This window comes from Triticum urartu, chromosome 2A (genome assembly GCF_056163025.1).
Source record: "Triticum urartu cultivar PI428250 chromosome 2A, HENAU_Tu73, whole genome shotgun sequence".
In the NCBI taxonomy this organism is placed as follows: domain Eukaryota; kingdom Viridiplantae; phylum Streptophyta; class Magnoliopsida; order Poales; family Poaceae; genus Triticum; species Triticum urartu.
Window position 1 is genome coordinate 9,123,797 of NC_141874.1, and position 71,586 is coordinate 9,195,382.

Here is a 71,586-nt window from a genome sequence, read left to right on the forward strand (position 1 = left end):
TGATACTTTCAAAGAACGCACACCTTGACATGTTTTTGAAGGAGTTCAAAATAGATCAATCAAAGAAGGGGTTCTTACCTGAGTTGTAAGGTGTGAAGTTGAGTAAGACTCGAAGATTGACCACGGCAGAAGAAAGAGGAAGGACGAAGGTCGTCCCCTATGCTTTTGTCATAGGCTCTATACGGTATGCCATGCTGAGTACCGCACCAGATGTGTGCCTTGCCACATGTCTGGCAAGAGGGTACAAAGGTGATCTAGGAGTGGATCACCAGATAGCGGTCAAAATTGTCCTTAGAGGAATAAGGAAATGTTTCTCGGTTATGGAGGTGATAAAGAGTTTGACGTAAAGAGTTACGTCGATGCAAGATTAACACCTATCTGGATAGCTCTGAGTAGAGATACCGGATACGTATAATGGAGCAATAATTTGGAATAGCTCCAAGTGAAACGTGGTAGCAGCATCTACGATATGACATAAAGTTTTGCGAAGTACATAGGGATCTGAATATGGCAAGACCCGTTGACTACAACCTCTCTCACAAGCATAACATGATCAAACCCAGAACTCTTTGAGTGATGTGAACTAGATCATTGAGTCTAGTAGACTCTTGGATGTTGGTCACATGGCGATGTGACCTGTGAGTGTTAATCACATGGCGATGTGAACTAGATTATTGACTCTAGTGCAAGTGGCAGGCTGTTGGAAATATGCCGTAGAGGCAATAATAAATTAGTTATTATTATTATATTTCATTGTTCATGATAATCGTTTATTATCCATGCTAGAATTGTATTGATAGGGAACTCAGATACATGTGTGGCTGCATAGACAACACCATGTCCCTAGTAAGCCTCTAGTTGACTAGCTCGTTGATCAATAGATGGTTACGGTTTCCTGACCATGGACATTGGATGTCGTTGATAACAGGATCACATCATTAGGAGAATGATGTGATGGACAAGACCCAATCCTAAGCCTAGCACAAGATCGTGTAGTTCGTTTGCTAAAGCTTTTCTAATGTCAAGTATCATTTCCTTAGACCATGAGATTGTGCAACTCCCGGATACCGTAGGAGTGCTTTGGGTGTGCCAAACGTCACAACGTAACTGGGTGGCTATAAAGGTACACTACGGGTATCTCCGAAAGTGTCTGTTGGGTTGGCACAAATTGAGACTGGGATTTGTCACTCCGTATAAACGGAGAGGTATCTCTGGGCCCACTCGGTAGGACATCATCATAATGTGCACAATGTGATCAAGGAGTTGATCACGGGATGATGTGTTACGGAATGAGTAAAGAGACTTGCCGGTAACGAGATTGAACAAGGTATCAGGATACCGACGATCGAATCTCGGGCAAGTATCGTACCGCTAGACAAAGGGAATTGTATACGGGATTGATTGAATCCTTGACATCGTGGTTCATCTGATGAGATCATCGTGGAACATATGGGAGCCAACATGGGTATCCAGATCCCGCTGTTGGTTATTGGCCGGAGAGTTGTCTCGGCCATGTCTGCATGACTCCCGAGCCCGTAGGGTCTACACACTTAAGGTTCGATGACGCTAGGGTTATAGGGAATAGATGTACGTGGTTACCGAATGTTGTTCGAAGTCCCGAATGAGATCCCGGACGTCACGAGGAGTTCCGGAATGGTCCGGAGGTAAAGATTTATATATGGGAAGTCATCATACGGTCACCGGAATAATTCGGGGGTTACAGGTATTGTACCGGGACCACCGGAGGGGTTCCGGGGGTCCACCGGGAGGGTCCACCTGCCCCGGAGGGCCCTATGGGCTGTATGTGGAGAGGGGCCAGCCCCTTAGTGGGTTGGGCGCCTCCCCCCTAGGGCCCATGCGCCTAGGGTTTGGGGGAACCCTAAAGGGGGGGGGCGCCCCCCTTGCCTTGGGGGGCAAGGCAACCCCCCCCCTTGGCCGCCGCCCCCTCCTTAGATTGGATCTGAGGGGGCCGGCCCCCCTCTCCCTTGCCCCTATATATATGTGGGGGGTGGGAGGGCAGCCGCACCCAAGTCTTGGCACAGCCCTCCCCCTCTCCCAAGTCCTCCTCTTCTCCCGCGGTGCTTGGCGAAGCCCTGCAGGATTGCCACGCTCCTCCTTCACCACCATGCCATCGTGCTGCTGCTGATTGGAGTCTTCTCCAACCTCTCCTTCTCCCCTTGCTGGATCAAGGTGTAGGAGACGTCATCGGGCTGTACGTGTGTTGAACGCGGAGGTGCCGTCCGTTCGGCACTAGGATCATCGGTGATTTGGATCACGACGAGTACGACTCCATCAACCCCGTTCTCTTGAACGCTTCTGCTTAGCGATCTACAAGGGTATGTAGATGCACTCTCCTTCCCCTCGTTGCTAGATTACTCCATAGATTGATCTTGGTGATGCGTAGAAAATTTTGAATTTCTGCTACGTTCCCCAACACACACCTTGCCGTGAGATGGGTCTGAATGAAAAAGGTCGGGGGATCCAGTTGTCCCGCCACACTCTTATGCTTCTGCCGTTCCCAACACGCCAAATTAACCCTTTCTTTAGTAAGTCGAGACCATGGCTGATTGCTTGCCATGAGGAGGAGGCATTACCCGTGAAAACAGTATCCTCAATTTGCCATGTGGGTAGTATCGTGCTTTAAGAACTTGTGCACATAGGCTTTCCGGTCTGGATATTAATAGCCATGCTTGGCGAGCCAATAGCGCTTGATTGAACAAACGGAAATCCCGAAAACCCATACCACCCCTATCCTTGGGTTGCAGCAAATGATCCCAACCCTTCCAATGAACTTTCCTCTTGCCTTTTTCCGATCCCCAATAGAAATTCCTTACCATCCTTGTGAGATCATCGCACACCGAGTATGGTAGCTTGAACATGCCCATAATGTACGTTGGTAATGCCTGGGCTACTGACTTTATCAAAGCTTCTCTTCCTGGCTGGGCTAGGTGTCCATCACCCCACTGAACGAGTCGTTTAGTTAGACTAGTTTGAAGATTCTGAAACTTGCCCTTGGACATGCGACCCTCAGGTGTGGGGAGGCCTAGGTATTTTTCCTCAAAGGCCAAGCTGGTTACATTCAACACATCTCTGACTTCCTCTTGAACTGCCGCTGGGCAAGCCTCCCCAGAGAAAATTGAGCATTTGTTATAATTAAGGCTTTGACCTGTAGCTGAACCATACATATCTAGTGCCCCTTTTACACTCTCTGCTTGGTCTCTAGAAGCCTCAAAAACAGCATGGTATCATCAGCAAATAACAAGTGGGATATACCTGGCGCCCTTCTGCAAACACGAACTGGTGAGAGAGCTCCAGCTTGCACTTTATTTCTCAAAATTGTCGAGAGTCCATCAGCCACAAACAAAAATAGATATGGTGAAAGAGGGTCCCCCTGCCGGAGCCCTTGAGCTGGTGCAAATGAATCCAAGAGAGTTTCATTAAGTTTGACAGAATACCTCACCGATGTGACACACGTCATTATCCAGTCAATCCATCGCTGAGAGAAACCCAACTTTTGCATCACCTGCTTCAGGTAAACCCAGTCCACCCTATCATAAGCTTTAGATAGATCGAGCTTGTAGGCGCAGAAACTTTTCGTAGGATCCTTCTCTTGCTTAATGTAGTGGAGGCACTCAAAGGCCACCAACGCGTTATCAGTTATCATCCTGCCAGGGATAAACGCACTCTGTTCCACTGATATTAAATCATCCAGGAGTGGACGCAAACGGTTCACCGGGCACTTTGAGATGACCTTGTAAATCACGTTGCATAAGCTAATGGGCCTGTATTCAGACAACTTTGTAGGGTTAGCAATTTTCGGAATAAGAACAATGGAAGTAGAGTTTACTCCCTCCGGCATGATACCCGTACAAAAGAAATCTTTTACTGCTGCAATCACACTATCTTTCATGGTGCTCCAATTCCGCTGAAAAAATCTGGCAGGAAATCCGTCCGGTCCCGGTGCCTTCAAGGGCCCAATCTGGAACATAGCGTCTGAAATTTCCTTATCGGAAAACGGTGCACAAAGCTTAATATTATCCTCTTCCGCCACCAAGGGTTGCACTAAGTCAATCACGGGGTTGCATCTAATGATGTGTTTGCCGAAAACAAGTTACAGAAATAATTCGTTGTAAGTTTCCCCATGGCAGCAAAGTCGGAGTGCACTACCCTAATGCTATCTGTCAATTCTCGAATCTTGTTCTTTCTTGCCCTCCAAATGGCCTTGCTCTGAAAGAACCTTGTGTTTCGGTTGCCCTCCTTAAGCCAGGATATTCTTGACCTTTGGAGCCACATCATCTCCTCCTGGTACAATAAATCATTCATCTTATCGGTTACTGCTCTTATATCTTGTCTATCCGCATTCATATTCATAAGCTCCTCTAGCTGAGTTCGAGACTTGGCAAGCTCCCTCTTAATGTTGCCAAATTTTCTGCTCCATGAACCAAGGCATATCATTGTTTTTGATAGAGCATCTCTCAACTGTCCCAAATTCTGCACCCCTCCTACCGCAGCCCATGCATCCTTTATGACTTCAGGTAGTGCAGGATCTGTTTCCCAAAAAACTTCATACCTTCTACTCTTTGCACTTGTAGGGCCTAGATCAACCTCTCCCTTTAAAAGTAGCATAACATGATCTGAACATGGTGAAACAACATGATCAACAGAAGCATAAGCAAACATATTTCTCCACGAACTTGTAGCAACTGCCCGATCCAACCGAACTCTCACATTACCCATACCACTTCGCCTGTTATCATACGTGAACGGAACTCCAGAGAAACCAAGGTCCACCAGCTCGCAAGTTTCAAGTACATCGCGAAAAGCTAGCATCTGAGCCGCAGCCCTAGGAGTGGCCAAAAAATGCTCGAAATCCCACATCGCTTCATTGAAATCACCGATTACAAGCCAAGCCAAGTCACTTACAGTTTTCAGGTTCTGTAGCTTAGCCCACATGAGGTGCCTATTTTCAACACGGGGTTCACCATAGACGAAAGTAACACGCCATTGATTTGCACCCTCCTGGAGCCGAACAAGAGCATTATGACGCTCATCTTTGTCAACTATCTCAACAACACAATTCTCATGCCAATAAACAGCCAGCCCTCCACTCAGCCCATCGCTGTCAATGCCACAAAATCCCTTTAATCCCAGGCAATTACGTATCCTCCTCATCTTAGCTTCCTTTTGCCTAGTCTCACATAAGAACACAAACATGGGGGAACGCGACTGACATACCGTCGCTAATTCTCGAACTGTCCGGGAGTTCCCCCCTCCCCAGCAGTTCCAACTTAGGCAATTCATTGGGACCGGCGGTCCTCCGTCTCGGAGGCCGCCTCATAAGAAGTGTCCATATCGGTTTGCTCTACCTCTCCATCCACTCCATCCCCCTGCCTTCTTCTTTTCACAATCGGCACTTTCCCTGGTGTGGAGTTTGGATTCACAACTGCAGTTGTCACCTCTGGTGCCGAGCCTCCCTTAATCAAAAGAACAGTATCTGCTACCTTCCCAGCCAGATTAGGGACTGGTTGGCCACGAACATTTATAGTACCATCGTCACTTACCAGCCTTTTCCTAGCTGATCGATCCTGTTCACGTAGCATAGTTTTATACTGGACTAGATCCATGCCCACAACTTCATAAACATGCACTTCCACTCCCCCCCCCCCCCCGACCTCCTGTACTAGTCGCCCTTCCTCCTCTATCACCTCCTCCTCTCCCACTTCTACCTCCTCCTCGGCCTCCACCCCTAGCACCTCCTCCACCCATGCATGCGTTCGTCCTACTCCCTCTTCCCGCCATAGTATTACCACTAATCGGTTCTCCCGACCAATGAAGCCAGTCCCCCCATTCACATAAACTCAGGTCGTGCGTTCCGTCCCCGCATTCCTCCACAACATGCCGCATATGACCACAAAAGAAACAAAAGTCCGGCAGCTTCTCATAGAACACTGGATATTTTTTCCTTTCCTTCAAAGTGATCGGGAAAAACCTGACGAGAGGTTTTGTAACATTCACAAAGACTCGCACCCTCAGGCAGCTCGCCGGATTGATCTTTCCTTCATTTACTGCCACTGTAAACGGTGGATCTCCGACCTTCTTTGCCACCCTCTCCGCCAACTCCTTCTTCCTAGTCAACCCATCAGGTAATCCTTTGATTCTTGCCCACAGAGGAAACATATTAAGAGCGTAGTCTGAAACATTGGTGAATCCATCATATTCTACCAGCACCACCGGATCTCTCCGAAACTGCCATGGCCCCCCTTCCATCACGCGCTTCCAATCGCCCAAACAATGGCACTGAGCCAAGAATAGGTTAGGCCCCTTGATGTTGAAAGTTACCCCCTGTGCACAGGCCCAAGCATTGCGCATCGAGTTCAGCAGGGCAGCATGACTAAACGGGCGCATGGTATGAACCCTAAATAGCGCTAGCCATCGAACATCTTTGATCAATTCATCCACCTCCCCTGACAGATCCAAATCCTCCTCTTCTTCACCATGCAAATTGAGTCCTTCAAACGCATCCTCCAGGCTCGGATCCAGGCCATAATGATCCCAGTAGCTCTGATCCTCGTCTTCCACATCCGCTTCCGTGTTTTTTGCCTCCTCCGCTCCCTCCGCAGAGTCCACCAAGGCCGGATCTCGCGGTTCTTCAGCACCCAAGTCATTCGCCCTTTGCACCCCTTCCTCCCGTCCAGCGCCGTTCTACCCTACTCCTCCCTTCGCACCCCCCGAAACCTCCATGCGGTCGTAGGAGCAGCTACGTTGTTCGCCTCCTGGGACGTCGATCGCCGACGCGTGGTAGCAATCGTCGGTGATCTGACGTAGGAACCCTAGACTTCAGCGTCGCCGCCGAAGGAAGAGGTGGACTCTAGGAAACCCTAGAGGAAAGTTGAAAATTATTCGTAGTGTAAGTTGAGGTCCATGTCGTGCTTCTTTCACTGCTCCCAAAGTCTGAATGGAGATAAAGAAGTTGGCGACGCAGCGTTGTGCCTCTTTGTAAGCGGCACATAGCCGAGCCCCTGTATCCCAGCCCAGCAACAAACACAAAGCAATTAACGAATCCCACTGGAAATCGTATAAGTTGCCCGTACCAATTCCTAGTAGGAAACGCCTACAGGCAACGTCTGGCGCGTCGGATCAGTAGTGCGGTTTGTTCGCGGCACGGTGTAGGTTCGTTCAGCTCCGATTTTCTATCTTTATTATTTTCTTTTTCTTTTTCCTTTTCCTTTTTCTTTGGTTTTTTTTCACCAGGTTTTTTGTTTTGCTTTTGTTCTTCATTCTGCTCCAGTTTTCTTATTTTTCTCATTGGTTTGTTTCTTCCTTTCTTTGCTATACTTTGGTTTTCTATTGTTTCTTTCGTTCTTCGTTTTCTTTGGTTTTTTAGCTTTTTCTTTTTGTTTATTTGTCGGTTTTCATCAGGGGCTTTCTCAACACATGTCTCTTTCTCAGAACACAATGTGCATATTCTAATACACGTGATTTTTTTGTGGTAAACGTTGGACATTTTTCGAATACATGATATACTATTTTTAAAGTACATGTTTTAAACACTTTTTTCTGAATACATGTAGAATATTTTCAAATAGATGTTGTACATTTTTCTAAACCTCGCAAATATGTTTTTTCATTTTATAACATTTTTCAAAAAATTCACGAACAATTTTCTGAAACACATGATTATTTCTTAAAAAATTCACGTACATTTTTAGTTGAAATAAATATCTTGCAACCAATGCAAAAAAATTACACATTGTATAATATTTTTAAAAATGTCAAGAATATTTTTTTGAAAAGCTGGATTATTTCTATAAAATGTCACATAAATTTTATTAATAGTACAAATCATTCTTTTAGAGTACGCAAACATTATTTCTACACTGTATACACAATTTTTAGAAATTCTGCATTCATTTTTATGAAACAGGGGAACATTTTTTTATTTGCATGAACATTGTTTTTTGAAAGTTATCAACTTTTTTTAACTACGCTAGCAATTTTATACTAGGTAATCATTTTTCTAATCCAGGTTTAAAATTTTCTTAAGTAAATTTATGTTTTAAGAATATAGTAGTAAATGCATGTTGATATTAAGCAGTATATTAATTTCTTGCGCATATGAGGTAAGATATTATTTGCACTTTAATTATGTGATTAACACTGGCACTGATATTTGATATGGTATTAGTTGCAAGCTAAACATGTTGATGCCTCATCATTGAAGCAGACTGAGTCGTCGGATTGACCTGGTTTGACTGCCCAGACTAGTTCGATCCAGCCCTTTGGGTCTTTTATATTGTATATATGCATTTAAAATGTAAATGAAAGTAAAAAAAAATGAGACGTCAACATGACATCAACCTGACGAGTCATGTCCTACTGGGTCGACCCATCACCAACCCCTGTAGGCGAGGCAGCGGTGTGCCTCGTAGTTAGCGGCATATAGTGAAGTTATTTTTTAGGAATTAAACTTTTCTTCATCTGTGATTATGTAGAACTTAATTCACAAAAAAATCTATAGACAATGACACATGGGATTGCAACCAGCTATAGTATTGGAGCAAAACATGGAGCCCGACCATAGCCGGCATGTGTGACACAACCTAACCGGTGCTAGAAGGGGGGGGCAGGTTCTATGGCGGTCATGCAGGGGCGTGCTGCCGCCCTGTTGGCGTGGAGCCAGAGGGGAGGGAAGGAGTGGGTTCCATGTGTGGTTGTCTTGTTGAAACTCCGAACGGAAAGAATGAGAGGATGGGGAAATGGGGTGAGCGATACTACGCGGGGTGAAGGTGGTGAGACGCGCAATCGGTTGGATTGAATGACTCATTGAGAGACCGACAGAGCGAGTGACAATGGTCGCTTTCCCAAGGAAATACAGGGGAAATGAACCGGTCGCCTCTGCCATGGCGATCGGCTGGCGGAGGTGCAGGCACAATAGTGGTGACTCGACGCTCCCTCCTCTCCTCAGGTATGCACTTGGATCAATGCCCGGTGGCGAATCCCTTGGGTTGGTTGTGGTGGTGGCTTAACACGTCATACTACTGGATGGCCGGGATGTCTCGAGGAGGGAAGCAGGGGGCCTCCCGGACTCGACCTCACCCCAATTTGGAGGTACCAATTCATGCTCCACAGGTGGTTGCATCGTGATTGGCGGCCGCTGGTGACATTCCCTTGCTCGAATCTGGCTGGCTGGGCTCGGTCCCTACAAAAAGGGCTCGTTTGGGGGCAGTAAGAGGGGTGTTCCCCTTTAACCGGATGACAGTGTCTGTGTACTGCGATGACAGCCAAGGGACGGCCTCGGGTGCTGGAACGATGACCTTGGTGGCGAGGCTCACGGCTTGGGGTGTTTGGATGGTTCTAATGTGCAACAATCGGTGGCGGTGGTGCGGCGGGCGTCCGGGTCTTGCTGTATTACGTCTCGGAGGCGAAGAGTGCTTCCCGGGGTGAAAGCCCTCTCTTTCTTTGCCAGGCTGACGGTGGCGGGTGCCTTTAGGCGTCTTCTCCTTCTTGAAGGCGTCCTTGCTGTACCTCTTTGTCCTCCATGATCGTGGCTCCGGGAAAACCTTGATCCCTGGATTGGGAGGTGGCGACGCTCCGGTGTCATGCCTTTTCTAAAGACGCCGCCTTAGAGGACATGGTTCGTTGTGCATGGCTTTGTCTTTCACGGTGACTCGCTCATGGTTCAGTGCTTCGGCGACTTCAAGTAGTGCCATTTCTTCTTACACGTAGATGGTTTGGAGTTGTATGTGGTAGTGTAGCTGTTCATATACACGCTTTATGTTATGTCTTGATTGTGTGTTGTGGTACTGAGTTGTATGAGTTGAGTTGTATGTTGGTCACTACTCCCTACATAAAGTACGTTTTATCTATATTTAAGAAAGGGAGCGGGGGCTACTACAAATCAGCCGGATGATTTCTCTAAGAAAGCATCCGTCTAGGTAGACGTCCGATCAGTGTGCTGGTGGCCGTTGGATCACAGCAACGGCACGGCAGCTCAACGCACCAACGCCATTGCACCCATGGCAGAGCTCCACCGCTCCAACGCAGCGCCGGTAGCGTCCAACGAGCTCCATTGCAGACCCGGCGGGCTTCAATGCAGCACTGACGGCTCCGGCAAAGCTTCATTGCAACTCCGGCGTAACTCCGGCGAGCTCCATTGCACCTCCGGCGTAGCTTCAATGCAGCACTGACAGCTCCGCGCGAAGCTCCATTGCAACTCCGACCGAGCTCCAACGGTACACCGACGGCTCCGACGAAGCTCCACTGCAACTCCGGCGAAGCTCCATTGCAACCCTGGCAGCTAGTGATGAGCGCTGCATCGCAGCAACAATTACCCTGCACCGCCGCGCCCCCATCCGGCGTGCCGCATCAGGAGCAGCTGGTGAGCATTGCGTCTCAGGGCCAATTGATCCCCTGCACCATGGCGCTCACATCCGGCTTGCAGCGCTGGGAATCACCATGAGTAGCTATATCGCAAGCACTGGGATTCTCCGGCGAGCAGCTGCGTCGGAAGCACCGGGATTCGCCAGCGGCCAGCTGCGTCGCAAGCACCGGGATTCGCCGGCGAGCAGCCGCCTCTCCCCTTCGTGTTGCGTCGCCTCCATGGGGTTGCAGCACCGCAGCTGGTGGTGCGCGGGGCTTCACGGCTCTTCAGTAAGCCGCGAGATGCAGCAGGTGGTGCGCCATGGCTCCTCCTGGTTTTCCTCTATGGAGTTGCTGTTGTTGCGTTGCCATGGGAGCATCTCTCTGACGAACAGAGACGGGGAGGGGGAAAAGGAGGAGTGGGGAATAAGGTGTGGGGAAGAGAGAGCAAGAAGAGATAAGGTCGCGGCTGGTGGAAAGCAGTGGATGGGCCCAAGGCACGTGTCAAGCAGCACGGGGGTTTATCTTTCTCTGTTATCATCCGATTGATTTCAAACGTTTTCCTATAATAAAATAGTTTTGCTAAAATCAATTGTTTCCGTCTGCTGGGCCCGGTCGTCAGCAATGAATCCATCCCCAATTTCCTCCTGCCTGCCCAAACCAGCATGGCGGACACCACGAGGTTTCTCCTGGCTGCACCGGGTCACCGGCGAGCCGCGCGGAACCGGGTAGCATCCCCGTCGCGCCTCGGGCGGGGCCATGGTGGTGGCCGACTTCAAGTGCGGGCACGGGGGGAGGGAGGGAGGGGAGGTGCCTAGCTAGGTCGACGGCCAGCACCTCAAGGGATGGCGTGGGAGCCTCGCCGACGGCAACGTGCGCCCCGTGGATGCAGTGCGCCGCCGCGGTGCTCCCGAGCTATTCCAAATCGATTCACCGGTAATTTGAATCTAGACCTGTTCAATTTCCCATTTTTTTGCAATAAAATAGTACTGTAACATTTTACTACTTTTGTGGGAGGCGCTGGGCCGGGAAGGCCTATAACTGCAAATGTAATCTTATATACATCAGAGATGGTTATAGTACATTTGGATCTGATAAAACATACAAGTTTACTGTACAGTAATCGAGATCTATAATACATTTAGTACAATAGTAATTCATAAACAGAACAGTTTCATGTATAAAGTAAAATACAACCAGAGTTGCATTACAAGAGTTCTGAAAATGTTAAATTGGTACTCCTCGTCGCTTCCTCCCTGGCAAAGAACTACCTTGGTGTGTATCCTGAGCCCGACTTGTAACATAATGAACAAATGATCTATGAGGGGTTATCCTTGATTCCCATGCAACTAGATTGAAGTCTCCTTCCGGTTTAACAGTAGGATCTACTAGAAGTTCGACCAATGTGACACTTGGTGATTCCTCCTTGATTCGAACTTTACTTGGATAACGTGTCATGCTAAGTGGATGCAAAGCGAAATCCGTTAGGTCCACTGGATGGCCTTGTTCTGAAACCATGTTCAGGTGGGAAGCATATACAGAGAGGTTTCTTTTAACATATCTTATCACCTTGTCCAGTATGCAACGCCAAAACTGAACTTCGAGATTCTTTTTCAACACGTCTGCAAACACATTTGCTGAGACAAGTGAACCTTCCACCCTGTGTGCTAACTTGGCAAATTCATCGGCTATCTGTACTAGCCGTGGATGTTCTGCAGGGTCTACGCTTCTGAATACCAATGTCTTGAAAAGGTATCTCAACTCGTCATAAGATAGAACAGTAAGGAAAATAGGTTTCACCGATCCGAACCGGGCTAATCTTTTAAGTTTACTTATGATGATCATCTTGCTTCCTCTGTCCATTCTTATGAAAAACGAGTGAAACTTTTTCCAGTCATTGTCATCTACATCAAAGGCAAACTCAATAACTACCAACGTCATACCTTCCATGGTCTTTCCATGGTCAAGTATTCTCAAAAGGTTGTCTCCATCCAAGTGCAATATAGACGAGAAGCGTGAGCGAACCCTTTCATCGCCGCACACATGAGCAACCAAAGTTTTCTTCCCAGTTAGTGCACCACCTATTATTGGGAGAACTGCTGGTGCATGATTACCAGGAGGGTCGTTGTGCTGCAACAAGAAGCTCAAGAGCTTTTGTTTCTCAGCGTGTCGGCCGAACATGAAGTTCTCAGTGTAAAGATAAACATCATATGGCCTACGAGACATGCGCTCGCATCCACCAAGGAAAACAATAAATTCTGCCATGTTAGCAACAATAACTTCTAAGCTTTCCAAGGCACCATGTGACTCGAGGCGCGTGGCCTTATCATTTGTTGTTCGAGAGCGCTTGGCTAAATATAAGTTGTTACCAGATGAGCCGTTGATGCTAACCTCGTCGAAGCCGGCACTGTCTTGGAGGGCACGGTTCCTCAAGTTGTCCAGCACATGGTATCCTCGGTACATGGCATCTGAGAGCGTCTTAAGCTGCATCATCATCCCGGAGTTGGTTATGTATCGCGCGTCTGCCTCCTCAATGATGGTGCTAGCTCTCATCAGGAGGTGCTGCAATCTCCCCACTACCTTCTCCTCTGATCGGGCATGGCTCAAGGTGTTGTACTTGTTCATTAGGAAGGAGATGAACTGGCTCACAAGTTCACCTGCAACTGCAGATATGGCAGCCTCCATGGCTGGGATTGATGAGGTAAGTTGCTGGTCAGTCTCTGGACAAATTTAACTTGGCTTGCCTCTGCCAAGTCTTGTGGAGATTCTTGGCAAACTAGAAAAGTCTCCATGGATGACTTTGACTGTGACTGTGGATGGGTGACACAGATACCTGTCTAAATGTCCAAATATTTGACAAGTACAGCACTAGTGTCTTCCATTGACAAATACTTGTCTAGACTGTGGATGGGAGATTTTTTACCAGTATTTGTAATATTCGCACTAGGTTCAAATTGATTATTGTCCCATAGCAAATTGTATATTTAATTTATTTGCATTTGTCTTCCATTGGATTCCTTTTACATTTAACATACAAGGTAATGGGATCACACATGTGCAGCCTGCTGTTGCAACGTTTGACCATCAGACCTAGGAAATTATTTGGCTTTTGCCGGATGAACTTCAGTGAAGAAGTAGCGCCACAGCTCGTTGACAAGGAAATGGTATGCTCCCTTCTATCTCGGTCAATGATGAGAATCACAGCTCTATACCTTAGTTTCAGAGCACATGTAACTAGTTTGTTCTATATTTGCTCCTCTGGTTTCATCAGAATCCAATCAACTCTATGTGGCTTATTTTGTGCTAGTTCATTCTTTAATTGAAAATTGTCGCACTTTCTGCTTTCTTTAGAGTTCAGGCTTGACCTGATGTTGATCTCCACAATGGTAAAAATGGAAAAGAAAATAGTATGATCCAACTTGGTTTTATTTTTATTAGAAGAACTACAAGGCATGTTCATACAAGAAATTGTATTGTACCTCCTGCATAGTTTCTCCCTGTACTGAGTATGGTCATAGCAATTACCAAAGCATGAGGCAGTCCAAAATTTACGGGGGTTAAATGCTTCATAATTGTGGGCCAAAATTGTACAGAAAGGCCTCAGGGAGAACAGCACTGCCCAAAATGAATTCTAAAGAGACTTCTTGAACGGACTCTGCCCCGATAGTGTCCTTTGTCATTATTTTCAGAGTAGACGAACAACTCCAGAAAACAAAATACAATTGTGCCACTATATTTACATGCCACTAGATAAATGTTGAAAAAATATTGAGCTCCATGGGATGGCAAGAAAAGAAAATATTGACGTCCACGATTCTACTTAATGCTGGCACTCAAGCTCCGTCTCACTTAATGTGCAAGCGTGCAATCAAACAGGGCACACCACTAACCCGTGCCATCATGTTATTGCATATCACACGTTTACCACAATAGAAATTTTGGAGACCATGTTGATGAACATATTGAAGAACCATAGAGTCCACCCAGAGGGGAGTTTCTAATGACCCCATATTTGCTGCAAACTAATCAGTTAGCATTATTAATACAGCAGGACTCTTGGCAAAATAGAAAAGTCTCCATGGATGACTTTGACTGTGGCTGCGGAATGGGTACTTGTCAAAATGTCCAATCATGTGACAAAGACGAGCCAACTGTCTGAGCAGTATGAAAAAATTGACTAGTATTTATAATATTCATAGTAGTTTCCCTCGCAAAAAAAAGAAATATTCATAGTAGTTTACTTATTGTTCGATAGCAAAATTCATGGACGTTTACTTATTGTTGCATTCATCTTGCCTTGGCTCCTTTTACATTTTACATGGCATCTGATTTTTTTTTTGAGGATCTGGCACGGCACCTGATATATGTGCACTCTACTCTAGCGGAGGTTGACAGTGAAAGTTGTTTTGGGCTTTTCCTGCAAAAAAAAAAATGCAGTCGATAAGCAGCGCCGCAGCTCATCAGCAAGGAAATGATACGCGTCCTTTTATCTTGGTCAGTGATGATGAGAATCACAGCTCCATGCTTCACTAATCTTTCAGTACACATGTAGCCTGTTTGTTTGTACATTTGCTACTTTTGTTTCTTCAGCTCCATGCTTCAGTCTGTAATCGAAAACCGTCGCATCACATGCACTCTTCATGGTTCAGTCACAACAATAGTAAAAATGGAAAATCTGATAGTATGAGACGCTCTGAAATGGGCTCCGAGCAGGAGCAGCGTGTTGCTACCAGCCACACGTAAAATGGGCTGTCAACAGTGCGGCCCACTTAATAAAGGTCCAGTCTTTTCTCCGAATCTGGAAAAGTTATCTTACTAAGCTATCTATAATCAATTTAAAATAAATAATGAAAATTAGTAAAGAGCATGTGTTATACAAAATATTGCAGATATCAGAAAATAAAATATTCACGTACCTCGATTATGTTGAGGGGCATTATCAGTCAGTGTCTCAATGTTAGCAATGACTGCAGGGGATCTACACGTGACTGAAGGCAGCAAACTGTGGGAAGCTTACAGAGAATATGAGATGGCTATGTTGACCGTGAGTGATGGACTGATGAAGAGAAGGCAAAGCAGGTTCAGTGCGTACGCGTGCTCTTTCACTGCCATTTATCTATGCCTTTGGCTGATCTTGAATAATTTTTTGTGTATAATAGTTGGGAAGCTGAAGAAGGCAATACAAATCACCCGGATTCCCAGTTTGGTGATGTTCTCCCAAACGTTTTACCTGCTTACAAAAAGGCTAGCGAGATGTTACAATGCACGGAAGCAGTACGAGGATCAACGAAGCTACACGACTGAATCCTAGGCTAACAAACTATAAGTGTCCTGGCATGACGAAGTTTTTCTTTATCAAATCCTGGTTTGCGGTAAACTCAATGTTGGTTGTTTGTTGGTGATGAAACAGAAATACATCATATATTTAGGGAGCCTTGTGGTGACCCTGCTTGTATCCAAGTTTTGTATGAACGGGCCATTTCAGAGCTTCCCGTTTCAAGTTATCTATGGATGGGATACACTAATTACCAGGACAGAAACCTGAAGGTGCGATATGACAATACATCTAGATCTATAAATCTAATGAAATAATGATGACGATGTTTTCTTCTAAATGACAATATTTTCTTAATTTTTGATTTCTTTTGCAGATACCGGCCACTATACAGAGCGCCATTACTCACTGTCTTTGGAGCGCATTCATGTGTCTGAACACGAACTGTGACATGTAAGTTCATTGTGTCTCTCTGTTGCTATGTAATTGGGGCTTTTATAGTTCAGAAATTCAAATCGTATTTGTATTGAAATGGCATAATTCAGTGTCCAAAAGCTGGTGCCCTCTATTACCCATATAAAAGCACAAAGTGCCGGGATCCAAAGAAAAATCATCCTATCCGTCTGTTGCTCTTTCTATAGTCTAGATGCGTCACTAAACATGTTTGATCAAAAACAGGTATTTAGCAACCTCCACACCCCGCACTAGAGCCACAAACCTCCCGTCAAAAAAATAAAAAGAAAACAACCACTGTTTTTGTTCTGAGTTAAAATGAAGAAAAGTTAGCCAGTGTTTCATCATTGAGACAGTTACATAGTGTTTATTTTACTCTCAGGGGATATATTCCCATGCAATGAGCAGGCCCAGTAGCATCTGCAGGTAGGAGAACATAAATTGCGACTCTCAGGTTTGCACCCCAGTTCCTGTGAACCACAAGAGCAAGGATGCTGAGAACTTTGTCAAGAAGCATGTCTGGAGTGACTGTATGCAGGCGGACATGATGAAAAGGTCAGCTCGATGCCCTGGCAAGTTCTTCTCCTGCAGATCAAGTCTTTCCAGAAAAACAAAGTGTTGTTAAGAGTATTGCAAAGGCTAGACCGGTGATCTAGGTAGATTGCCCAGCAGAAGTATACTGTCCAAAAAGACAATTTGGACTGTTCCGTACCTAGGATTTAAATAAGAGTAAAGTTTGCTATTCAAACAGCTTGTGTAGCTCATATTGTTTTGACTTAGTTTGTTCCTTCCCTGTTAGATCTCGGTTGGTTGGATGTTTGTCATTTGGGTATAAAAAACATTGAAACCCTTTTTCAGTTGATGCGAGTTCTGATGGTGTGAATTTTGGCAATCGAGTGTGATATCCTATTAGATTGGATATCATCGTAATAGTTTTTTTTAAACACTGTTTTCCCACATATAATTGGACTGTTGCATTATACTCTCAAAAGAATTTGACTTTTTCTTGATGGCTGCTTCTTCTTGATCGTCTGAACACAAGGAACATGCTGAAGCGTCGTCATTATAACATTGGTGAAGTTCTTGACTGCCTTTTTTGTGGACAACATATTGAAGAAACTGTGGACCACATGATCTTCGCCTGCCCCTTCAGTATAGTTTGTTGGGAGAAGATTGACATTGCCTGGCTGGAGTTTGACTCCAGACTTGATCTGATCGCACAAACCAATGAGTCTGAGCATAGACCTCTCTTCATGGAAATTTTTCTCACGGCAGCGTGGAGTTTGTGGAAAGAACGCAATAACAAACACTTCAGAGGGGTCAACCCTAGTACTGATTCCTGGTTGACACGTTTCAAGGGAGATTTTGGCCTCCTCCAATACAGGGTGAAGGAGGCGCAAAAGGTCTTTTGTAACTACTTTTTGTAACTCACTAGCCTAACTCCCCTCGAACTTTGTAAAAGTAACCACTTAGTGTTCCTCCACAACACCCCCCCCCCCCCCCAGGGGTGGGGGTATGGCAGAACATTCATGTAACACTTCTGTAATTCACATGTAATCTTTACAAAAGGGAGAAATATATACAAAACAGTAGGAGCCTCTCCTACTGTCTTTTCTTCAAAAAAAAAAGAATTTGACTTTTTCTTCAGTGTCAAAATTTTGCATTTGTTAATGACTCTTCTGTGCACATCAACTCTACTCCCCTCCTTACAGCCAATAAAATCATTGCCCATGCCCTAAAGGTAAACCCAATTGTCCACTATTATGTCCATGAGATTACCTGCTTGCTTCACTGGGAAAAAAAGTTGCTGACTTGCAATATATGTAAAGTTTTTTGTACAAATTTCACAGTGCACAATTAGTTGTGCCTTTATTCTATGCGTACGAAGCTAAACTGTAGCTTTCATGAACTCATTTAAATTATAGGTTGGTTCAAAAAAAATGCTATCGGAACATATTTTTATGCATTTGAGTTCTCAAGGTTGTTATATTACTCCAGACATACATTGCGTATGCACGCTAACTAGTGCAATCTAGAGGTGCGCGTTTCTATGCCAGCCCATCTGTATAGCGGGACGCACTCTTTTTTTACATTTTTTTTTGCTTTTTGCTCTTTGTTTTTTTCTTTTATTTTTGTGTTTTCTTCTTTTATAAAAATCAGCATTTAAACTTTTTCCAAATCTTAAAAATATTTGTAAATTTTAAAAAATATTCATGAATTCAACAAATATCTCTGAATTAATGTTCCTGATGTTGAAAACAAGTTCTAGAAATCAAAAAAAATTAAAGATTCAAAATGATGTTCGTGAATTAAAAAAAATGCACAAGATTCGAAAAACAATTCAAGACGAATGTTCATGAATTTTGAAAAACTGTTCGTGAGTTCGAAAAATGTTCACGACTTTCAAAATAATGTTTTTAAATTTGTAAAAAACTGCCCAGCAATTTAACAAATTGTTCTTGAATTCAAAAGAATGTTCTAATATCCAACCATTATTCATTAATTTAATAAATAATTCATGAATTTCTTTCAAATGTTCACAAATTTGGTATTTTTTCTTTATAAATTCTAAAATTGTTCAAGAATGGCAAAGAGGGTATGCGTTAGGTCGCTATCCAATGACCATTCCGGTTTTTGGAAATTTTAGTTTTTCTATCGGGTTTTTTCTTCTTCCTTTTTTTTGTTTCTTTCCTTCATTTCCATCATTTTCGTATTTAATTTTTATATTTTCCTTTTCTCTTTCTTTTTATTGTTTTTCCTTTTTCTCTTCCCTTTTTCACATTCGAAAATTTGTCGAAAATGCCATAAAGGTTTCTTAGAAATCATGATTAATTTCTGAATTCATGATTTATTTTTGAAATCGGAAACAATTTTCAAATTTTTGAACATATTTTTAATAGTTGTGAACATGTTTAGAATTTGAGAACCTTGTTATGCAATTCTCTAACATTTTTTAAAACCTGCGATCATTATTCTTAGGTTCTAAGCATTTATTTGGTATCGTGAACATTTTCTGAATTCACGTACATTTGCCAAATCATAATCATTTTTTGAAATTATGAAGAGTTTTTTGAAATCATGATATTTTTTTAATTCGCCAATTTTTTTGGAGTCATGGATTTTTTTAGAAATCATATAGTTTTTAAAATTCACAAACATTTCATTAAAAGTCATCTTTAACCATGAACATTTGTTTCAAAACGTATGAACATTCTTTGAATTCATGAATTTTTTTAAAATACGGTTTTTTTTAATGCACAAGCATTTTATAAAATCTTGCACATTTTTTGAATTCGTGAACATTATTTTGAACTCAAGAACATTTGTTGAATTCGAGAACATTTGTAAATTCATGAAGTTTTTGTAATTCAGTTTGCTTGTGAAATCCTGAACATGTTTTAGTGAAGCAAAATAAAACAACAAAAAAGAATGGAAGTAAAACAGGGGCGCCTGCCCCGCACGTGAGCCGGCACAAAATCATGCAGGGGAGGGAGTGGGGTGAGCGTTTGCTAGTTCAGCACCACATAGTGCGGGGCATGGTTCTTATTTGGCGCGGAGGTCGTCATATAGCAAATGTTATATCTCGTTAAACGCCAGTCTTACATACGTCTCGCTGAAGGTTTTAGCCCTCACGTGTGGCTACTGTGCTGGCTCATTTTCAATATATTTTTCTCGTTCGCTGGTTTCGATCGGGGTTTTGCTAGGTCTTTTCTTGTGTGTTTTATTTTTTAGTTTTTTTTTCTGTTTCTTAACAGGTTTCCTCTGGGTTTTTCACCTGTTTTCTTTGTTTATTTCGGGTTTTTTCCTTTGTTTTTCCAGCGGTTTTCTTTCTATGTTTTTTCTTCATTTTTTCCAGTGTCGGTTTTATTAGATTTTTTATGTTTTTTACCACATGCCTGCTTATCTACAGTACACAATGTACATTTTTAGTGTACACATGAAAAAAAATTATACACTTTGAACACTTTTTAAAACACGATGTACATTATTTTAATACATGTTTTGAACACTTTTTGAATACATAGTTAACAGTTTTTAAAGTATTCATTTGACAGGTTTTTATGGTAATTCACATTTTTCTAGAACCACACATACACGTTTATCATTTTTTAAATACATTATTAACATTTTTATAAATTCATGTTTTGAGGTCTACTTTTCCGTACAGATTTTTATTTATTGTATACAGCAGGAACATTATTTTATACTCGTTTAATATTTTTCATATACATGATTAACACTTTTTGTAGATACTCTCTCCATCCCATAATATAAGAACGTTTTTGACACTACACTAGTGTCAAAAACATTCTTATATTATGGGACAGAGGGAGTATAGATTTTGATGTCCACTTTTTCATATAGATTGTACATTTTCCTTATACACAGGAAACATTTTTCTTATACATGTTTAACAATTTTTACAGACATGATTGCGTTTTTTTCAGATATATGCTTTGATGTCTATTTTACCTCTCCGCGTCATCTCACTCAACGCGCTAACACATGAACAGTACATGCCACTAAGCCGTGACTTCGGGTGGTTGTTAATCAGACGTAGAGATTTACATTTCATAACCAGATATGGTAGGAGTACACTATCCCAGAGTGGACATTCTAATGATTCCATATTTGGCTCTATCTATTCGACTGTGCATTAGTCCGGAAGGTCAGTGGCTCTGGCTACTATACCGCTGGTACACATATGAACGCATAGAAATCTTATAAGCTAGTTGTACATGGGAATCAGAGGTGTCATAATCATGCTACTGGCGAGATGGGGGTAATATGTGTACGTGCATGGTGTAGAGCCTTATGCAGAAGCAATAGCTTAGATATCATGATTCTCTTGACTTCCGTTGTTGATGACAAGACATGGTAAACAGGGAAATCGTCCAAGTGTTATGGCTCAGTTTTCATTATCAAGTTGATTAGCTATGCTCATAGACCACTAATTGAAATAGTTAATGAATCAGTCTGCATGCTGGTTTAGATTATTGTCAATAATCACATGAGTAGGGGGGAATTGACAATCAGATCTCTACCTTCTTCGCAAATTTGCGTCTTTCGCTTCACAATTTTTGACAAAAAAAAAATCAATATGTTTTTCGGAAGAAGACGTAATACCTACTTACATCACAGAATCCTTTCGTGCCTTTGATGCAAAAAAAATCTACTCCCTTTGTACCCAAACACTTGTAGTTGGGGGAGTCCCCCAACTACAAGTATTTGGGTACAGAGAGAGTAGAAAACGTTGTGTAATTTACTGGTCATAAAGGTTGATTGTACGCATTCTACGGTGGCAAATAAAAGAGAACAGAGGATGTGGTAACCTTACTGTTTTGTAACCCCTTGCCTTGTTTTATCATGACTTCCTAATGGGAGCACAACCACATGAGCTGCTAATTAGAGTCATATATGTAGCATAGCTAATGAAATGTCTTGAACTTGAACGGGGCTGTTCTGTGTTCAAATGGAGAAATGTTGGATGGCAGTGGTACACACCTTGTCAGCTCTGCCTAACCAGGTCTTGGATTCTTGCATGAATATTGTGCGATCCGGCCCCACGCTACATCCTATCATATTGTCATGGGAAATCCACCATTTTTGTGATGAAAAACATAGTATCATGGTAGGACATCCACCAAAGAGATCATCTCACAGGTCGATCATGCATGTCGATGGCACATTCGTTAGAGCCTGATCGACGAACAAACGACTTCCGTCCGGTTCTCATAAGGCAATCCTGATCCTACAGAGATGATCTAATTTTCCCTGCAGAAATGAGATCAGCGTAACAAAGAAAGTACACCATCATCCCTGAATTTCCAAGGGTTGACGCTCTAGAAGCTATATGATCTGCCCCTCTCCATGTTAGACAAGGAGACTTTGATGTCACCATGCATATGGCAAGTAGTCTTCTGAAGTTCCACCTGAGAGGTACCCCTGCCTGCTACCAACTCACAGCTACACATGCATGCATGCACACATGGACAGTACATTCTCCTAGTCATGAGTCATGACATGTATAATATTTCTAGTGGCATGTACTATGCAGGTTGGCATGCACGCATGCAACTTTAGTTTGGCCTATCCTTTTCCACCAAACCTTTTTTTTTTTGGAAGACACTTTTCCCCCAAAGCTGGTTGTACATTTAGATGTGAAAATGATATCTCTGGGGTGTAATCATCAGTGCAAACATGCTCAGAGGAAGCTAGCTAGCTTCCTCCTGGTTCCTACAGGGTTTCACAGTTCACATTTGAGCCACTTACAGTGCAGTGCAAGCCCATGGCTAGCTAGATCCCAAACAGGTGAAGAACTATTTTTTAGCTGCAACACCTTTCGGATAAAGTTGGGCAAAGGGTGAAAGATGACTTGCCCGGTGATGATGATTACAGATAGGGACACAAGGCAGAAGAACCTAGGGCCAAGATGCATTATTGGCTACTGGAACTAGAATATGATGGCATGCATGTCATGCATGGTAGTAGTTCCCATCTTGGATTCCCTTGTTGTGGAAAACATAGGATCCATGCACAAAAGGGAAAAGGGTGAAATGAAAGCAAGCTAACAAAGATACATAAAAGGAGCTTGTTGAATTAAGCATATTAACTAAAAGCAATATTCCCTTGTGAGTAAATTGCACATATGTATGCGTGCTGAAAAAGGAACTTTGGTCACTTTTCAGCCGAGATCCGCCTCCCATTGCTCGGTTAATGGTGGATTTCTTTTTGATTTGTTTTGTAGGTTAATCTTATATTTGGAAAGCTGTTCCAGAAATAAGTTGTGGTAAGTGTGGCTCAAGTGAGTAATTAAAATAACAAACAATATATTTTAAAGCAATAGATTATTGAAACCGCAAAAATTACAATAATCCACCATAATACAAACCAAAACCTATGAAAGTGCCATTCTAATCCTGAGCTCAAATGCTCCGCTATGAACAGTAAAATGGAAAGAAAAACAAAGATTATTTTTCAAAAAAAAATCTGATTTTTTTACAACAAACATTGCTTAATTTCTTCATGTGCTTTTGTACGGAAATCGCATTCGTGGAGGTCTGGAGTTTTTCTAAAAAAAACAGCACTTCAAAATGCTTCCAAAAATAGTCTTTTTGAAGCATCGGTTTTGTTCTTTTTCGTTCAGGGCATCAGCCATGCTGTCTTCACGAAAATTTGTAAACATTCAATAATTTTGGTTGATTTTTAATTATTTTATGATTTTCTTCGATTTAATTCTTGACGGTGGTGCATTTGAGATCGGGAGCAGAATCTTCATGTCCCCTGAATGTACGAATTTTGTCGTGTGCTTAATTCTTTGACCAGTCATGCTTCTTGCACCTTTTTTTTGCGAGGAATGCATCATGCACCTTTAGCAAACAAGGATTCGAGGATATTATCGATTCCCAAGGCAAAAAGGAGAAGACTCTTGCTAGTAGCTTTTTGTTTAATTTAGAGGTGTGTTGGGTGGTTGTGAGCCATGTCGCCCTTGTTTCAGGGAAACGATGTGCCTGTGCACTTTTCTGTTTTTCTTTCCTCCTCTAATCCCTACTCCAAGCTCTAGCGTGTTTTATATTGGGTCTGACTGCTCACAAGTCGACTTGATATCTTTTACATAACTAGTCAACTGGAATACTTTTACGCGTTGGAGGTAAGATTGAAAAAAGTTAGTCGAGTGGAAATTTCTTACAAATCAGTAGAGGAAAAGTTTCCCACAAAGACAACTAGAATGTTTAACACAGCAGAGTAAAGACACAAATCATATTAAGTTCAGTGACAAAAATCATCGATGCATTAAGAACGCAAAGTTTCAGTCGGCCAAAATAAAATGCCAGAGAAAAATGAGAACATACCCAATAAAACAAAAACTATGGTTGCACAAATTTGAAATGTGCAGCTACCGTAGATAGAAAATGCATCATGTGGGAAAAAAGAAATGATTCATTTCTTGAAAAAAATTTGATTGCAGTAAAAAATAAATCAGGTGGAATAAAAAAGCACAGCTGACTGGCAGAAAAGAAAATTTTAGTCGGGTGATGTACATCAAATCTGTTATATTTTGGACCCGAATACCCAGTGAATAAACAAACGCTTTTCATGGGAAATTAGGGTGGCAAAGTTTAGTTGGTGAGAATGGCAAACCCTCCTTAGTTTATTTTGAGTCAGAAAATTTTCATACTCGCCAACTAAATTTGTCATCCTCGCGTAACATAATTGAGATGAAAAACGTTGAATTTGCCATGCCTAAAAAATTGATGTTAGTATATGTTTTGCATTTTCGTATATTTTTTGTTTCTTATATGTGCTTTCTTGGTTGGCCCTGCTTCAACCATTTTTTGTCAATAGAACAGCTAATTGTTGCTTCACCCAAAAGAATATAGCAAACCTGATAGTATATGCATTTGCAATTATGAATATTTATACATCTAGCACACCTTCTCTAATTACATTATTCATCAATAATCTTATAACAACACTGTTTTAATTAATTATTTCAAAAAAACACCAAAGAAAGCTAGAAAGAGATCGTGTATATATATCCCCATCCCCAAGCCAAGATCCCACGCACGCACCCACACCCATGCACATATCATCCTCACCATCATCATCATCCCATCATCCTCACTAGTAGCACACATTTCTAAACCCAAAAACCCAAACGCTCCTCCATGGAGGACCACGGCGCCGGCTGCCACCCCCTGCTCCACGGCCACCTCCAGCCGGCCCACGCCGCGCTCGCCTACGGCCCGTGGGACCCGTCCCTCGCCGCGTTCGACGACGGCAACCAGCAGCAGCTGGAGTGCTTCTCGACGGCGTCGGAGCTGCGGGACGCGCTGCTGCGCGCGCTGGCCGAGCTGGAGGCGGCGCGGGGCGCGCACCGGGAGGAGCTCCGGCGCGTGGAGCACGAGGCGGCGCGGCTCGTGGCGTGCGCGGCCGCCGAGCGCGACGAGCTCCGGCGCCACTGCCACTCCCTCCTGCTCCTGCTCCACCACCACACCGCCGCGCAGCAGCCGCCGCCGCAGAGCGTGCCCGACCCGCCGCTCCACGGCGTCCTGGGGCTGGGAGGAGGAGGAGCGGGCGCCATGGACGAGGCCGCCACGTCGGAGGAGGAGGCGGAGGTGGAGATGGCGCTGGCGCGGCGGCTCCCGGAGAAGGGACGGCTGGTGGAGGCGGTGGTGTCGGCGGGCCCGCTCCTGCAGACCCTGCTCCTGGCCGGCCCGCTCCCGCGCTGGCGCCACCCGCCCCCGCCCGCCTCGGCCGACGTCATACCGCCCTTCAACCCCGGCCGCCCCGACGGCAACTACTCCCTCTCGTCCGCGTCCGCGTCGTCGTCGCCGGAGAGCAACTGCAGCGGCGGGAACGCCCCGCCAGCGGCAGCTCAGCCACAGCAGCAGCCGCACGCGCTCCCCTGCTTCCACATGAGCTCCTCCTCCTTCTGCATGTAGCGGCGGCACGTGTCATGCAGACCACTCATGGATCTGTCACTGCCGCTTGTACTACGGTCTACTACTACTACTAATTATAATCACGTCCGCGGTCTGGGATTAGTATAGCTACTTAGCTAGTATATATAATTATATAGAGTGGTTAATTAGTAATTAGCTGGTGATTGTGTGCGGTGTAGTATCAAATAATTGTTGTTGCCTGGTTAATATGTGTGTAATAATTATTAAAAGTGGGCAAAAATGCCATCACTTTGTCAGAGGATGTGTGTGTTTCAGTATGTATATGTGTACTCTTTGAGTGACCGCTGCACAAGAATGCGCTGGGTCGCAATGACGCGGGAAGGTGATCTCTGCATGGGAAGCGATCTCTCAAGCACTCACGTCCTTCGTTCGAGGTGATGAGCATGGCTACAGTGTATTTGAACTAAAGCCACGATAAAAATTATGGAACGCATGAAGTCCAAAATAAGCCACCCTTTGCTATGTACTCCCTCCGTTCCTAAATATTTGTCTTTCTAGACATTTCAAATGACTACTACATACGGATATATGTAGACATATTTTAGAATGTAGATTCATTCATTTTGCTTCGTATGTAGTCACTTGTTGAAATGACTAGAAAGACAAGTATTTAGGAACGAAGGGAGTAGATTTTAATTTGAACGGTTCATGGCATTCTTTTGGGAGCCACGAGGGGTTTTTATTCTGCCAAGGGTGATGAGGGAATTAACCAAGTCTATTCTGATTTTATTAATTGTTCATAGATATCCAAAAACATATTCATATTTTTGTTTCATAGCTTAGAAAAGATAAATCTTGCACGGATTCCATTGTACATGGTGTCAATTTGACGTTGAGAATTAGCAAACCAGTGTTCTTTATGGAGGCCCTTTTGTGGGAATGTCTCATGTAAGCACCCTTTATCTAGTTAGAGAATAGTTTATTTTTAGCTTTATTATTGGCTTTAAATTTGAACCAAATACCAAAAATCTAAAGAAATGCCCCTCATATAAACACCCTCAAGAAGTGGTCTTTGGCAGTTGTTCTAGAATTCAACAGCATAAATCCAAGATATTTTGAACAAGTGTGTGCAACCGTGGGTGAGATAATAGAGACCGTTAATTCATCTACAATAGTAGACAATAAGCAACATACAAAAAACATCACCATGATCATTAGTATGTCTTAGTCCATTAACCTTAAACATATTCTACATTTGTTTTCTTAAAGAAGGTTGAAACTCTCCGCCTCTGCATCATTGTGATGCATACAACCATTCTTATTGATTATTAAACAGAGTACGTAAGAAACACAAACCACTATGAAACCGTTACAAGATACGAAATAAACACCTACGAGTAAATCAACTTCTTCCATAGCAACGGCTTCATGGATACACCAGTTGAAGGCGTTGCTGTGAAAAAGTCGATTTAACTGACGAAACAACTCCCATTTGGTAACATATCTTACTCCATTAACCTTCGAACTTATTATACTTTAGGTAATATGTATATTTTGAAACATCAACACAAGGAAAATATTATGCTTCCCGAAGACGGGTAGCAACTAGCAATAGCAGCAGATGCACACAGCCAACAACGTCCGGTGTGTAAGCATGTAGGATAGCACCTAGCTGTTGCATCCTTGTATAGTAGCACGAAAATACTATGCAGTGATTGTAGCATAGAACTTTTCTTATTTCCTTTAGGGAGTAGCAGTACCATATGATACTTTTACTAGACCAGGTTCTGAACTTTGCTAGTGAGTAGCATATGGGACCAACATGGATTCCACACAAACATACTCTAGTTCAAACTTCAAACAGGCCTTGCTGCTTGCTTTGTGTCAGTGCAAATTGACCGGTGGGCCAAGCCTCTGTATTGACAGGCAGTGGGCCCTGCACCTCTCTGGCACAAGGTGGGGCCGTCTGTTCTTGCACTCGGTTGATCACAGCCGTTTATTTTCCCTTTCTCTGACGAAACAGCTCGAGTGCTACACAGTCACGCAGCAGGCACGCAACAGCGTGCGTTCAAACGGAGCATGCCTCGTATACCTTATACGCAGGTACAATGGTTCTCTACGTATACATACACACCTGGAATGAATACCGCAATATGTCTTTTCAATGTATTCACATACAAAATACGTAAGCTGTATTAGAAATATCATGGTGTGAGCACTGAAAACCAAATTTGTATGGAAAATAAAATCTGAAGATAATGTGTGAGAAGAAACTGCAAAGTTTTCTAGCGAGGCATATGCAAGCGTGGCATATGCATGGCGGCAGCATCGGATCATCCATACGTACGTACGTCCGAGGCCAGGAAAAGGAGGTAGAGAAAAGTGTATATAGCCTAGCCTCTAGACTACTTCATCCATACATCTAGAGTATATCCTCTTTAACGTTTTGGACTTTTTTTCCCTGTGGCTAGCCCCAGCTCAAGGGCCACCCAATGTGCAGCACATGGTGCACGCATGCTTGCTTGTTGGCTCGTTGCTCCAAGATATCTTTGAATATGTGTGGGTGATAAACTTGTGTGTGCATTACAACTTTTTCATAACATGCATGGATTAGTTTCCCATGGGAAGGAAAAGGGGAGGTCGTTCGTGTTCCATGGGAGGGATGCATGGTTGATCACTTGATCTCATGTTGATGATTTCTCCACGTGATTTCCTTGAGATGGTATATAAATATATGGTTATCTATGGGAAAATACCATTGAAACTACTAACAAAGAATATATGTATTCCAACAAAGGTTATATGAGTGTAAGGCACACCGATGTGCAAAATAAGCCATGTACTAGGTCGGTGCGGTGGTGGGTTAATGTTGGCTTGCTATAAAACCATAGCCCAAAATGTAATTGAAAATTGTAGGAAAAATGTCAAGAATTGTACGTGAGATTCCCGCTCGTCATGGCATGCCAATCCAACGCGTATATGGAGTGATTGATGGGTAGTTAACAATGAACCATCACATAGTTGTTTCCCACAAGCCGCATTTGCCAAATGGATTGCCAATGGAGTGTGCGTCGATGCACTAGTCGACACGTATCACTACACTAGCGGCGATGTGACTATCGTATATTTTATGTCTATGCAATTATAATGGTACACTTTTATACTGGCAAAGTGGTTGATGCACATCCTACAATCCCATATCTCTCAGGACCACAAGGTCCACTATAAATTTGTAGTGCTCGGATCAAGCTTACACCCACCTTTGGATGTAAAACCACATGTAAAAGAGAAAAATTTGGCACTATGCATGCTAACCTCCAAATGGTGTCATAGGTGCCATGTGAGTAGCAACACACCCCCACATGCTTGCTATGGCTTATCGACCTTGCACACTCAAAAAATCAGCCTCTCCATGGACATGCGTGCTGCCTCCCCTTAGCCTCTTTTGGACTGGTCCATAGCAACAAGGGAGGAGGATAATGCCATTGCTATTGCTACACTGCCAAACAATGTGGTGCATCTAGAAACATGTGTACCACCCTAGCTAGATCCATTCATGCATCTTTAGATTTATTTTTATTTTTATTTTTGCTCGCCAGTTTCTCATGAAAATCACTATAGTGCGAATCACATCCAGGATATGTGTATCAAAATTGCTCATGAGTCACTGGTGTGCCAATCACATCGTGTATCAAATAAGGGGGGAGCAGCATGGTGAGGAATTGACTAGTGATACTCTAGCTGCATAGGTAGCCATGAGAGCTATGCTCTCTGCTTTCCGAAAAGGAGAAGAAGGGAGGAGGGAGCAGAGATATAAAATCTTTTCAATCATAGGCTACATAATTTTTGCTCACTAGGCACTTGTTTCTGTCTCAAGGCTGCAATCACAGCGTACGTGCTGTCCTTGCTCTGCACTGCCCTGCTTTATCTTGAATTTTTTTGTGTGTGTGTTTTTAAATTTGTTTGGCCTCGGAGAAAGCAGGACCCTGCCACTCAAGTGCTGCGAGACTGCACGGGTATGCATGCTACGTGGATGAGTGGGCTGGATATCATCATATATAATAATAATATCTATCTGATTCCCTCATTATTTATTTATGACTTTTTTTAGATGGTTCTAGAGTATACATTTTTTGTGAGAGAATGTAGTATGCCTGGGTTTACAGAGTTGAGGTGGTTCTCTATGGATGTTTTTTCACATTAGTTTTGTAGCATTGTGAAGAAAACATTTATTCAAAAGTTTTAAATTCAGGTAGTTTTCTCAGGAAAGGTTGTTGACATGCTTCTGCCCACAGAAAGGTACCACGTTTGTACCGACTCAAGTTGCCAACATGATTATAGTTACCCCATCCTTGTGACAGCTTAAATTTATACATAATATTGTTTTGAAGTTGCCGTATATATGTATTTTTAAATGTAGTTGTAGAACTAAATGCACATTCGCCCTCGGGAGCAACAAGCTAGTTTCGCTCACATCGGAACTCTTCTATGTGCACGTAGTTTTAGTTTCTAGACGGACAGAATTAAACCATGGAAAATTCGTTGGTGTAAAATAGGGAGAAAATCAAGTAAGGGCATGCATGCATGGTTCGACGGTATGATATGGTTGGAGGCATTTGGAAGATGCACAGGCAAGTCATGTTTGCTGGATGAAAAATAGAAGTGTGAAACATGCACAAAGCTGGCATCTTGAGAGGAAAAATAAAAGAGTTGTGCAGTGCAGGTGAGCATGAAAGACTTAAGGGCATCTTCAACACAGACCCTCAAACCGTACACAACCGTCCCAACCACGCGGTTCAGATGAATTTTACCATCCAACACGCTCATGTATCCGTCCGCTGGCTTAAAATACCAAAAGGAGGTCCAGCTGGTGTCTTGAGAGAAAAAAAGAGAGAGCTGTGCAGTGCAGCTGAGCACCAAAGGGTTAGCATACCAAAAGAAGGTGCAGCTTTTTTAGTGATTCTATATTTCTATGAGTATGTCTCGACCAGTAGGTAGAGCACCAATTCAAGCTGCATCAAGTCGTTTGAAAGGGAATAAAAACTACAGAAACTACCCCCCAAAAAAAACCAAGCTATATCAAGACTAAGTCAAGTTCCTTTACTGAAGGAGTGAGAATACAGAATTTACACCACCTAGGTTCGATTCTCAGACATGAATTTACCGAAAAAGGCTTTCGCCCCGCTTTATAAATAAAACAAACCGCCAAGAGCACATACAAGACTAGTTCAACACACACACCCAAGTCACACAAATAAGGTCCAGAAGTATTGCTGAGGGCATACCTCAACAAGCCCAAAACATACACGGCATAAAATAGACAGCTCAGCCGGGGCCAAGGCCGAAGCCGGAGCCGGAGAGCAACAAACGACTAATCAGGCTCAGGAGGATCAGACATGAATTTACATTATAGGGTAGTTTTCTTACACACAAATATAGGTTTTTTTTATACTAACGCTATTTTTCTAATAACTTTTCATTTTTTATGTTTTATGTGATCCAGATGCATCATTTTGTTCCTCACTCTCAGTTTTCATAAATCTTATGCACCTAAAATTGCATGTAATTCGAACGTTGCGTGTTTCAAAGTGAGAAAATTTTAGTATAATGTCCTGTAATTAAGATGTATAAGTTAATGTGAATTGAAGTGAGATAGGAACGATTAGACATGTTGATGCACATATGCTTATTAGAAAGGTGACTAAAATGTAGAAGACCCTCAACTTAAAGTGTAGCACTAGTGTAGAACTCATGCTTTGTTCCGGTATGATTAGATGTTTTCAGTGAATTTATTACAAATACTTATATATGAAATTGTATTTTTAAGGAGTTGCATTTTTTTGAATTGTATAAAAAACGCAAACAAACTGTACTTTGCTTTTTTGAGATAGTTAAGTCTATTTCATTGGCCTCATTTTTTACGAAGTTGCCAACTAGTTTTTGTAACGTGTCAATATACAATTATTATGAGTCTTTTCATTATTTATTGATAATGAATAGATCGAAAGTTTTTACCAAAAAAAGGACCACATGTCTTTTTCATGAAGATGCATCTATTTCTTAAAGGGTGTGTCTTTCCACAAAGATGCATCCTTTCACTAAGGGACATGTCTTTTTAATGAAAGGACATATTTTCACCATGCGGCGTGCCTTTTAACTCAAGGACAAGATTGTTTGTATCCTCTAACTTTCAACATCTACAAGACTTGTGCTACTAAGGTCGACCCTGAGGTGGCAAGGGGGGTGGTCGCCCGAGGCCTCCGAAACAAAGGGGGGACCTTCCCAGGTATGGGCGGGCACGGAGCAGAGAGCATCCTTGTCCCAATCGTCACTCGAGCACTAGAGACCTGTTCAGTGCGTGTCTCCGGGAAGAAGAAAGCTGAATCAGTTTTCCTTTTAGCAAACTGGGTCTTGTGACTTTCTCTAAGAGGAATGATATTAGTTAAGTGGTTGTGGGTCTCGGTAGTTTGGGCTAATACTGGCTCTAGTTCATTTTGGTGCTTTGTTTTGGGGTATTTCCTATATGGCACCTTGAGCCCCCAAGCCCCCTTCGAGTTGGGTCGGCCCATATACCTTTTTTTTCCTTTTCTGTTAAAGGTCAAAAAAGGGCGCGCGCGGCCGACAGGATCGAACTCGACATCCATTTGTTCAGAGAGAAGCGTAACACCCACTAGGACATCTCAATGCATGTGCACATGTACTTCTTTTTAATTCCTTTTTCAGTTCACGGAATTTGACTTTTTTCTTTCTTTTCATTTTTTCTTGTTCTTTTTTATTTTATCCTTTCTATTTATTTTTTGTTTTTATAAATGCGTGAACTTTAGTAAAATTCGTGAACTTTTATTAAAAATTGATGAACTATTTTTTCAAATTCGGGAGATATTTTAGAAATCGATGAACTTTTTCAACTTTATGAATTTTTTAAAAAATTGATGAAGTTTTTTCAAATTTGTGAATACTTTTTTCCAAAATCGATGAAATTTTGTTCAAGTTTGTGTACTTTTTTCAAAATTTATGAACTTTTTTTTCAAAGTTGATGATTTTTTTTTCCAAATTTGTTAAGTTTTTTTCCAAATATCTGAAATTTCTAAATTCGATGAACTTTTTTGAAGTTTGTGATTTTTTTTTCAAAATCCCGTAACATTTTTGAATTCACATACTTTTTCATAAAACACACAAATTTTATCTCAAATTTGAAATAAATCAGATCTATGATCAAAAAATGTATATGAGCGTTCAATGAGGTGAGTATGCGCGTGTATATGAGCGCTTGCGTCTGTACTGTGTTAAAAAAATGTGTTGGTTGGGGATCGTGCCCGGTTTGGTTGTACTACCACATGTTCCTTTTCTTTTAGTTTTCTGAACTTTTTTCTTTGAGAAAAAAAGTTACTATTTCTGGTTTACAACTCCTGCCTGTAACTCTAGGTTGTCAATTTTATGAATGTTTTTTTACATAAAGATTTTATTATCTTAAGAGCATTTTACATACACAAGCGTGAAAGGAAGCACGCTGGATACAAAGAGAGTTTTCCTGATTGAACAAAGCATAGCATCAATACATAAGCAACGAAACAGTACAGATCTGTTCTGTACTTTCAAAGCTAAGCGTGCAAGCTGATGAGCCTTGATGTTTTTCCCCTGCTAATATGAGCAATTTTTCGATGTTGGAAAGAAGGGCTATTTTGTATCTGAGCAAGAAGTGGCCTGTTCTCGCAATGCCCTCGAGCAGAGAGAATGTCCATCGCTTTTGCCGCCAAAGCTAGTACTGCGAAATCCGTGTAGAAGTGTGGATCTTGAATATTGAGTATGCCTGCTATCCTAGTTGCAAGCATGAGACCATAAGTCTCAACTTGAAGAGGAGAAGAAGCCGGAGGGGACATTGCCGCGCAATGTGAAGTTGCTGGATGCGATCATTATTTTGAATCCGGATGAAGACTCCAATTCCTGCCTGCTTAGAAATGTGGATTGGTTGTAATTCTCATGCAGCATCACAGAAGATTGTGTTGCCTGTAAAAGAATCCATATTTTGTATCTCCGACCGCATCAGTTGGTCCTGTAAGCAATGCTCACCATATCTTCAGCAAGGGTCTCTACCAATTTAGTTGCTTGTATAATTTTATGGATGTAAAATGAATGATATATCACAAAAGTCATATCATTAGGAAATAGAACATTAAAAATTTCTAACAATACAATTTTTGTACGACGCAATTCTTATTATAATGGTCAAATTGTTGATCTAGGGATTAGCATTTTCTTTTCGATCAGTAATATTATATCTGCATACATTCGAAAGTTTCTCTGATTGTTCTATTCGGAGACTGTGTAAGGACATTTCCCTACTTTGTGTTTTGGATGATGATGACAACCCTTTGTTGGTCTAATCTTGTGCTAAGTGCTTCAGGTTCTCGGTGATTAGGCTTACATCGGTTTGCTATTCTCTCTGGAAGGAAAAGATCGAAAACGGTGTTTTTCTATGTGTTCATCTCTTTGGTCGTAGGGAACCCATACTATTAAGAGAGAATCCACATTGAAAGGAGTTGGGAGAATCATTGCACGTACACTTCTGTCACACCCTCCTTTGTCTTCCTTGTTTTGTGTGAGAGAGAGCTCCCTTTCGTTTTCAACTGCTTACTGTGTTCTCCCAGCGGTTGTACCACTCATGCGAGCGGTTGTACCGCTGGCTCTTGGCACTAACCCAACCACCACCCCAGGGGTGATACCCTGGGGTTGAACAGCCCAGTCATGACCAAGCGGTTGTACCACTGCTTCCGGGCGGTTGTACTGCCACCATGCTTAAAATTGACTGCGGTGTGTCTCTGGCGGTTGTACCGGCCAAGTACCGCTGAACAACCGGTCCGGTTTCTGTTTTGATGCGGTACTTGGGCGGTGGTGGCCCGGTTGGTCCGCTTGTGCCCCGCACACCGGTACCTCCCGTGCCCTAAGAGGTTCTACTGCTTGGGACTTAGCCACCCAAGTGACCAAGGCCAGGCGGTTGCACCGATGCTATACCGCTCGATCACCGCACCCAGGGGTGTCACCCTACTGTTTCAAAGCGGTGGTTGGGCGGTTGTTCCGGTTGTTCTCCACAACCGGTACTACTGCATGTCCGCCAGGTTGTACCGCTTGGTAGGGTTCTGCAGGTAAACCGTGAGTCCCGGTTGTACCGGGACGAGGAGCGGTTGTACCGTTGCAGTGCTGTTTACGCAGTAACGGTTGGATTTTAGCGTTTGCTATATAAGGGTGGTTCTTCCACCTACCACATTCACCTCTTGCCTCTTTCACTCCACCATTAATGCCACTCAAGTTCTATTGCCCGATCTCTCTCTCTAGCCACTCAAACTTGTTGATTTGCTAGGGATTGAAGGAGAAGACCTAGATCTACACTTCCACCAAAGGATATTTGCTTCCCCCATACTTTCTTGTGTGGCTTTTGTTACAGCACCCTAGACGGTTGAGATCACCTCGGAGCCACATTCCATTATGGTGAAGCTCCATGGTTTCGTTGGGAGCCTCCAATTCAGTTGTGGAAAGAGCCAAAACCTTGTTTGTAAAGGTCCGGCCGCCGCCTCCAAGGGCGCCAATAGTGGAATCATGACATCTCGCATTGTGTGAGGGCGTGAGGAGAATACGGTGGCCCTAGTGGCTTCTTGGGGAGCATTGTGCCTCCACACCGCTCCAACGAAGACGTACTTCCCCTCAAAAGGAAGGAACTTCGGTAACATATCCTCGTCTTCACCGGCTCCACTCTTGGTTATCTCGTACCTTTACTTATGCAAGCTTATATTGTGTTGCATCTCTTACTTGCTTGTGTGCTCGTTGTTGTTGCATCATATAGGTTGCTCACCTAGTTGCATATCTAGATAATCTACTTTGATGCAAAGTTTAAATTGGTAAAGAAAAGCTAAAAAATGGTAGTTGCCTATTCACCCCCCCCCCCCTCTAGTCAACTATATCGATCCTTTCAGACTGTCACATCACCGGCCCCATGTGGCTATGTTGAGCGGGCTGTCGCCGAGAGAAGAGTGCACCCTGATGAGTGTCCAAACAACACAATGACCGAAAAGACATGTCTCCAACTCTTTTTTATATATCGTCAGTGGTTCCGTATTATAACTATGAAAAAAATTAATTTAAGGGCCTCATGTTCCACTTTCGCCCTGGGCGTCTAAAATCTAAGGACCGGGCCTGATTGCTACTCGACATAATCCAGCGACTAACATTATTAGAGAGGTGTGGGTTAACATGGATGTTGCATTCGATGTTAGTTTTAAAATAAACAGAGATAACTTCGATGCCTTAACTAATTTTTATGTGATTTTATCCTGAACCATCAATATCAGGCATATTTTTATCTCTGACAGTAGTCAAAACAACATATGGCGGGTGGTCAATGTTTTGGTTACGTCACTATGGCATGGATCCCACATGGCATTGAGCATCCGATCCTCTCTTTCACCTCACCATCTCTCTCTCTCTCTCTCTCTCTCTCTCTCTCTCATGCAAAGACCCACTAAAGCCACATAAATTGGCGGAAAGCAAGATTTCACGTAGGAATACCGCTGTCTGGGATGGAAGTTGCCTGTGCATTAGAAGTTTAGTCAAACCACGTTAAAAATAGTTGCGGGGTGAAAAATACACTTATCTTAATAAGAAAACAACTTATAGCAACTTATAAATAGACAATTCTATTTCTTGGATTTTCCGTCCATGTTATAAATTGTAGAGACATCGCTTAATTAAGTAGTACTTAGAAAAGTACAAAAGGATACATAATGGAAATTTTGCACATCAATATTTCGCTTTTTTGGAAATGGAATCCTTTTAATTCTTCTTCATGTGGATGTTCAACTCCTGGCATGTGCATCAAACGTACGCGCGACCCTCTCGAACATAGCATGCAAACAAGGACAAGACTGATAAAAAAATAAGTTTGAGTCACCAAAGGTAAAATAAAAGAATAAATATCTTGCATTGAGTAGGTCCAACTTGGAGAGAATCCACCAGATAATCGAACCGACCACCACTCAACCAGTCTACCCCATCGTTAATCCCGTGGAGTAGGGACCACGTGTGGGGCTTGAAAGTCAGAGAAACAAGATTGGCAAGTGCTCTCAGAACGCTCGCATGTAGCGACACATAAACATGAAAAAAAAATTCACTAACAAATAAGGCCTTAACACATCATGTATATATGATTATATAATACAAATGATTATTTAGGATACATTGGCTCCAATGTAAACATCTATTGAACAAATATAATGTGATGTCGTGAGGTGGAGGGGGGCCAGGGCCCCCTACCTGGCATGGAACAAAGTTGCCTTTAGGGCTGATGGTTTTCAGGCATCTACCCAATGCAAGATATTTATTCAACAAGGCCATCGGTGAACTGATAATACCTTTTGCAAAGAAGGCAGCAGAATCCCCACAAATGTTACCATGGGACAAGAGGATTTAAAAGAAGACGCAGCTCATGGGACGTTGCAGAGTGTTGACGAAGATGCGTGATAGTAATTGTCATGCCTATTTGGAGGATTTGGTGGATGTACCTGGGCTAGGGCAACATGGCGAATCGAGATATGCATTGCACTGTGCATCTGTGAGTTCGAGCCATACCCCTTCTTCCGCATTGGAAAAGGTGAGCATATCCTTTTTCTTTGACTAATGTGTGAACTATATGAAGGAAACAAGCATTTTTGGGTTGTGGTGAGTTGTGTGGGGGTGCGGCGATAACCACACTATGGCTCATACTTCTACTTTGGTGGAGGTTGGCGGTACGGTTTCTTCTTCATTCATAAAGACCCAGCTAGTCATTATAGCATCGGCAATGCATGTTCCAACAATTTGAAAGCACGGAAGGTCCTTTAACTAATGTGTGAACTATATGTGAAAGCAAGGGTTTAGTCTTTGACTAATGTGTGAACTATATGAAGGAAACAAGCATTTTTGGGTTGTGGTGAGTTGTGTGGGGGTGCGGCGATAACCACACTATGGCTCATACTTCTACTTTGGTGGAGGTTGGCGGTACGGTTTCTTCTTCATTCATAAAGACCCAGCTAGTCATTATAGCATCGGCAATGCATGTTCCAACAATTTGAAAGCACGGAAGGTCCTTTAACTAACATAAGGTGGGGGGAGGGTGGCCAAGCCCCCCTAATCCAATCTTAAATTTTTATTGATGGTTGGCATGACAAGTATCTGAAAGTATTTTTATTTTTATTAGTTATGGTGCTATGTTTCATAAAATATAGGGATAGGTATATTTTCATCCTCAAACTTCATCGTAAGTATAGAAATCGTCCCTTAACTATAAACCACTAAAATTCAGTCCCTCAACTATTTAAATTGGTTAATTTTCGGGGTTGAGGGACAATTTCTATACTTTCGCCAGAGTTTAAGGATGAAAAGTACACTTCCTTTCGCCAGTGGTGTCATTATTTTATGTGAAATGATCCCTAGCCGAAGTGGCAGATCTAGGATTTTTAAATAGGTTGGTCCACCTTAAAAAACAATGGGAAAGGCTTCCTTTCATACGTGTGGTACATGGCAATCATCTAATGCTTCATTTGTTGTTGATTTTCTTGCATCATACGGCTGATAGATCCTAGCGAAATTTCGGTCCAACTTTTCGTAATTTATGCATCCACCTCTCTCATAGTTACTCATCCAATTACCCCACCTCCCAATTAATCCAGATCACATCCTTCTCTCCTGCTCCTGACCCACATCGGCGTTGAGCATTGGATCCACCACCCCGCCCCAGTTAGCTTCCCCGCGCCACCGAGTTTTGAAGCCCTGTGTCGCCCCAGTTCATCCCCGACACTCCATCCCGATGAGCCACCTATTCCACCCCATAGGTGCTGTTACCTGTGAGCTGTGTTGGGATTTCCTCGAAGAGGAGAGAATGATGCAGTATAGTAGAGATAAGTATTTCCCCCAGTTAAGAACCAAGGTTATCAATCCAGTAGGTGAACCACACAACACCTCGTTAGCAGTACCTACACACAAAATAACAAATCCTTGCACCCAACGGGAACAAAGGGTTGTCAATCCCTTGGCGGTTAGTTACAAGATTAAATTGTATGGTGATAGATAGATCGAAAAGAATACAAAATATAACAAATAAACAAAAATTGCAACAAGGTATTTTTTGTTTTAGTATATGATAGAAAATAGACCCGGGGGCCATAATTTTCACTAGAGGCTTCTCTCTTGAAAATAGCATACGGTGGGTAAAAAAATTACTGTTGGGCAATTGATAGAAAAGCAAATAATCATGATGATATCCAAGGCAATGATCATGTATATAGGAATCACGTCCGATACAAGTAGACCGGAACGATTCTGCATCTACTACTATTACTCCACACATCGACCACTATCCAGCATGCATCTAGAGTATTAAGTTCATAAAGAACGGAGGAATGCCTTAAGCAAGATAACATGATGTAGAAAAAGAAAACTCACGTATGAATAAGCCCCATATTTTTATCCTTAATGGCAACAATATAAATACGTGTCATGTCCCCTTATTTCACTGGGATTTGAGCACCGCAAGATTGAACCCATCACAAAACACCTCTCCCATTGGATAAATCTGATCATAAACTCACTATTCATCGGATACCAACAAACACACCGAAAAAGTCATTACATTGAATAGATCTCCAAGAACATTGAGAAGAACATTGTACTGAAGATCAAAGAGAGAGAAGAAGCCATCTAGCTACTAGATGTGGACCCATAGGTCCGAGGTAAACTAGTCAGCATCATCGTAAGGGAAGCACGGTTGATGTAGAGCCCCTTCGTGATCGATTCCCCCTCCGGCAGAGTACCGGAGAAGGCCTCCAGATGGGATCTCATGGGAACAGAAATTTGCGACAGCGTAAAAAGTATTTCGGGCGGCTCTATGATGTTAGGGGAATATTTGAGAATTTATAGAGGCGGAATTAGGTTAAGAGGTGCCACGAGGGGCCCACAAGCCTGCCCCCCCCCCTCTAGGGTCTCTTTTGGTCCAGAAAAAAGTAATCCAAAGTTTTTTCTCCATTTGGACTCTGTTTGATATCGATTTCCTGAAAAGCCAAAGACAGGCAAAAAACAACAACTGACACTGGGCACTAGGTTAACAGGTTAATGCCAAAAAATGATATATAATTGCATATTATTGCATATAAAACATCCAAGATTAATATTATAATAACATGGAACAATAAAAAATTATAGATATGTTAACCTTGACTTGCGGAGTTTGAAACCCGCTTCTTCCAAATAAATGAGAGGAAGAACCTTTTAATTATTTTTGTTTGTGTTTGCTGTGTTAGAGAGCAGGTTACTGGGCCGGCCCGCTACAAGACCCTTGTGAGCGCCAACAGCGCTAACCGGCGCTCACAGCCCCAAAGAGGTGAGACCCTCCAGCGCGACCCATCCAAACCCATCGCTCACTAACTCGCACGAACTTGCAAGTGAGTAGACCACAAGAAAAAAGCTTTATTCACGCTGTCCCAGAAATTGTTGCACTGGCAGTGCTGAAAAAAGCTGGGATTTGCCATGGCCTAATTGTAGATACGAAGACCACGTCCCAAAAAAATTGCCGAAGTGTACAAAAAATGCACACAAAAAAAAGAAACACATGGCAATTTTGTGAGAATATATTATGTGTTGGCCTCTTGGGAGATGTTTCTACCTTGTGAAAAATATAATGTGTGTTGGCCATGCTAAGATTTATAAATATTGCATGCTCTGATTAATAAAATTACCATAGTATATTTAAGTTGCCACGGTAAAGTATCTTAAGTTGGCATGTCAACTAATTTTAAGTTATCTCTAATCATCATGAAAAAAACTCCACCCCTCGTGCTTTTGAAAAACAACCGCAAAAAAGGACTGCAATAAAAAGGATCTTACATGGAAATTTTGCATTTCAATTAAAAAAAAGTCTTAGAAGAAATTTGACATGCCTTATATTTTTCGTTTTCAAAAACATAAAAATCAAGCATAGAAAGCCATGACCAAAATTAAATAAAATTGACATGTCATTATTCAAAATAAAATTGATGTTCTCTTAATAATAAAATTGCCATTTGGGAAGTAGAAAAATAGTTCCAAAATTGCCATGAATAAGTGATAAAATTTCCGAAAGCTTGCCATGGAAGCATTACAAGAGAAAGTAAATTGCCGTGTTTGGAAGAAGAAAAATGTTATGAATTTGCCATGAGATCAAGAGATTTTTTTAAAAAATCTTTTTCGTGTGTATAAAACAAATTGACATGTCAATATTACAAAAAATGGTTAAATTTTCCATGTGACAAGTTCAAAAATTTATAAATATGCCATCTACATATTTTTTTTGATAAACAGACACTTACGGAAAACAAAAAAAATACATATTTTTGCCACCTGGTAAAAAGGAAAACACATAATATATTCTCACAAAAACTAACCAGTTTTAGAGATGATGTGTCTTCTCACAAAATCAATGTTGGGATATCGCTTATCGGGAACTTATCGGTCGACCCAAGATAAGGGGTAAATCGGCCAGTTTATCGGCATATCGACCGATTTATCGCCATATCGACTAATTTATCGGCCGATTTATTTTATCGGTCAGACAACGGTAAGCAATAAATTGACCGATTTATCAGAATATCAAACGATATCTTGAACAGTGTGACAAAATAGTAAAGCAGGGAGGCTTGAGGCACTAGCCATTGCGATGGGCGGCTGTGTTTGGATAAGAGAGCGTCTGCACCCCTTTTGTGTTCTACTGAACGAATTTCGGAGCTGGCGTGCATCACATCAGATGGTCAGCAAGGCGTTTGCGCGGTACAACGAGATTTATGATGTTTGTCCGTTAGCATTTCCACAAAATGAAATAGGAGTGAGGGGTAGTATCACTGTCGCAACAACACATATTGAAGTCTAATTTGTAATTTTTGTATCTCATGCAATGTTTCGAATATTGATATTAAATTTTGTGACAACATCGAATGATGTTGTGTCAATGAGCTATTTTTTTTAAAAAAAAAACCCGAACATTTTTAGATGTGCAACACGGGTTTGGTGCCATGCCACAGGTCAAGTCTCCGACTGTCTACTACAACAACGTCTACTCAGCTCCAGCGGCGGAGGGACGATGATGGTGGCGCGCCTTTGCCTCGTCTTAGCGCTTATAGTCGTTGTTAGGTGGTCCACGGACCTGGTTGTAATTTTTGTTACTTCTGGTGTTCTCCGGACATCCACGACAGATGATGAATAAATTGGAGGTTTATCCCGCAAGAAAAAAGAAATCTCATTTCAGAGATAAATGTATGTCCGCTGTTTTTTTAGTCTTTTAGCATGGGGTGTCCACTCTTGAAGTACATACATGTTCCTTGCCAATGCATTCCTATGCACAGTGCTCGGTGAGAATGCTGCGAGAGACAGTTTCTCTATCAACCCGTGTCTGACGGCAAGTTTTTGTGATTTCTGTTTCCTGCAAGCTGCAAACCGGAATATGGAACACAGCATAACGTGTACCATGCCTACCAATACCTCTCATTGCATCCAAACTATTCCAAATAAATAAAGAAAGAAACCTCTCATTGCAGTTCTGTTATCTGCGAAGGGCATGGTAGGTTCCTGTTTTGCATGTACTACATACTTTATCGTTGGCATAGCAGCTTTCCTTTGCATGTACTACGCCACAACTTGTGTCCGTAAAGCTTGAATAACAACGGGTAAAAGGACATATACATTTGCCTCTAATTTCCTCATCCAAATCTCATGCACAAAAGCTCAAAGAAAAGCGGCACTGGAAGAAAGACATCAAATATGTCACCAGACGAGTACACTTGATTTAAACCATCACGTTCACATGGCAGCAAATCTAACTTAAGCATTTGTGACTTTGTACTTGATCATTACGTTATTCAGTCTGGAAACAAGAAACAATACCAGGACACAATTCACTGAAAGAAACACGGCATGGTTAAGTTAGCGATTCACTGACGCAAAACGGTAGAGATGGTGAAACGGTATGCATTGTAACTACAGATAGCCTCCTACTGCTTTGGAATAGTTCTTCAAACTGAAAACTGTGAGCAAACCCTTTGTGAGCCGTATGTGGACCTGCTGTTTGTGACGTGATGCCCCGCCCTACAGGTTTCGCCGTAGCTATCTACTTCTGTCCTGTAGAGCAGGTGAACTTGATCAATCTGCGGTGTCCATGATGAGCTCCTTGAGCACGTGTTTCAGGCCATTCATCTTCTTCCGGGCTCTCTGCGAAACCATTTTCATGGGAAAAGGTTAGCGTCTGATCGATACGGCATCCCTCCCTGGGGGTATGGTGTTCGTTTACCTTCTGAACCTTCGCGATTTTGATTTCAGCATCGTTGAGCTGAGAACCAACTCTGCTCTCGGCGTGTTGGAGGAGCTTCTTGTGTGATGCTTCTGTTGATGCAATCATACAAGAACACCATGGTTCAGTGGCAATTCAGGCAAGGCCAAACGGTTAGAGAGAAACTAAGCATTTAAACAGATTTCTTCTAGTGGCCGCTGTATGATGATTCATTCCATTTGCCTCTTAACAATGATAACAGTGAGCTAAAAACTATAATAATTACTTAAATTAAAAAACACTTCACTGATGACTTTCTTCTAATCATGTGCCAATGGAGATTGGGCAATCATTCTTTCAATTAAAAAGAACATGTGATTTAACCACATTATTCAGCAACAAACTTCATGCCTGAAACAATGTTGGAATCTTATGTGCTGGATCAGTCATATGACAAAGCTTGCAATCTATAATCAAAGTGCTCCAATGGTGATACTTCATAAGGCTCCGTTTTGACAAAGGTTAACATGATTCCACATTTTTGGGGGTCCATGCAGAGCATCAGTTTGTAATAAATAGTGCGGCGAGTAAGTATTTCATTTGCATTTCGCAAGTGTAATGTCACTTACTTTGCTTCTCAGCTACTGCCTTAAGTTCTGCATGATAGGCTTCAAATTCCTCGAGAGAGTTCTTGCAACCAAGCAACTGCTGATTAACCTCCTCCTTAAACTTCTCATGAAGAATCCGTAACTGTTCCTGTTGCTCTGAAACCACAAGACATAGAGGACCAGGTTATATCATTTGAGTAACTAACATTTATTCCAAGAGAAACAACACAGGACATGCAAGAAGACAAGGTAAAGTATAAGGATTCACAACGGAATCTTGCCACAAGTGTGCCTTACTAACCAAACAGGCAACTAACTTGGTCATATACCTAACTAACTAGTGGTGTGGCATGGCCAGCATTCCAACCAAACAGGCTCTAACCCTATATGCATACACAGTAAAAAGTCCAAAGAGCAGAAGATAGTAATAAATAAGAAATAACCAAACCAGATTGGATAACTGCAGGCAGATTCAAAGAAATGGTACATTAAATTTTTCTCAAATTAATCTTTCATGGCACTGATTTTATGATTCAGTATTCAGATAATGGAAATGATTCAAGAACAAAATCAACCTATTTAAGGTTAGCTCTTTTTTAGGGGCATTCATCTTATTGTGTTTTCTTGAAGCTTAGGATATGCCGGACCTGCATAACACAGGAATCCAATCATGTCTAACCTTATTTGCCTATATGACTACTCTGCTACTTATTGAAGTAGTACGTTGCCTGAGCTGAATAATCCAAATAGGTCAAGTACGAGTGGCACAATGGATCAAAACACCAGTACATCACATCTATATAGATACTGCTTTCTGAACAGTTTCTGACAAATGGGTCTCATTGTCAGAAAACTCATGATTCACAATATTAATTTCTGCAGTGACACAATATAGACTGTACCTTCAAATGTTGAGTTTAGTCGCTTCCTTTTAGATTTTCCTGCATTGACCAGCTTATCCCTGAAAGTACAGTTGAATGCGTCAAAAAATAGCTGCACCTCAATATATATGATACTTCTATAACAAGGCTATATATACAATTAGGTGTGCATATGCAGATAAGATGTAGTTTCTTTGGTAACACCAGCAAAGATCTTACACATCATCCTGCATCTGCACCTCAACTCCCTCCAGGTGCTGGCGAATTATCTCTCCAGTACCTGCCAGTATCTCAGAACTTCTATTTCTTGTTTCAGACTTGATCTTGGTTTGAAACCTTCCCAGCACCAGCAGTAACTCATCAAAAGCCCTGGTTACAATCAAGAAATGAAATTGGACCAACCAACAAGATCAGATTTGTATTTCTTTATACAACCTAAAACGGACCTGTTCAGGTAGTCATCTGGGCATTGCACTGGTTCTTTGTCTGACATCATAGTTTCTTGTGTTCCTGAATGAATTAGTAATGACATATTAGTTCTGAACTGGAACTGTTAAATCAACGCAAGAAGGAAATCAACTTTACCAGAAGTGGCAAAAGGAACAGGCGAAGGTAACCGCCGTTTGCCTCTTTTACCCTCTTTTAGATGTGATTTCTTATCCAGATTTTCTGTTGGAGATTTATCAGGGCTGTCTACATCTGAAAGCCATTTGCGAGTTTTATATCCTGCACATGGAGAACCAGTTACAAATAAGTAACACATCACAGGTAAACAATTTTTGGATATATGACAATGTAATTTATACATCTCCAACAGCACGAGGGAAAAGCTTGGCTCACACTATTAATTTTCCAGAACTAAAGTGGTCAAAATACTAAACTTAAAGCACTTAGCAAAACACACTAATGAAACGCATTTAAAGTAGCATGCATGCACATGACAGGATATGCCACATGTTGCTTCTATTCCATTGGAATGGCTTCTCATGAGCAAGCACTTCATACAATAGTTAAGAGTGAGTGCATCATCTTAGCATACCAGCAATCATGGCAGTACTTTGGAGAGCCCTAACCTTAAAGCCACAGCAGGATTATTGGAGTGTCTGGCACTGATAATGATTGATCAATGACTGCTATGAAAATTCTGTGGAAATAGAGCTGATGCAATAGTAGGACTATTGGACATAGTTAAAAAAGGCGCGCCTAGGCTCTATGCAATAGCAAAATGTTTAGCACATAATTGTGCTTAAGCGTACACTTTGGTTAGAAAAGCGCAAGGCGGTGGCGAAATGCACAATTAACACCTAACTTTCTTTTTTACTTTGCTATTGGATGCTCTGACCCCCAATGTTTTTTTTTTTTTTGAGGAAAAGGGCAGAAGCTCTGCCAATAGTGTTTAACTGGTAATGGACGCATAGAGAAACAATCGATCTATATATGTAAATACATAGAGAAGAATGTGTTCTACATGAGTACTGTCCTCATGCAGAACAAAATGGGTAGTACTCTGTAAACTAACACTGTCACCTTCAGTTCTACAAATGTGGCAATAAATCTGAAAGGAACAAAACATACTCTAGGAAGCTATTGTTTTGCCTGTATAAAGTATCAATGTGTATTGAAAGTTGCAAAGTTGATATTCTGACCTTTCCCAAAACTTGGAATAGAAGTTTGAGCCATTTCATCTTCAGCTGGCAAAATGGGTGAAAGATATGGTTGTTTTTTGTTCTCTCTTTCTTCTGAAGTATTGGGAGATTCACTTTTAGGTAACTCATAGGTTTTATCCATCCCGTCCTGGATATCAGCAGTACATGAATGAGTGACAAACAGATAGGAGTTACTCTGTTACATGAGTATAGACAAAACAAATTTACTATGGCTGTGAAATGATTCAAAGATGTGGAAAGCCTACCAATGGCTCAGACCCTGGATCAGAAGCAAAGGAACTTGATCTTGACCTGTTCACACTTTTTGGATACTTGGGGCTGTATGTGTCATCATGTAGCACTTTGCTTCTATTGTGGTAGCCATTTACATTAGTTGCAAAAGTAGGACTTGCAAACTCATCTCCCATGTCTCTGAATCTGGCTGCCAATGGACTGGCAAACTTCTCTCCCAGTTTACCATTTATCTGGGGGCTTGCCTCATTGTCCCATGGGTACTTTTTCGCTTCAGGTGATGGACTAGCAGCACCAGATGGTTTGCCATTTATCTGGGGACTTGCCTCATTGTCCCATGGGTACTTTTTCGCTTCAGGTGATGGACTAGCAGCACCAGATGGTTTTCCATTTATCTGGGGACTTGCCTCATTGTCCCACGGGTACATTTTTGGTTCAGGTGATGGACTAGCAGCGCCAGATGGTTTACCATTTATCTGGGGACTTGCCTCGTTGCCCCATGGGTACATTTTCGGTTCAGGTGATGGACTAGCAGCGCCAGATGGTGGCAAGCTAAATGTATTTCCCGCTGGTTTATGTGCCTGAGGGCTTCGGTCTGAAGCTTTGCTCAAATTAGAATTCTCCTTCCGGTGCAGCAATGAAGAATAATTTTCCTTGCTCTTTGATGAAATATTCTGCGAAGAGAGCTTATCTTCACCCTCATTCAGTGTCGTGGGCAGCAACTTCTCTGACAAATGCGTCTTCTGAAGCCCAACTTTAGCCCCATTCAGCCGTCTCTCCCTTGTAGGGCTTCTAGAACGGCTCTCAGCAGTTTTTCCAGTTCGGGACAACGAAGAAAAGGAGGTGGTTTTCTCTCCCTTATTCTCCGATGCTGCATTTCTAGAAGATTGCTGTCCTTCCCTAGCATCCTGTGTGATCTTATCAGAAATCTTGTCAGAACAATGGACCTTCTTAAGCTCTACTTTAGCCTTCCTATTTGAGCTTCTAAGATTTCTCAAGCAGCGAGAGTTACCATTTGCAGATTTCCCCACGGTTTTGGGTGTGCATTTCTCATCAAAAACAAACACACTGTCCAGTGTTTTCTGCTTGGGTGCAGAACGTGAAGTAGACAATGGTTTCTTTGCACTCTGGCTCTTATCCTGCTTCTTGGAGGCTGCTGGTGCTTTCGTGCGACCCAAGGTGCGAGTAACGGGCCTCACTTCAACTACTTGTGGAGTATCAGAATCTGACTCAATTGGATCAGAGGATGGTTTGCTCTTTGCATAGGTAGCTGTTTGACAGTTGAGAAGATCAGGTGTCTTGATAATATCAGGAAAACGTGACGTGTAAACCTTCTTGATCCCTGAAGATGGTCCATTGGCGGTTAGACTTTTAGGTTGGTCCGGTCTCTCAATGTCTTCAGGGTTTGGTGAAGCAACAGCCTGCTTGGTTTGTGATGTGCCAAGGATCCCCCACAGCTTCATCCTGAGCACTTCGCTGTTGGGTTTGGTCTTATCTGCAGATTCCACTTGGCGCTTTCCTTGTGAATTCACGACAGATGTCTTCTGCAGTTGGTCAAGCTGGCTGCCTTGTTCTTTTCTTGTTCCAAAGGAAAAGGTTCCGGTTTGCTCACGTGCATGGTCATCAGGTTGTGACAGAGAAACCTTAACATGGGCGGCTTCAGGTGCCTCTGTAGCAGATCCTCCATGGTTTGCAGCTTCTTGTGAGACCCGGAGTGAAGCATTATTCACTTTCGGAGGTCTCGATCTTCCATCAGTTCTCTGAGACAGGTTCCTCTCGAATGCAGGGGCAGCAGCAGCAGCAGCAGCAACATCTCTGCTTCTTGATACAGAATCTGACCTTGGATGAGGTATGCCAATTGATACCTTAGGAAATTTACCAGATGGATACTGGTTGCTGGCCAAACTCCAGTGATCACTTGATGTAGCCTAGAAACATCATAAAGCATGAGTTGTTAAAATAGCACTAGTGTGAAAGAACAGCTAAACCTGAAACAGGAAGCACATCCTACAATTTAGCACAGGAAGGAAGTTGCTACTCACTTTCTGGATATTCGGCAGCTTGATCTCCGTCATTGCAGCTTCTGGGATAATAGTGGACCAAATTACCTAGAGTTGAAGCTGGTAAACAGGAGAACAAGAACATTAGGTAAAGCTCCACCAATGTTAAAGCATCTTTTATTTAGGATCAAATTAAGCTCCACAGAGATGTATAAATACAATATATACGAGACTATAAACCATGCCTGAGACTAAGACCAGATTCAGAAATGAACAGTAACACAGAAGACAGAATTATGCAAGATACTCTTGTCAAGTGTAACTAATGCCAGGTCTGAATTGGTATATATGCAGCAGTAATTAAAATGAGTCAAATGGAACAGGCTGCTAGCTAGCTGAGAGTAAGAGCATACCAACCAGATCAGACTTAGCCTAGTCTGAGAAATACTAGTAGCTAGGACTAGCCCCTTGTAAGCATATTTGAATTAATGAAAGATTAGAAGTAGCAGGTGCAATGCAACTGTATCATATACATTGGGCTAAACGTGGTCTCAGCATTCAGAGGTCGTCTTCCACAAGCAATGCATACAGCTTAGGTCGTCAGATAACTTATAACTCGGGAAATGCTGGGACAAAGCAATACTAGTGACACATTTGCAAGACTTGCAGCAGCTGACCTAGCCTAACCGCGTGTACGGAAGCATTCCAGCAAAGAGATCCATGGAAGATCAGGCGTTTGATTGACGGCAACCAGCCGAATGTAACCGAGCAAACCACGGCCAAATCAGACGACGCGAGCAAAACAAATTCGCAACGACAAGCAAGCGTATGACGCGATCGAGGTGAAATTACAGCATGTAGATCAGGAAATCAACGGCTGCGGGCGCCTGATCCCAACCCCTAAATAAACCCTAACGAAACCTTGCGCGCGGGAGACCAAGGTGCGCGAACCGGGCCAATCCAGCCCACGGGGGAGTCTGAAATCGGTACCTGAGGCCTGAGAGTCCCTGGTACCGACGGCGGTGCGCGGTGGGCTCGTGCGGCGCTCGGCGGGGAGGCGGGGAGGCGGGGGGCTCGATCCGGGTCTGGACGGGCGGCTTGTTCGCGGCTGGTCGCGCCGGTGGTGGCGGTAGCGGGGGTCGGCGGAGGCTAGGGTTTCGTGGAGAATTGAGGACGGAGGAGAGAATTCAAAATCGCAGTGAAGGAGAGGAGAGAAGAAGGCAGGGGACGACTGATCCCATTTCGCATCACATCAGTGCAGTGGTTCGACTTGTATCCTCCACACACTCCTGGCCCATGGGCCCGACGGGCAGTGAGCCCCACACTTACTTACAAGGCCCACTCCAATTGCAGCCCGTGTACCGGAAGTCTTTGGAGCATTTCTTGTAGCAGAGATTGACATCACGAAGAAGGTGTTTTCAAGGGATTTCATCGTAATCCTTAGTTATAGAAATTACTTTGCATTTTCTTGGATCTTTAATCCAAGTCAGCATACCTGTAATTGTTATGAGTATATGAGTAAAATTACACACGTTTCTAAAAAAAATCTAATGGTCTGTCAGCTCTAAACCCCTTCCAGTCCAGGGTAGCAGTGATGACAGCATCCGGACTGTCTCTTGGTTTTTCCAAATAGCAGATTCTGCAGGTAAACTAGACCAATGGGTGAGCGCTTGTAATAAGGATCCATTGCGTTTCTTGATCAGCCTTCTCTCCAAAACTTCTTCTGGAATGACATTGTGTATGCCTAACAATGGTGCCTCAGTCGCATTAGTGAGTACTAGACTGTGGTTTGAAACATGAGTGTTACATTGAGAAACATGGCACACGGGGTGAACCAGGCTTTTAGCCGGTAACGCCAGTCGATAAGGAGCTAGACCAATTCTTTCCAGAATGGTAAAGGGTCTAAAGAGCTTCATGGAGAGATTTGGAAAAAGGTTTGTTGACCACATAAGTCTCTCCATAGAATTGAAGTTTTAGATATAGTGAATCTCCCACAACAAACTCTCTGAATGTTCTATTCTTATCAACATCAACTTACAACAAACTCTCTTGGAGACAATTATCCAACTCGGCATGTGCATTATGGAGGGGTTGTGGCAGTTCCCAAAATGGACTCATGCCCATATATGGCTTCAAAGGAGTACACCCCAGTGAAGCATGAAAGGTTGTATTGTACCAGAATTCTGCTTAGAGTAACCACTGAGCCCACTGTTTGGGAGTGCCATGTACATCACGCCTCAAATACATTTGCAAACATTGGTTAACTCTATCAGTCTAACCATCTGTTTGACGATGATAAGCAGTAAACATGTAAAGCTTGGTGACCCACGGTTTGAATAATTTCCTCCAAAATTGCTAGTAAATATTTTGTCTCTATCTTAGGTGATTGTATGGCATACCATGTAACTTGACAATGGTCGATAAAAAAGGAATATGATATATGTGCAACATTGAAGGGGTATTTCAAGGGTATAAAGGGACTCTACTTGGTATATATTTGTCCACCACAACAAGTATAGAAAATTAGTCAGCAGACTCAGGCAACCCTATGATAAAATCTATAGAAATGGCTTCCCGTGTCCTTTGGGAATAGGTTCAGGATACGACAATCCAGGATACTTACAATGCTCATGTTTTGGTTGTTGAAAAATCTAACACTATTGAACGAAGTTATTAAAAATTAACTGTAGTTTTAATCCCTGCCCACTGAAAATGCCTCACCCCCCCCCCCACACTTTTGTAAGTTGCTTGGCTTCCAGAAAATGCCCCCCCACTTGAGATGAATTTAATGCTTCAATGATTTTTCTCTGAATGCCGGGATTTACATCTACCAAAATCCAGCCTAGATTTTTCAAAAGGCCATTTTCCAAAGAATATTCAGACTCTTCATCAGGGTTCATTGCAAGTTTATGAAGCTATTGATGATCATGAGTGTCAATCTCATAAGAGTTCATAATTTCTTCTATCCAAACTGGTTGAGTTGAAGAAACTGTTGGTAAAGCAAACACATGCCCCACTCTAGAAAGGGCATATGTTGCCTTATTTTTAGAATCTTGTTTTTATACTGCAAAGTGAACTACAAGGCCACTAATTTTCGCATGGCCTCTTTTTAAATCAATAATTAATTCTTGACTGCACGGCTAATAAAGGCTTTGTGACATGTTTTTATAACAAAAGGACCTCTAAGGCCTATCCACTACCACAGTAATGGCCATAACCTCCTTTTCATAAATGCCCACTTTCTGATTAGATGGATTTCCTTCTTGGCTGAGCACTGCTCCAATGCCAGTATCATAGGCATTTGTTTCAATACAAAAATGTTTGCTAAAGTCGGGGAGGACCATTACTGGAGTTGTTGCCCTGGCTTGTTTCAATTGCTTGAAAGCTATTTGAGATATAGGATACCACATAAAGGCTTTCTTCTTCAAACTTTTGCATAGACTCTCCACTCTTGAATTGGTACATTAAGAACCCTACATACATGTTTCGTGCCAATGCATTTGATGCATTCCTATGCACACTGCTCTGTTAGAATGTTGTGAGAGACAGTTTATCTATCGTCCAGTGTCTCTCTAATGATAAGTTTTTGTGATTTCTGTTTACTGCAAGCTGCAAACCGGCATATGCAACACGCATAACGTGTACCGTACCTACAAATATCTCTCATTGTGGTTCTATTATCTTCCAAGGGCATGGTAGGTTCCCATTTTATATGTACATACTTTATCATTAGCACAACAACTTTCTTTTGCATGTGATGTGCCACAACTTGTGTACATAAAGCTGTAATAATAACAGGTAAAAGGATCAAATATGTATAACCTTCTTTGAGTACGATCGTACATATACATTTGCCTCAAATTTCCTCTGATCCAAACCTCATGCACAAAAGGAACATATTAACATAATTTATTGAGGTGTTCGACAATCATTCAACCCAATTAAGTCTAGGGGATCATATCCCCCTTTTATTCTAAAGACCGACTAAATTTTGTACTAAGAAATAAAACAAAAGTAATACCAAATGATGACCAAATATGTCTTCTAACTTCCATTGGTGCTTTATATAGTTTAGATCCTGGTTTAATGTGCCAACCATTTATTCATTGCCTAGTCCCATGTTTGTTTTCCCTTTGAAACCTAGTCATCTTTTGTTTTCACCGTATATTCGTCTTCATCAATTTGCGTCGCTACTTCGGATGGCCTCCCTGTTGGACGCCTTATAGATTTGGAGGAGTATGCTTCTTTCCCATTAGCCTTCATGCTTTTCTTCTCGATTTTTTGGTTCTCATCTGGTGAATCTAAGTCTGTAGAGATGTTGTTGTCCCCATCTGTAACAAATAAAACAGAAGTTATTATGAAAGAAATACAAATACGATCCTTAGACTAGCTCCATGTATTATAGCCTTGTGCATTCTATAATTTTGCAAAGAAAATCTAACTATTTTCATTATGTTTTCAGCTTTTCAGAGAGTACAAGCAATGTGTATTAGGGGCGGAGGAGAAATATTTCATATATCTGAATATGTTCTTTAAAGTTTTACATATGCACCAATATGATTTTCAAGAAAACCTACATAATTTTTGACTACTCAAAACTAATTACAGAATTGCTTGCAAATATACTTGAACGTTGATGTGCAAAAGTGACAAATCAATTGAAGGATCCATGTTTGATTCAGTTGTTAGTGTTCATTTTTTAAATCTCACATAAATATAAACTATGTATATCATACATTTAATCCATTATATAAATCAAAGTATCTTGAAAGCTTTCCAAAGCTCCAGAAAATTGCGTATAAAGTCATTAAGCAACTTGAAAAAGGATGTAATTTACTTGTAGCTTTCTAACTAATGGACCTCCTAAGATAGAAAAAGAGCAAACAAATCTAAACACTCTCAGGTAAAGCAATCTCACACAAAACAGAGGAGTGCAAATAAGCACACGAAAAAAATTAAGTACCCACAAGATTGTGTAGTAGTATGAATGAGTATTTTTTTTTCATCATTTATCTACTTGTGCACTAACATATTTTATACTAGCACATGCTATTTCTATTTCTCATCAATAACAGTGTAAAGTATTTATAGTAACTTGACTAGATTGGATGGCAGAACCTAAAGGGAAAAAATATGTGAAACACATGCATGTATATATAAATACAATAGCAATGATGAGAGAAGGAACTTACAAACACTAAAATTTTGCTCATTGAGATTTATATTTTCCCCAATTTTTAATCTTCTAGGTATCGACGGACTTGCTTGAGTTGTATTAGTCATCACATTTTTCATAACCCTTTTGCGTAGACTCTCATGCTGCAAAAAGAAACAATTAAAAATAAATACCAAATATCCATAAACATAATTTACTTACATATTAGAATTTTGGAGGTTTGATAATGTTAATGCAATCCATTTGTTGATAAAGCTAACAATTCAAATAGTTGGACATATTTTCAAAAAATTATATATGATATACACAATATCATAACACAAACTACATAATAGCATATGTTTGGGGCTGGGCTATTTTCAGCCACCACATTAAGATATCAAGTTGGCATGTTATGATGGGTCTTATAAAAAGTTAGTAAGCTCTACAAAGTTGCCTAAAACAATTAACACACTAGTGAAAGAAACCAAAAATTCATCATTTCCATGTATGGTCTAACGTACAGGTAGACCAAAGTCATGCCTTTGTTTTTGCAAAAAAAATGTGTTTCTCATGTACATAACAAAAAAATATTAGTTCATTGTGTACTCAAAAAATAGAGGAACATTAAGTTGCACACACTTGGAAACAATAAAAACACTATCATATTGCAACCTATGATATTTCTTTAACAGAAAACAGTAAGGTATACCCAAAGATACAACAAAACCAAAATGTTCCATTTTTTGGTTTGGTTATGAACCAAAACCTATGATACACCTTATTGCCTAATAGGTTGATAGATAATTGCAGAATTAGTCGAGGAATGCATGCATTTATATGATGTGACGACAACTCTGAAATACAGGATTGCAAAACAAAGAAAAAAATGCAAGGGCGATCATCTGGATATAGCACATGCGTAGCATATGAAAACTACACTAATCGCACATTAATCTTGCACGAATAAATGAAAATGTGAAATTAGAGTGATCACATAATTTCCTACATAATGAGAGGTAGAAGGGTGGAATCCACAAGAATTATGTAGCATTATCACTATGACCCTACTTAAATAACATGAATCAAGTAAAGAACCTACAATCCTACTTAAGCTAGTTTAAATGGTCTAATTACTTCAAGAATAACACAAAATCAAATTATATGGAAACTAAGTCAAAAAATATTCCACTTACAAATTTTAGGATACCTTATTATTTTCACATAAAGTGGAGAATTTTGAACTATTAGAATGGCAGTTTGTAAAAAGATATAAATTAAATTTTAAAGAGTATAAATGCTAATGGGAATATGTATGTTCTTCTAAGACAAGTGAAGTCCTTAGAATGACACATTAATTTTGAGAAAATGAAATGATGTACGACAATTACTCATAATACATAATCTTGAAATGCTTAGTTACCAGATCAGCAGACTTCTCAAAATTGTACAACTCATCTACACTTGTCCTTTGAACAAATGATCGTTTTGTAAGTTTTCCCGTTTGAACGTAGTGAAGTGCAGACTTCAATGTCCTGAATGCATAATGGCTAACAGGGTCTGTGTAGTACTGTATAATTAATAATGATTAGGACTATGAAAATGTTTAATCGAAGAACAATGGAGTGATTTTGGTTTTCATTTTTATGTACCTGGTCTTTCCTTGTTCGTTCCAATGTTTTTCTGTATTCCAATTCCTTCACCCAGCCATGTGGCAGCTTAGATGGGTTGAACTCCACTTCTGCAAGTATCTATAAAACAAGGAAACATATTAGCTTTGGAAAGTCAAACCATGGTGTACATAAACAATTATTTATTTAGTGATAGCAAGAAATACACATTATCTCGAGAGTTTGTGTCGCATTGTCCATTGGTATCCCAACTGGAGATCTTCCCTTCCTTAACATAGAGTAGTACATCTTCTTTAGAAAACAATCGTACTCCCATTGCCGCAGAAACATAAAACTGCAAATTAATAATCGTGCAGGAATTTACAATCAAATTAAAGTTATTTTTTGACATGAGTAAATTATATGCTTGAGATCCTTAATAATTATTTTTATGGGGTAAATGAAGGTAGCTAACTCTAATCATCGATTGTTTGTTTTTTGTATAGCTTACACATGTGTGCAAAGTTACCTTACACACAGGGGGAGCAAGAGAGACCGAAAATATATTGCAAAATTAGTTCTCAAAACAAATCAACTAATCCTAGGAATGTATCTGGCAAACATGTTCATATCTAATCCTTAACCAAACTGAGGGTTATTCATGAAAATTATAATGGTTGTGAGCATATAAGAATATTTGGAATTCCTAAAAGATTCAAAAATGACATAAGTTACTATATATCAACGGTTGGTGATCATTTTTAAATTATGTACATATAAATGAAGCTTTTTTGGGGCCATTCGACACTACATCGTTGGACACTACCAATATTAACATTTTTGCATGTCACTTTTAATTGCCAGTGAATTAGCAATTCTAGACAACAAATGATTTCTTCCTGATTTTATTACCGTCGTCACTTTGTTATACTAGACAGACAACAGTTTTATTATCAGCATTTGGGGGGGGGGGGGACTTAGTATTGGTAAAATTATGGACATACAATTTATAATTCTGATGTGATAAAAAAATGATGTACATTTTATGTTATAACGCATGAGGAAAGATGTGAACCTTTGGTGACCATTCTTCATCTCCTCGCCAATAGACAATTACAAACAAGCATTGTTTGAGCTAGGAAACTACCAAAGTGAAATTAATAGGTTTTGGTGGCACTTTGTATTCCAATTACATAATCACATCTATACCATCGAAGATGAGCATAATATAATAACTTCGCATATGACATGATACCATATCCAGTTAAAGGCTTGGATACTCATGGGAACAAATTAGTAATTATGAAAAATATTTTCATGAAAGAAAACTTAGATTAGATTGACACTTTCTTGGAAGTCATGCATTATGAATAGAGAGAGTACTTGCAAGGAAAAAGGTGAAAAGGCTACCTTGTACATCTTGTCCATATTCTCGCCGCCCACTCTGATCTCGACCAACCACCCCTTTGGAAGCCATTCATGTGACTTCTGCATATCATGACATATCAACAGATGGATCATGGATATGGAATGTTATATGTATGCACATATATATGTATATACATAATGACTACATTATATTAACAAAACATACAAAAAGCATGCTATCAGCAACATAATAATTGGCTTCTATGTAGTGCTCATCCATCTCAGAGAAAAGGTAGTCCAAGACCTCGGACTTCATCGTGAATTTTGCCCCTGACACTGGAGAAATGAAATACTGGAAATAAACAAAAGCAAGGAGAAAAATTAGACATTTCCAATAATTAAAACAATAAACTAAAACTAAAAAACTAGAGCACGAACACATGTTAAATATATTTAATATCATGTTTGTTTGTATATAACATACCCGATAGAGGGCACCATCGTCACCCCGTCAAACCTCCATGATCCAACCATCTGGTAGCCAAACTGGTGCCTCCACTACACCATCTTCCATCTTCTTCTTGACATCCTCGAGTAGTTTCACTTCCTCAACATCCAAGATCCAGTCTTCCATTCCTAGAACTGCAAAAATTAGTATCTCCCTTCTCTTTCAACTCCTCGGAGATAGACCACCATAAGATTATTCCTCGGTGAAATACCTCAGTGGTAATCCACCCACACACTCCCATGGAAACGATATGCAAAACCATACTCTCCTAGCTAAACCCTGTATATATGGACTTCTCCAAAAATGAATCCACTATCGAGACTTTAGCTTCCCAAAAATTGAAGTGTTGGATTATAGGTATCCGTATGATCAAGAATGAAGGTATATCACACCCGCAAAGCCACATGGGAGGCTGGATTTGATCAACCAAATAAGAAGTCGAAGAGTTGGTTTTCATGCCAAAGTAGCATCACTCGTCTATTGCTATTGTACTAGCAGTGAGAGTCACAGCGGTGTTTCTCAGTTTTCAACTTATCTAGAATATCAAAAGTAAACTTGTGCAGCATCTGAGTAGGGCAACGGAGGAGACCAAGGTTCAGCAGTGTTCTAGGAGCGCGCGAGGCATGGGGAACGCTCGGCTCCGCATCCATACTGCCACTAGGATCTAGTGTGGTGGTGCTACCATTATTTGGCATGCCCAGGAGCCGAGGTTGCGGTGGTCTAGCATGCCTTGGTGCCAGGGCGGGGTGCGGACATCGGCAGTGACTTGGGGACACCGGTTGCGTGCAGTGGGAGGCGCCGTCCCGTTATTTTACTTTATTTTATTTTTTCCTCAGATCAAAACAGCTCAAGAGCCATAGTATCCCAGATACAACACAATATGACTTTACTCTCTTCTTCATATTTTTAGAGAAAAATATTGGACCAGCAAAAAGAACGTCTCAGGCCTCCTTTGTTTGGAGGAATTTCATAGGAATTCTATAGGATAGGATTCTTGTAGGAAATTTTTCTTTATAGCCCTTTGGTTCATAGGAATGGATTCCTATTGCTACATAGGATTGGTTCTTACCCTCCATATTTCAAAGGAAAATAAACATGAGACTAGACTCAATGGAAATGTTCCTATAATGTAAACCAAATGGCATCTCTTTTTCTATTCCTACTCATAGAATTTGAGATACATGCCATCTCATTTCCTACAAATTTCCTGTTCCTATGATAATCCTATCCTATGAACCAAAAGATTTTTTTCCTATGTTGATCCTATCCTATGAGCCAAACGAGGTATGAGAAGATACAATAAGTGGCTATGCAGAATTAAGTACAGTCAAAGCCCTAACAAACAATCCAAAACCAAAAGCCATGGGGAAAATATAAATCTGTAAATCATGGCCTCCAAAACAACCCTGAATCTATCGTGCAAGCTCAGTCAAGGAGAGATGATGGGAATCAACACCGAGGCCACCAGTTGAAGCCATCATCATCTTGTGACCTCAGATAAGAATGAATCGAGTTCCTGCTACATAGATCAGATCCAGCTAACGGAAAAACAGAAAGTCCAGCTAGTTCCATCCCCATAACGGGCTTGGGAAAAATTTCTTCCTATTGATGGCACCCCCAAGACCGCTACATAGATTGGATCACCACGACAACCAAAGTTGGAAGCAAACTACACATCAGCCACATGATGATAGCAGTACATGCACTCTGCGAAACAATCCGTCCGTCACCACCCAAATCTGTAGCACCAAAAAAATTCCTAAGACATCAATAGACAGACCAAAGGGTTGTTCCCCAGCGAATTCTAGTGCCCCAGATCCCTGGCGCCACCAGCCCCAAACCGCTCATCATACCTTCGTCAACTCACGAAACCCATACATGACCATTCCTCAGATCAAACTCGGAACAGAGCGGGCCATCTTTCAGCGACCTCTCTACCTCGTAGGATGCCGCTAAGCGCACAAATCTAACTCCCACCCCATCTATGACCAAATAAAAGGTGATTAGCAAGGAGAAAGGAGGATTTTTTGCAAACCTTGGGTCACCGTCGGGGGTGCCATTGAATCACAAGGTGGAGAGGACTATCCGGCGACTTGTTGTCACCGCCTGCCCTTAGTGAACGCTCTCACTTGGAGATGTGGAGAAGACCATGGATGATGATGAGGCAACGAGACAAGATGCAGGGTGGCTGGAGGCTGGCTGTGGATGGCGGAATTGTTGAGGGCCTCGGTCAGCACTATATATATCTGACCGGGAGGAAAAGGTAAGTCACTTCCGACGTTGTCTTGTCCTAGCCCTAGATGATCCATCGGACAGTGGAGGAGTTTGTAGGAAAAGGGGTCTAGGGTTGAAAAGGCCAAAACTAGGTAGGTCATTGAAATTTCAAAATGGGAAAGGCGGGGTTGGTGAATTTGGTCCAAAAGTTTTTTCTTTCTTTATTTACTGGTATTTAATTTGGTTATGTGGTCTCACCATCCATTAAATACTGATATGTCTGTATCCTAGAATTGATATAACTTTAATTGGTGATATTCCAAAGATATATATGAGGATACGCATGGTTCCACTATTGACTTTTTGCAATTACAGAAATTATTTATTAGAGGTTGTGTACTGGCTGCCAGCGTAGGCACACAAGTGTTCTACCTAGAGTTACCAAAAACGTGTCATGTCGATATGTGATAGAGCGAATTCTTGCCAGATCCCTCGGTAGGGGTGATACGTCTCCGTCGTATCTACTTTTCCAAACACTTTTGCCCTTGTTTTGGACTCTAACTTGCATGATTTGAATGGAACTAACCCGGACTGACGCTGTTTTCAGCAGAATTGCCATGGTGTTATTTTTGTGCAGAAATAAAAGTTCTCGGAATGACCTGAAAATCAACGGAGAATTATTTTGGAATATATAAAAAATACTGGAAGAAAGATCCACATCAGGAGGGCCACCACCTGTCCATGATGGTGGGGGCGCGCCCTACCCCCTGGGCGCGCCCCCCTGCCTCGTGGCCCCCCTGACGCTCCACCGACCTCAACCCTGACTCCATATATTCACTTTCGGGGAGAAAAAAATCAGAGAGAAGGATTAATTGTGTTTTACGATACGGGGCCGTCGCCAAGCCCTAAACTCTTTCGGGAGGGCTGATCTGGATTCCGTTCGGGGCTCCAAAGAGGGGAATCTATTGCCATCGTCATCATCAACCATCCTCCATCACCAATTTCATGATGCTCACCGCCGCGCGTGAGTAATTCCGTCGTAGGCTTGCTAGACGGTGATGGGTTGGATGAGATTTATCATGTAATCAAGTTAGTTTTGTTAGGGTTTGATCCCTAGTATCCACTATGTTCTGAGATTGATGTTGCTATGACTTTGCTATGCTTAATGCTTGTCGCTAGGGCCCGAGTGCCTTGATTTCAAATCTGAACATATTATGTTTTCATCAATATATGAGAGTTCTTGATCCTATCTTGCAAGTCTATAGTCACCTACTATGTGTTATGATCCGGCAACCCCGAAGTGACAATAATCGGGACCACTCCCGGTGATGATCGTAGTTTGAGGAGTTCATGTATTCACTATGTGTTAATGCTTTGGTCCGATACTCTATTAAAAGGAGGCCTTAATATCCTTTAGTTTCCAATAGGAACCTGCTGCCACGGGAGGGTAGGACAAAAGATGTCATGCAAGTTCTTTTCCATACGCACATATGACTATATTCGGAATATATGCCTACATTACATTGATGAATTGGAGCTAGTTCTGTGTCACCCTAGGTTATGACTATTACATGATCGATCGCATCCGGCATAATTCTCCATCACCGATCCAATGCCTATGAGCTTTTCATATATTGTTCTTCGCTTATTTACTTTTCCGTTGCTATTGTTACAATCACTATAAAACCCAAAAATGTTACTTTTGCTACTGTTACCTTTTGCCACCATTATCACTACTATCATATTACTTTGCTACTAAATACCTTGTTGCAGATATTAAGTTTCCAGGTGTGGTTGAATTGACAACTCAGCTGCTAATACTTGAGAATATTCTTTGGCTCCCCTTGTGTCGAATCAATAAATTTGGGTTGAATATTCTACCCTCGAAAACTGTTGCGATCCCTTATACTTGTGGGCTATCAAGGGTTCATGACGAGACCGTAAGTACCGGAATGGAGTCTGCACACACAGTTTACCCAGGTTCGGACCTCCGAAGAGTAATACCATATGTCCTGCTTTGTCTTGGTATTCATGGACAGGAGATACCATATGTACCGGTTGCTTGTTGGCCGGGGGGAGGGGAGGCCAATGTGCCACAGATGAGCGGGCCCGGGGACAGGAGTAGGCGAGCGCGCGCGCGTCCGTCGCCTATCCGCGCCAACGCAAATCAGGCTCAAAAATGGGTCGGGAATGGGTCGCCCGCGGACGAAAAATGGACGCGCGTCTGTTTGGGTCGGCGCGTTGGGCCGCCTTTTCTGTCCGCGCCGACCCAAACGGACGGCCGCGGACGAAATGGGTCGCCCCATTGGAGTTGCTCTTAATCCATGCATTATAGACTTGTTTTGCTGAATTTGTTTTCTTCATGTGAGTACGTGACAGTGTTATATGCCACCATTTTTTAACCTTTTTGTGTTCTGGTGAGCCTTTGTTGATTGTCTCTATTTTCAACAATGTGCAATACAACAGTAGCATAACTGATAATTAATCAACTATAACACTCTTCGTTATACTTTAGATAGATTAATAATTAATAAATGACTTTATGCTCCCATGGTTCTGACTTCCCATGAATTGGTAGAACTGTTTTATGAAGATAGGTGCTCATACATCATTTTTTTAGCACATGAGTCTAGTTTATTAATTTGGCGCTACCTTTCCTGCTTTCAAACATGTTTGATCTATTTCTAAATATTGCATGAAATAACCCATATTTGTATGAAATTAACACATATTGGAAGCTATACAATAAAATGGATGCAAGATTTGATTATATTAGTTCTTTACTTATATGATGTTTGGAAAAATGAAGAGCCCCATTTAACATTGCGCACTGGGCCCCCGAAATCCTGGAGACGGCCCTGGTTCTAAGCCACTATATCGTCCACAAAAATCAATACAAATTTTTCGATTTTCCCTACAAATACTGCATTCATCAGGCACTGAAATATTGCAGGTGCATTGGTAAGTCCAAAAGGCATGACCTTGAGTTGATATTGCCCTGGATGTGTTTTGAAAGCAGTTTTGTTTTCATCCGTTTCCACCATCCTTATTTGATGATAACCTGCTCTAAGATCCAACTTAGAGAACCACTTTGTAGCAACTAGTTCATCCAAAAGTTCGTCAACTACTGGCATAGGAAATTTGCTTTTCATAGTCTGCAATAAGCCTTCTGTAATCTACCCAAATCATCCATGTCCCATGCTTCTTTTTAACCAACACAACAGGTAATGCATAAGGAGACATGCTAGGTTTGACAATGCATGCTGCAATCATTTCAGCTACTTGTCTCTCCATCTCATCATTCTAAAGAGGTGAGTACCTATAAAGTCTGGAACTAACTGGTGCACTATTTGGAAGTAACGATATAGCATGGTAAAACTCTCTATGAGGTGCCAGTCATTTTGGTTCTTGGAATATATGCTGAAATTGCTTAAGAGTTTTCTGAATACATTCCGTTACTGAAGAATTTTCAGTTTCAGAACTAGGAGACAGAACAGTTTTAGCGCAAATGACATTCCCTTTATGGAATTTAGCAACTTGCTTTAAAGTTAACTCCTGTAATTTAGTAGCTGAGGTTTCCTGTAAACCTTGTAGAATGACAATTTCTCCTTGCATCCAAACTGAATCCATTTTCCTCCCAGTGAAAAACCATGGGACCCCATTGAGAAAGCCAGTCCATCCCCAGTATAGCATCATAAACTCCTAAGCTGAGAATGTTCATGTCAGTAGCAAAAGTATGCCCCTGAAATCCACCATACTAATGCTTTAATTAATGCTTTAATTGTTGTTTACACTGAAGAAAATTCCCATTGGCAACTTTCACTGACATGGGCCTTAGTAACTGTCCGGTGGTGCATTGCAACTTATCCGCAAGCTGCTGATGAAGGAATGTATGAGAACTCCCTGCGTCCACCAACAGTAACATCTCATGGTTTCCCAGCAGAGCTCTCAACCCGATGGTTTTGGTGTTAGTAGTTCCTGACGGAGCATTGACACATAAATATGATGCAACTTCTTCTGCCAACTCAATTGCTTTAGCCTGAACATTTTGCTTGGCCACAGGAACACGGCGAGGAGTGAACTTGTCACCATAGCTATAACAGAGCCCAATTTGTGTTATGTAGCCTCCCAGATGCCTTGCTTTCCATAAATCTCCAGCAGATAACTGATGTTTATTCTAGGGTTCTTCTCTTGGTACAGTGCCCTTGGCAGATCCTGGCCTCCTTGCCTTGGTAGACTGAGATTTCACTCTGTCCAACATAACTTCCCGCACAAGAGCATACCCGGAAGCTACAACCACTGTGGTAGGTAGTTGAAATATCATAGCAGACCCTGATCTCTTCCTTCAAATTAACCCAGAATAAACCGTGTTACCAGCACAGTGTCACTTACACCCCCCCCCCCCCCCCCTTCATACAGTACAATTTAACCTGTGATAAACTAACTGACTGAACAGATTCTGATACTCATGAACAGTGCCTTGTAGTCTTAACACCAGTAATTCCCTGATGCAATTCATGTGAACATTGATATCAAATTCCTGCAGAACTGGAATGCAAAAGCTGATGGCCCAACTACAACGATGCTCGGTTAGCTTGTAGTACGACTGAAACCAGGTGGGTCTGCATTTCCATGTAAATGCAGAGACGCAGACATCAATTTGAATGATTCGGAGGTCTTATAGAGGAGAAAGTAAAATTTGGAAATAATAATTCAAAAACTACACTTACTGTTACGTGTCATAATAATAGCACCGATGACCGATCGAGGTCGATCGGCTCCGTTATTGTTCTACTGGGAGCACAAAGTCAGTTAACACGGAGAGGGGAACAAAGGACGGCCGGCCGGCGGCGATGGATGAAGTTTATAACTGCACCGACAGCCACAAATGGTCTCGGCCGTCCTTGACGGAGAGGAGACACGCACCGCTTGCACCTCCGCTTCCACGGCCACGGGCCACGGGCCACCCCACCCCATGCATGCCGCCGGTGCCTAACCCAGCCCGGCGATTGCTCCTCACGCGCGCGCGCGCACACACACACACACGTGCAAATTTACTGCATGTTGGAAGACGATTCAGAGGAAGCACCACCATTTCCCATTCCATCTCGTCTAGATCCAAGCAGACTCCACTCCAGCTCCTACTGTTTGCTGTTTCCTTGTCTGAACATGTTGGTTTGGATCCATTCATTCCCTCTCGCCGTGTCAGGTCGACATCCACAGGCCCCATGCATCTCACTCACCTCAATCAACACCCTCCCAACAAGTAGTAGTAACAACTGCTTCTTCAGTTCGTCTCCCCAGTCTGAATCCCTCCGTGTGGACTGGACCCATGCATGCACATTTCTTCAGCCCAAAGCTTGCATCGGGACCAGATCGAGACCCATCGGTCGACCGCCGATGCACGCAGCAGCATTAAGTCGCACAGCGAACGTGCAGCATTCATTCCACCCCGTCCATGCAGTTTTGATGCTGAAAACCACAAGGGGTTTATTTCATCTCTTCAACCCAAGAGAGCAGCAAGGACCATTCCGTATCACCCCCTCCGTACCAACCGTCCTCCCCCTTCTCCTCCGGGTTCATTCATTCCGCCGGTTCCGACCCGGCTTGTGCACAGGTCTGTTGGAGCGCCATCGTTATTGACGAACAGCAATGCCAGCGCGATGAATGTTCAGGGAATTCGGGTGTGCTGAAAACCAAGTGAGAATTGGAGGTGCAAGCACAAGCACATACGACAGACGGAAACACAACAGCAGAGGTGACGGTGCCGTTCAACACATTTGTTTCTCGCCAACTCGACAAGTTTGCTAGATAGGGCAGCATCATGATCCATGCACAACAATGGATGTTCAGAACAAGAACAGCAAGGAGAGTGGACCCCTCCCTACCATTACCAACCCTCCTCCCTCAGTTTGCTATGAAGAGCAGCATTCACAATTCAGGAAGAGCAAATGTCACAATACATGTTCAGCAAGAGCAATGTCACAATTCAGTGTGCCGAAAAAACGGATGTGAAGTAGCAGTACAACACACAAACATATACTCTAACAGACCACACATCGCCAACTCGATGACAAGTTTGTTAGACAGAGCAGCATCATGATTCATGAAGAACAAGAGATGTTCAGGTCATTCGAACACGCTAAAAAAAATGCAGCTAAGTAAAAAATAGCAGAGGTAAACCAAAATAGATGCTCAATAGATTAATTAATCCTTGTTTCAATTTGCACCGGACAAGTCAGATAAAAGCCATCCAGATCCAGGAGCACTAGTAGTATCTTACAGCGGTAGTAGCAGTACCATTTTAACCAGCCAGCCCATCTTCCAGGCATACACACACACACACACACACACACACACACACTTGTTGCGGTAATCATCCTAGCGGTTTTTCAGTTGACAACAACAACAAAACAGCCAGCATCATTCTCATCATCTGGCACAAAAGCACAACACACACAGACACACTCAGGGGACTAATAGGACACCGAGCGACCAACGAATCAATCAGCAACGCTTCTCGCCTGCTGCTCCGGGGGCGTTTCTTGACAGCGGCCGAGAGGCATGCAGGGGGAGGTTGACAGCGGAATGGCGAACTTTTCAACATATATGTAGGCAGCCGTCGTCAAAAAAGAAGGGCAAAGGGAAAAGAAAAACTGTAACCGTGATCCATGTTCCGGCAGGTAGCTTCTTTTTTAGCTTCTAGTAAGTATATCTTGGGGGTGGTGTTCTCTTTTCTGTTGTTGTCGTCCTTGTCGAGGCGCTGTGCTGTGCTAGCAGGAAGAGCCCTTGTGGCACGACAGGGCGCCCGCCCCAGAGGTGATGGTGGCGACCATGGATGAGGACTTGGCGCCGAGGCTGGAAGCGCGCGAGTAGCTGGCTGAGGCGCCTGCCCCCGATGGGGTGAAGAAGGCGCCGTTCAGCAGCATATCACCCTCTGATCTCCAGTTCCAGGCCTTCCAGGTGGTCTGAGCGGTCTCGACTCTCTTTGTCACCTGCAGTTTGTTGTTCATGTCAAAAGTCGGTCAGGAAAATTATGTTGATGATCTCACTGAACCAATGAAGTGCATTGCTGCATTTGCTGGTGATGACAAGGATGGATATATGCACACCTCTTTGGCAAAAGGGTTTGTTGGGGCGAGGTAGCGGTTCCCCTGGCTGTTGATGGTCGGCTCGGCGCTCCCTCCGATGGCGTACATCTCCCAGTGGGTGTAGTCATTGTTCACCACATGGAAGTAACCATGCCTGCACCTGGAGGGACAATGGCATGCAAACCAATCAACATACATTGAGGAAAATCTTCAGTATCTATGTTTGCACTTGAGTTACTGAATGTATTACCTTGGCATCCTCTGGATTAGCCCTTCCCCGAAATGGTTGAAAGCTATGGTGACCTGCATTGCCTTGTCCTTGAGGTAGGAGTCACTGTGACCCAGCAGCATCACCTGCATACACATACATTGTTTCATTGACCATCAGTGAAAGATCCAAGCAGCAGTGCTGTTGGCACATACTCCAAAACCAAAAGAATCTCTCTCGTTTGCATGCAAGATGCTACAGAAAGAAAACACAAGATCCACATTACAGCCAACCGACAATTCCTCGTTAGATCTACAAGAAACAACAGTTCACATGGAACCTATGCTAAACTACACTTCTGCTGGTAGACGCCAAAACCCTGTACTAGATAGATTCTAATGGCTTTGATTAGGAGATGATTAATTAACAACGACTAGCAATAATAATTGGAGGCAGGACGAGGAACACATGACATGAGTGGTAGGATCTCTGTAGTAGGACTAGGATTGGGATGTCGGTGGTACACCCGTCCGTAGTAGAGGAGTACCTCATTGTGGTGGGTGAAGTAGTTGTTGGACACAGTGATGGCGGTGGAGCCCATGATGGCGTCGACGAGGCCATCAGCGCAGTTGGAGAGGGAGCAGTGGTCGACCCAGACGTGGCTGGCGCCGAAGATGGAGACGGCGTCGCCGTCGGCCATGGTGCGCCACCCGTAGTGGCTGGGCGAGCTGCGCACCATGGCGTTGCCGGTGGGGCGGCAGTCGTGGATGTGCAGGCCGTGGATGATGACGTTGGTGACGTACTGGATGGTGATGCAGGCGCCGTTGGCGATGTGCACGTTGGCGCCGCGGCCGTCGATGGTCTTGAAGCTGTTCATGATGAGCTCCTGGGAGAGGGTGATGACCATGTCGCGCTTGAAGATGATCCACAGCGGCTCGTCCTGGATGACGGCGTAGCGCAGCGTGCCCTTCTTGGGGTTCACGGGGTCGTCGTCGCCCGCGTCGGTGACCACGTAGATCTTGCCGTCGCGGCCGCCGATGGCGTTGCGGCCGAAGCCGATGCCGCAGTCGGCGAGGCGCTGGCGGTTGTTGTGCCAGTCGGAGTCGCAGCGCCAGCAGTCGTCGATGGGGTTCCCCGTGCCGCACGACAGGTACCCCAGGTTCCTCCGGGTGGTGCTGTTCCTGATCGACCTGAGCATATATTCAGACAAGCAGAGTCATCACTCAGTCAGAGTTTCAGGTAACTTTGTACATATTTGCAGTTCACAAAGGTGCAGAAATTCAGGTGGAACAGCAGTGCACAGTCTGATGATCAATGCACAAAACATGACTGAACATCAGGTACGAATTTTACAGTTGACATCACAGAGGCAATTAATTCCTTATCCAACAATGCCCTACTGTTCCTTGTCACCAAATCATTAACAAGAACAGCTCCCTCCTGCCAGTCACTCAGACAAGCAGAGTCACTCGATTTACTCACAGTTTCAGGTAACTAATCGACTCATCGTCGTCAAAATTCAGGTAAAACGACAGTGACAGTCTGATGATCAATGCACAAAACATGATTGAAAATCAGGCACATTCAGTCATTCATTCAGGTACGAATTCACAGTGATCCAATAAATCCATTGTCCAGTAATGCCCTACCGACTGTTTCTTGTCACCACTCTCACTAGCCTCTAGCTAGCAACAGTTGCCACCAAATGATTAATAAAAACAGTAATGGTTCTTCCTGGCAGCCATTGGATTCTCCAAAAGTTTCTACTTTTACTACCAAAACGAAGAGAGTGCCTGGAATATGAATCACCTGCCGCTACCAGCTCTAGGAAGCAGAAGGTGGCTGCTAACTAAAGGGGGGGAGTGAGTGAGGATGGGGGAAAAGATCGGTTAGGTGGGGGTGGGGATGCTAGCTAGCAAGCTAAAGGTTTCTGGTGAGCACCATCAATGCGGCCATGGTGGCAATCGCAGGGACGGGACGCAGGAGGCAAGGCCACATGCGAGTGGGGGCATCAAGGAGGGAGAACGTGGTGTGTCACACTCCTCACTCTCTCCACTGCACTGGCCAGTGTGTGAACCACTGTGGCCTGTGCTGTGCTGGGTGAGAGAGAGAGGTCGGAGGAGGAGAAGACCAAAAGAAGAGGAGGAGAATGAAACGGAGTTATTGCCGCCTGCCTCTCTCCCTCGCAGGTCACGTCGCAATAACGGAGTACGGTGGTGGGTGTGTGCCTGGCAGGTGGGCCCCACACACCCCCTTGCTGCTCACTCGGCCGGAGCCCACATGTCAGGGCAAAGTACACCGCTCCCCGGCGATCGAATCAGATCTTCTTCGTCTTCCCTTTGGCTTGGCTTTGTGAGGCTGTCCGGTGGGCCGTCCATGTGTGTGTCCGGCTTTGGCTGTGATTAAAGGGGGAAAAGAAAGGGGGGGACAAAAGGCTACCGACCTCTGCTAGCACAAGACTCTACTTCTATCTACTGGTACTGGTAAAAAAGAAAGTGTGTCCTATCCTGCTGAGAGTGAGACAGAGACTAATGTATGTAAACACTAGATAATGTAAGGTGCAGAGCAGAGCAGAGCAGATCTACTGCTGGCTAACTTGAGCTTTCTGCCTTTTCTGGCTCCGGGTTGGGTTCAGTTTAGCGTAACGTAGATGAGGCTGAGGAAGCGGCGGGAGGAGAAGCATTAAAAGAGGAAAGGGACGCACATGTGCACTTGCGAGACCACCGCTTCCGGGTCCTCCACCGCGCCAGCCACCGCCACCGCCGCGGAACCGTCGGCGTGATCGTCGGCACGTTCGCCCCTGCATAATCAGCGTAATTCCAGGTGAGGTGAGGCAATGGACGAAAGCGAGCAGTACGAACATGGCGCACATGCGAGCGATAACAACAGCAAAAGGACGCAGGAAGAAGAAACGATCTTGTAGTACCATGGCAAAAATTAGTCGTTAGCAACGGCTACAAAGGTCGCGGAAATTCCTCGTACACGGAAGAAGGGAACCAGTACCGCCGCCGCCGCGCCGCACCGCACGTACCCCAACCCCAAGATCCATTTTTAACACGAACGGAGTGAGGTTGCGAGCGGATAAAAGGCGGAACGGGCGGGTGAATCCGTGCGCCGACCGTGTTCATCATGATTCTCTTGTGCGTTGCGTTCATGCGTGAATGCATGCCGCTGGAGGGAGGCGTGGGCGTGTTTGGTCGGTCGCGGGACCAAAACCAAAAGGTGAAACATTTACTTATTTAAAATAATAATCAGAAAAGAATTTTTACTGACGCCCAGCTCCTTGGCTTTGCGCACGCCGGAGCGTACCCGAGAAAGAGTACAGCTATGCCAAAGTGCAGGCACACACATTTGTGGCAGAGGAGCGCCTGTGTGGGGTGCGTTCATGGGGACGCGTAGCAGGGAGGGAGGGGGGGACACCCGGGGCTTCTTTGGGCAGCTTTCCTGGGCTTCTTCCAAAGTCTTTCACCGCCTTGACCGTGGCCGGTGCAGTGCCCACCTAATTACCGAACTGCCCTCCTGCCACCGTAACGAACTAGTCCGTCCTACGGTACCTCGCTCCCGATTAATTGATTAATTAAGTCGCAGAAACAAAAAGGTGAATATCTGCTCCCTCTCAGCTGATGCTGGAATCCAATCCTGGCTAGCTACCGTTGCTAAATTCTGTTACGGTTGCGGTTACGGCTGGTTACAGCTCAAATCCAGCCGGCCCGCCCCGGATTTCAAATTCTGTTACGAAATTCTGAGGGAGGGAAGACGGGTTGATTCCGGTGGCGGCGGCGTGTGGCCGCGCGTGTGTGCGTGTCCCGGATCTGTTTTGTGGTGGGTGGGGGAGAGGAAAAGTGGAAAGTGGACGGCGGGGATCGCGGGATCGAGACGAAGCGACGGCGCTGATGCGTCGCGTCGGGCGTTCGAAAGGGACGCGATTTTGGGGGCGGGGAGGGGAAGGGGGACAGGCACGCTCGGCTCACCTCGCCGCCGTCGCTGTAGTCGTGGCCGCAAGCCGTGACGTGGAGTCCCGCAGCCACCGCCTGGCGCCGCTCGCCGCCGCGGTCACCACCTTGGCCGTCGACGCGGAGCTGCAGAAAAAACAGAGGAGGCGCCCGGAATCAGGCGGCGGAGCAGCAGAACCCCAAACAAATAAAAGGAGGCGAGAGCTTGGCCGCCTCCCATGACCTCCTCGTGGCCGGCCAAGCGCCGGAGAGAGAGAAATTTGGAAACGAAAAGCCTCGAGCGGCACCGCGGGGGAAGAGCTTGGCCGCTGCGCTCGCGGCGGGGGCGGCGCACCCGCATTGCGTCACGGGGAGGGGGGGAGAAGGGCAAAGGGGAGGCGGAATTACCGGAGCCTGCTGCCGCCGGAGAGCCCCGCGACGCCGGTGCCGCCGGAGAGGGCGACGATGAGGAGGACGAGCAGGGAGACGGCCCCGAGCGCGGCCCAGCTCCTCCTGGCACCCGCTTGCTCCGCCATTGCCTTCCGCAACGCGCGCGCGCTCTCTCGCTGTGAAAGCAGCTTGGGCGGGCGCGAGGGAGGGAAAGCGGAAAGGGGGAGAAATTTGGGGCGGGGCGGGGCGGAGGGAGGGAGCGAGGCGGAGAAGAGGGGCTTCGAGAACCGCGCCGATTTATACCCCGGTCTCCCCTCGCTTGGGCCTCCGAGGAGCAGAGCAGAGCAGGACCGCATTGCCCTTGAAGATCTGTCTTTTCGTGGGGAGGTCCCTAGGCCTGCCTCAGCGAGGGCCTCCGTGCGAATACGGCAGAGTGAAGGGGTGATGTGCTTTTTTGGAATCGGTTTAACTAACTCGTGATTCCATTTGGCCAGTGCTAGCTAAGCTCGGTTGCTTATGGTAATCCAGTGTGTGTGCGCGCGCGCGCAGTGTGCAGTGTACTCTTTTTTTTCTTTTCTTTTTTTGAGGGAAGTGTGCAGTGTACTCTAGTGCTACTGGTTTGATTGAGCAGTTGACAAGAGTCACTGGCAAGCAAGTAGTACAACTGGCGCTCTGCTCTGCTTCTTGCAATGGGAATGGGAATGGGAATGGAATTGCGGGCATCGCATCACATGGCTTGCCTACAAATGCATCAACACAACTTGCTATCCCAAACACGTACGGCAGCAGCTACTGGAGTATTAGGCCAACTCCACCGCGCCATCCTATCCTGTCCGCCCTTATCCGTTTGAGGTAAAACGGACAAACGAGGCGGTCCAGCGCGTGGGAGCAAACGGACTTTTGTCTGTTTTG

The 71,586-nt window shown here is 43.2% G+C and overlaps 4 protein-coding genes, 1 long non-coding RNA gene and 1 pseudogene across 15 annotated transcripts; 2 read left to right on the forward strand and 4 right to left on the reverse strand.

Annotated features, from left to right (window-relative positions):
• The first annotated feature begins 10,977 nt into the window (after positions 1-10,977).
• Positions 10,978-17,726, forward strand: LOC147982805 (uncharacterized). 10 transcript variants are annotated; one of them, XR_015615520.1, is made up of 9 exons: positions 10,979-11,295; positions 13,421-13,523; positions 14,702-14,853; positions 14,950-15,137; positions 15,333-15,438; positions 15,519-15,906; positions 16,011-16,087; positions 16,470-16,642; positions 17,130-17,726. It is a non-coding gene; the product is annotated as an uncharacterized LOC147982805 (long non-coding RNA). The 10 variants fall into 10 exon arrangements; XR_015615517.1 differs by having other exon boundaries at positions 10,980-11,295; positions 14,742-14,853; XR_015615518.1 differs by having other exon boundaries at positions 10,981-11,295; positions 14,742-14,853; positions 15,009-15,137.
• On the reverse strand, positions 11,306-13,057 carry LOC147982806 (putative disease resistance protein At3g14460). The gene has a single exon (XM_087542702.1). It carries the CDS (start codon positions 13,042-13,044, stop codon positions 11,587-11,589), a length of 1,458 nt encoding a protein of 485 aa, XP_087398828.1. The 5' UTR covers positions 13,045-13,057; the 3' UTR covers positions 11,306-11,586.
• A 6,930-nt stretch (positions 17,727-24,656) lies between the features above and the next one.
• LOC147982807 (uncharacterized) lies at positions 24,657-25,791 on the forward strand. Its single transcript, XM_087539357.1, has one exon. The coding sequence runs from the start codon at positions 24,757-24,759 to the stop codon at positions 25,531-25,533; it is 777 nt and encodes a 258-aa protein (XP_087395483.1). The 5' UTR covers positions 24,657-24,756; the 3' UTR covers positions 25,534-25,791.
• A 16,496-nt stretch (positions 25,792-42,287) lies between these two features.
• Positions 42,288-49,431, reverse strand: LOC125535028 (meiosis-specific protein PAIR3). Its single transcript, XM_048698091.2, has 11 exons — positions 49,189-49,431; positions 48,241-48,318; positions 46,213-48,126; positions 45,947-46,094; positions 44,886-45,026; positions 44,747-44,810; positions 44,520-44,669; positions 44,322-44,380; positions 43,441-43,575; positions 42,833-42,924; positions 42,288-42,753 (listed from the first exon to the last, which is right to left on the reverse strand). Exons 2-11 carry the CDS (start codon positions 48,271-48,273, stop codon positions 42,685-42,687), a joined length of 2,805 nt encoding a protein of 934 aa, XP_048554048.2. The 5' UTR covers positions 48,274-48,318; positions 49,189-49,431; the 3' UTR covers positions 42,288-42,684.
• Positions 49,432-52,338: 2,907 nt separating this feature from the next.
• Positions 52,339-56,920, reverse strand: LOC147982808 (uncharacterized; annotated as a pseudogene).
• An 8,311-nt stretch (positions 56,921-65,231) lies between these two features.
• Positions 65,232-70,945, reverse strand: LOC125535029 (putative pectate lyase 8). 2 transcript variants are annotated; one of them, XM_048698092.2, is made up of 7 exons: positions 70,693-70,945; positions 70,324-70,431; positions 69,057-69,152; positions 66,900-67,542; positions 66,395-66,498; positions 66,166-66,304; positions 65,232-66,048 (listed from the first exon to the last, which is right to left on the reverse strand). In XM_048698092.2, the coding sequence occupies exons 1-7, from the start codon at positions 70,818-70,820 to the stop codon at positions 65,827-65,829; spliced, it is 1,440 nt and encodes a 479-aa protein (XP_048554049.2). In that variant the 5' UTR covers positions 70,821-70,945; the 3' UTR covers positions 65,232-65,826. The 2 variants fall into 2 exon arrangements, with proteins under 2 accessions (XP_048554049.2, XP_087398829.1); XM_087542703.1 differs by lacking the exon at positions 70,324-70,431.
• Between the last annotated feature and the right edge of the window lie 641 nt (positions 70,946-71,586).

Bases quoted from the DNA above. Each gene is read 5' to 3' on its own strand.
- LOC147982806 (XM_087542702.1), bottom strand. From the start codon at position 13,044: ATGGAGGCTGCCATATCTGCAGTTGCAGGTGAACTTGTGAGCCAGTTC.
- LOC147982807 (XM_087539357.1), top strand. From the start codon at position 24,757: ATGGAGGACCACGGCGCCGGCTGCCACCCCCTGCTCCACGGCCACCTC.
- LOC125535028 (XM_048698091.2), bottom strand. From the start codon at position 48,273: ATGACGGAGATCAAGCTGCCGAATATCCAGAAA. The intron at 45,027-45,946 runs GTCAGAATATCA...CTCCATGTGCAG, and splicing joins TATTCCAAGTTTTGGGAAAG to GATATAAAACTCGCAAATGG. The intron at 43,576-44,321 runs GTACAGTCTATA...TTGTGGTTTCAG, and splicing joins ACTAAACTCAACATTTGAAG to AGCAACAGGAACAGTTACGG.
- LOC125535029 (XM_048698092.2), bottom strand. From the start codon at position 70,820: ATGGCGGAGCAAGCGGGTGCCAGGAGGAGCTGGGCCGCGCTCGGGGCC. The intron at 70,432-70,692 runs GTAATTCCGCCT...TTTTTTCTGCAG, and splicing joins TCCGGCGGCAGCAGGCTCCG to CTCCGCGTCGACGGCCAAGG. The intron at 66,049-66,165 runs GTGTGCATATAT...AACAAACTGCAG, and splicing joins CAAACCCTTTTGCCAAAGAG to GTGACAAAGAGAGTCGAGAC.